This window comes from Pinus tabuliformis, chromosome 2_2, assembly GCF_031772625.1.
Source record: "Pinus tabuliformis cultivar Carrire ecotype Pingquan chromosome 2_2, CPIR1, whole genome shotgun sequence".
NCBI classification, from domain to species: domain Eukaryota; kingdom Viridiplantae; phylum Streptophyta; class Pinopsida; order Pinales; family Pinaceae; genus Pinus; species Pinus tabuliformis.
Window position 1 is genome coordinate 909196782 of NC_142300.1, and position 72089 is coordinate 909268870.

A 72089-nucleotide genomic window follows, 5' to 3' on the forward strand; every position below is an offset into this window, starting at 1 on the left:
GGTTACACCTCATTCTAGGGACATAGTAGACATCTACTATGGTTTTCCTTTCACCCTTCTTTGTAAATATTTTGACTTCTCCTTTTCCCATAACAGAAATTTTGCTATCAGTCCCAAGTGTGACTTCTGATTTCACACTCTGATCTAAGTTTGAAAGCAGGGCTATGTTTCCTGTCATATGGTTACTACAACCGGAATCTAGAAACCATATATCATCACTGTTTGTTTCAGCCATGTTACAAGCTAAAAACACATTATCTTGACTGATGTTTTCTCTAGTGACATTTGCATTTGGTTTATTGCTCATATCATGCTGCTTTTTCCTACATTCGTTTGCATAATACCCATATTTTTTACAGTAATAACATTGGACATTGGATTTTTCATACCTTTGTCCTTGAGCATGATGTTGTCCTCTTTGATGACTGCTACCTTGGCCTTGGTTCTGATTTGGATTGCTGCCCCTTCCTTGAGCATTTCCTGGATTGTTCCTTCCACCTCTGTTTTGGCTTCTGCCTCTTCCTCTCTTGCTTCCTCTGCCTTGACCTCTTCCTCTTCCAAAGGACATCTGGGTCTTGAAGGCTTGCTCTAGAGATGAGTTTTCATTTCTACTCAACCTCTGCTCATGTGTTATCAGTGATGCATGAAGTTCATCAACTGAAAAGTTTGAGAGATCCTTTGTCTCTTCTATGGTGGTGACAATCACATCAAACTTTGAGGGTAGGACCCTCAATATTTTCTCCACAATCCTCCTTTCTTCAAGAGTTTCTCCATGAGTCCTTATCTGTGTGACCAGACCAATTACATGTGTGAAGAATGAGTCAATATTGTCTGACTCCTTCATGCACAGATTCTCAAAATCTTTCCTCAGCAACTGTAGTTTTGTTGTCTTCACTTTCTCCATGCCTTGATAGGTTGTCTTGAGGGTTTTCCATGCTTCTTTGGATGTCTTAGCTGCTGCTATCCTTGGAAACACACTCTGGTCCACTGCTTGATATAAAAACACAAGGGATTTTGAATCCTTCTTCCTATTGCTCTTCAACAGATCCTTCTCTCCCTGAGTTAAGCTGTTAAATTGATTTTCATCTGCTGGTTCTTCAAACCCATATTCAACAAGTTCCCATAGATCTTGTGAGACAAACAGGGCTCTCATGGTTATTGCCCAGTAGTCATAGTTTTTCCCATTAAACTGTGGGAGCTGAGTATTAAACATGCCCATGCTAATGCTTGTGTTAGCCATTCCTTGCATTCTCAACTATGCTTCTAAATCCTTGACTGTATATATTAAAAAAAACTGATTGTTTCTTCAACAGTAACACAAAAACTGGTCTGAGAAATACCTGGATCCTTTTGCTTGTGACTTCACTTTGCTGGAGAGGATTTACTGCTGCAACAAAAGGAACCTTCCTTCAGCTTCTTTACACCTTCAAAGAGCCTGGATCTGCTCTGATACCACTGTTGGAAATTTCTGGTAATTTCAAACAAATATTGAACACAGAGGAAATACTCTGTTTTTGCCACAGGATCTTTTGCACAGGGAAGCTTAAAAAAAATTCTGAGCAGAGCAAAGTTTCTCAACCAAAACAAATTTGTATTAATTTATAAACTGTCTGGTACAATTTTCTTCCTCTCTCTCAGAGGGATTCACCAAAAATTTTCACCAAAAACAAAATACTCTGTCTCTCTTTTACAAATGATTTTTACACTGCTGTGTAAAATCTTCATTCACATTTACTGCTGTAAAAAGAGTTTTTACATTTACTGCTGTAGAATAAGAAATTCTTACATAAGTTTACTACTGTAAAAACAATTTCATTATACGCTCATGCGTATTACAAAACCCTCCAGCAAAACAAAAATTACATACCCACTTCTTGTTTCGCACTGCTGTGCATTTTCAATTTGCTTTCCCTCAAAAATTCACACTGCACTGTGTAAATTTCATATGGCGTGAACAACAAAAATGACTTACATTAGTTTTGTGCTGCTGCACATTACATTTTCTTTCAAAATTTCTCTTGTTCTTCATTCGCTGCCGCGAGCTCTTTTCTTCATCCCGTGTGCTATATTATGCAAAGTCAACACACACAACAAAACTATATTGCATACGATTTTTTATGTGTTAATACATGCCGTATGTAAAATTTAATGTTTTTACCTAAGACCATGACAATTCATTAAATACATTAAATAAAAATGGCGGTAAAAACAAAAACTAATGTTCTGGCAGGTTGAATAAGATCTATGTCCGTTGACCTGATCGGACGCAATTCGCACACCAAGCTCACACAAGCCAAACGATGTTTAATGTCCGGGGAATTGGTGGTTTCGGAGTTGTACACTGGACACGTATCAATTGGTCGGGGTGTTCGGAGCCCTTCTTACGGATACCGCTTTTGCCAATAGGTGGTGTGGGGAAGTCTGGGTGGTTTTACGAAAACCACGCTGCAATAAATGTGCAGTTGAAATTAATATTTCAACAATTGATGGCGTGGATATGAGGATATGCAGAGGTTATGAGACTCAACACTTCTCCGTGCCCTCCACCCAAGTCTACCAGCGCATTAACGTCTTTGAAGCCATCGTAAGTAGCCAAGGTTTCAGTCATACCGACCTTTTTGAGGGACACCATGCCTGCGTTGAAGATTGCGTTGAACTCCGGATCGCTGGCTGCGAAATTCCAGAAGTCTTTGCCATTGCCACTAGAATTCTTGAAATTATCGCCTCCATGAAGCACACATTCGTCAATATGGTCCCAGGCGGTGACGAAAACTGGGCGAGTCTGCAATAGAACGAAGGGAACGAGGCTTAAGGAGTTAATATCCTGGGAGATGAAGTAGGTTTTGGTGAGATTGGTAAGGGCGTATTTCATGTTCATGTGTGCACTAATTCCCTCAGTTGGCTTGATCGTCTGCAAGATTCCCATAGTGGAAAGGTACGTAAGAATGCGGGAAGGAGCGTCAACGTCGGGGGCTTCAAAGGGGAGTTGGGAGGCGATCTGGTGAACGGAGAGAGCAACATCGTGACCGGCTTTCCAGATGATGTCTGGGATTTTAAGATGAAGGGAAAATTTTAGAACAAAGGGGTTTACTACGGAAAACACCATGCTTAGGGCCGAACCCTGAAGCACCTCTTTGTCCTCAACTGCTTGGATATTCATATCCCCAGACTCAACCAGACTTTCCCTTTCACTTACCTCGCCGAGAGAGCTATAATGCAAATGAATAGGGATGCAAAATATATATTATTTGCTGGTGGCCGGCAACAGCTAACCAACCTGCTATCGGGCATTTAATGCACCCGATAGCAGATCCACCCTACCATGCCCATAACATGCACCATGTGTATAGTCCCGATTCCTCAGCAACTTACCTCGCCGGGACAGCTGTAATGCAAACGAATAGGGATGCCAAATATATATTATTTGGGGGTGGCCTCGTGTAATGTATCCATGAATGTATTACCTAATAATAAATATTAACTTATTATTATTAAACAATAAGTTTATGATTAGTTTATTATCTTTCTATTTATTTATTAAATAAGAATAAAATGATATCAATGTGAATAAACCAATCATTAAATAATACTTAATATATAAGCAAAAGAAAAAACGTTTCTGGTGAATACTTAGTATATATGAAAAACAAAAAACGTTTCTCACCAGAATTGTCTGTTCACTTAAAAAAACAAGCAAGAACCTATAAAATATAAATCGCATAACAATGTTCATATCTTGGATTGTCCATTCACTTAAAAAACAAGCAAGAACAATAAAAATATAAATCAAATAACTATGTTCATATCTGGCATTGTCCATTCACTTAAAAAACAAGCAACATATAAAATATAAATCACATAACAATTATTTGCCGGAGTATATATTTGCCAGAACGTGCCAAAATTCGTTCATATCTTGGATTGTCCATTCACTTAAAAAACAAGCAAGAACGTATAAAATATAAATCACCTAACAATATTTCGCCACATTATACGCCGATACGTAATATAAATCACATAACAAAAATCGTTCATATCTCGGATTGTCCATTTACATAAAATACAAGCAAAAACATAAAAAATTTAAATCATATAACAATTTTTTGTCGATACCTAAGAAAATCGGCTATCAAACAAATTCATAACAATAGGCCAGAAAGTTTCGATAACAACAGGCAAGGAAGTTTCGAGGAAGGAAACATCATCCGAAACATCTGTCTAAATACAGACTCCTCTGGCTCACAACTTCAACTTTGTTGCAATACCAAAATGTTGATAATATCTGTGAGAATATACCCATCAGGCTAAACTTACTCCGGCCGATAGCCACGAATAGCCCGAGCTCAACAAAATCTTCTTATATAACTACACAAGGAATACTCGCGACTCTCTGTGAAACAATTGTAAGTTGTTAGAAAAAATAGAATTTAATTTACGCGGAGAGGCAGAGGGGAGAGGTAGAGTAAAATTGTTTCGCGAAGCTTACTTTCGCGCAGCAGCTAGATTTTGGGCAGCTATACAGAGTTAAAAACATATTATTTACTCAGGGCAAAAAAATAATAAAGTAGAGAAAAGTAAGTTTGGAGTGACACAATAATACAATAATAATTTAGGATTGAATTTTAAATCATGAAAATACCTTCACATGACATTCCAGCTCATTCATCAATCATCAACTAAAACAAAAGTCTTATGATTGAATTCTGATTCATGAAAATACGTTTACATAATATTCCGGTTCATTCATCAAGTAAAACAAAAGTCTTACAGTGATTTACACTGGACGCGGAATAACATAGTAGTAATTGTTGTTTTTCACGCGCCCACCAAAATTTGCTCCATTTTCTCCTCAAACTCTAGCTCTCTTTCTCTCTTGCTTGCAAAATGACTTTTACATACATATTTATCTCAACATACAATTTTACATTAATACATGACAGAGCAAATAATTAATACATTGTTGTTGTTGAGTGTGGACAGTAATAGCAGGTGTTTGTGGAGTCTGGGCAGTGATTGCGGAATGAATGCTTGCTCATATCTATTTACCAAAATACATTAAATGCATTAAATTCTCTGTTGCCTTGCAGAATGAAAGTTTGCCCATATCTATTTACCAAAATATATTAAATGCATTAAATTCTATGCTATGTTGCGGAAGGGTTGGTGAGGTACTATTGTTCTGGCTTCAGTCCTTCCATATTCAAACAGAGACACACCCTGCAAAAATACTTCTGACAAGTATGGCTGCTCTCAGAGTATTTATTGCGTTGGTTGGGATTAATATTTCCAACACTCCCCCTTAAGCACAATTGCTACCATTGACAATTTCCAAACAGTTTCTAAGATAAACAAAACTTTGACATGTCAATGGCTTTGTGAAAATATCAGCAAATTGTTCCTATGACGTGCAGTGCTGCAACACAATTTCATCATTGTTAATCAACTCTTTAATAAAATGATATTTAACATCAATATGTTTGGTCCTCTTGTGAAAGACAAAATTCTTTGACAATGTAATCGCTGAGGCGTTGTCGCAGAAAATAGTTGTCGTTCCCTCTTGGTCATGACGAAGATCCCTCAACATGCTTCTCATACAAACTGCCTACTACTGTTGCTACGACATATTCAACTTCTACTATTGATAGTGACACTATTGGCTGCTTCTTGGAGGCCCGTGAAATGGCTCCAGAACACAAATGGAAAACATATCCTGACGTGCTATTTTTGTTATCAACACTTCCTGCCCAATCATTGTCAGTGTAACCAACGAGCCTGAAATCACTTCTTGTTGTGTACAAAATGCCATATTTTTTTTTCCCATTGACATACTTTAGAATCCTTTTCGCTGCTTGTCAATGTGTCTCCTTGGGTGTCTCCATGAACCTCGACACCAAACTTACTGCATACATTATATCCGGCCTAGTTGCAGTCAAATACATCAAGCTGCCTATCATGCTTTTGTATAATGTTGGATTGACATTGTTGTTGCAATCTTCTTTGCTCAAATTCAACCCCATGATAGTTGGAGTCGACGTGGGCTTGCTCTTCTGCATTTTAAACCTCTCCAAAATGTCTGCCGCATACTTCGCTTGAGAGATAAAAATGCATTTTTTTTGTTTGCTTCACTTATATACCCAAAAAATATCTTAACAATCTCAAGTCAGTCATTTCAAATTCACTCTTCATGACTTGTTTGAAATCAGCGATGAGGAAGTCATCATTGCCTGTAAAAATCAAATCATCTACATATAAGACAACAATTAAAATCTTACCATCGCTCTCTTTGATGTGGAAAGTGGGTTCACCATCACATTTGTCAAAACCATTGTCCAACAAGTAGGCATCTATCTTGCTAAACCATGCACGCGGTGCTTGCTTCAACCCATAAAGAGCTTTCCTCAACCAATAAATTTTGTCTTCTTGGCTTTCAACCTCATAACCAGGCGGTTGCGCAACATACACTTCCTCTTTTAGCACTCCATTCAGGAACGTTGATTTTACGTCCATTTGATACACTTTCCATTTATGCTGCGTGGCAATCGTCACAACTGCACGCACTGTCTCCATCCTCACCACTGGCATGAACGTCTCTGTGTAATCTCTTCCATGTTGCTGCTTGTATCCTTTGACAACTAGCCTTGCTTTGTGCCTTTCAATCTTTCCCTCAATGTTACTTTTGGTCTTATAGACCCACTTCACTCCAATGACATGTTTTCCTTTTGGAAAGTTCACTAACTCCCATGTGTCATTCCTTTCTATTGCTTCTATTTCTTCCTCCATTTCCACAAGCCGTTTTTCTTCTTTCACTGCATCTTCAAAATGGATTGGGTCATCTCCATGAAAAAGCAAGGCAAATAGGGAATTCATACCAATGCTACTATCAACTTCATCTTGCTCATAAATTTCATTTAAATTTCTAAATTTTGGTCTTCTTGTGCTTGCTGAAGATGGGCTTGACATGTCACTTGGTGTTGTGCTTTGCGGTGTGCTTGGAGAAGCACTTGTTTGGCTACGTGAAACTATCTTATTATTTGTTGATGGTGTTCCTTGCTACCTGCTTTGTTGCGCTTGAATAGGAGTAGAGGGAGTCACTGTTTAGCAATTAGTTGTTGTTATTAATTCCTCTTTGTCCTCATGTGGTATACATGCTTTGACATTGAATGTCTTCTCTAAACTTCCATCCAATTCTTCCTCTTCTATAAACTGCACATCTCTGCTGATTATGACCTTCTTGGTTGATGGATTGTAGAGATTGTATGCTTTGGATTCATCACTATATCCAAAAAATATGCATTTCTCCCCTTGTTGTCCAACTTCTTGCTCAACTCATCTGAGACGTGCATATGCCACACATCCAAAAACTCTCATGTGAGTGACACTATGATTTCTTCCACTCCATGCCTCTTCAGGAATTGTGTTCTTAACACTTTTGGTTGGACATCTATTCAAGATATATGCTGCACAAACGATAGCTTCACCCCAATAATCATTTTCCAAATGCTTTGCCTTCATCATACTCCTTGCCATTTCCATAATGGCCCTATTCTTCCTTTCTGTCACAACATTTTGTTGAGATGTATACCTTGTTGTAAATTGCTTGTCAATTCCATGCTCCCTACAAAAATGAAGGAAATCATTAGAGATGTATTCTCCACCCCTGTCAGTCCTAAGGAATTTGATGTAGTGTCCGCTTAGCTTTTCAACAAGAGCCTTGTATCGGCGAAAGTGCTCAAACACTTCACTTTTATGTTTTAGGAGAAAGACCCATGTCTTCATTGTGTAGTCATCTATGAAGGTCAATACATAGTGGCTGCCACTAATTGATGGTGTCTGCATTAGTCCATATAAATCTAAGTGGAAAATATCCAAAGGTGCCTTTTCCTTTACTGACTTTCCTGTTGGAAATGTCTCTCTATGTTGCTTACCCAAGATACATCCTTCACATAGGTTGTCCAGTTTTTGTATGAGTGGTAGTCCCTTCACCATGCCTTTCCTATGCAACAAATTCAAACCTCCAAATTTGAGATGTCCAAATCTCAAACTCCATAACTAGTTTTCATCTGACCTCTGCTTGAAAGTTTACTTGTATGACAACTGCATCTTTTCTTCCATTCTCTTGTGAGTTCATTGAGAGTTGTTCTTGTGCACCTTCTTCTGCAAATCTGATTTTAATTTTAGAGGAAACATTCTATTATTTGTCATCTGAACCTTTGCAATCAACTATCTGCTTGGAGGTCTATCCAAAATTGTGCACACATAATTTTTGAAGAAGACATTGTAGCCCTTTTGCATGAGCTATCCAATGCTTATGAGGTTATTCTTCAGACCGCGGACAAGGCAAAATATGAGATGTACTTCTTCTCCCCCTTCTTTGTTAGGATATTAACTCTTCCTTTTCCCATGACAAAGACTTTGCTATTAGTCCCTAATGTCACTTCACATTTCACACTTTCATCTAGATTAGAAAACATTTCTATGTTTCGTGACATGTGGTTGCGACACCTTGAATCTAGATACCATATATCACTTTTTTTTTCTTATGCTACATTACAAGCTAAAAACATGCTATCATGGTTCTCACTTTCTTTCATGAAATTTACAATTGGTTTGTTACTAATGTCATATTGCTTCTTCCTACATTCATTTGCATAATGACCATACTTCTTACAGTAATGACATTGAACTTGAGATTTATCATACCTCTCACCTTGTGCTTGATTTTGGCTTGGGCCTTGACTTGGATTTTGATTGTTGCCTCTTCCACTTGAGCTTGAAGGGATGCTTCTTCCACCTCTGTGTGGGCTTATTCCTCTTCCTCTAGCATATGATCTTGCTCTGCAACTACCTTGACCAAATGAAACTTGTGTCTTGAAGGCATGCTCTAATGAGGAGCTTGTTGCTCTATTCAATCTATGTTCATGAGAAATCAGTGATGCATTAAGCTCATCCACTGAGAAGTGTGAGAGATCCTTTGACTCTTCTATGGCCACAACAATGGCATCTTTTTTTTGCTGAAGCAAGAGTCGTACTTTATATTTCATTAAAATGGAAAATCAATTACATAAAATACAAGAGCCCACGAGGAACTGTGGGCCAAGGGCATCTATCTAAAGGCCGAAACCTCGAACCCTACCTACAAAACCTCAGAACTTTCAAAAGACAAAAAATGTTAAGACCATTAAATCATCCCACAGAAATCCAATGGAGGAGATTCAAATCAGGCTGGCACCAAGCGCATACTTTACATTTAAGATTGGACCCAAAGAGATATCGAGTCCACCTGGGGAAATAACCCACGAACCTGTTGCACATGCTAAAATCATCGATTCCCATCATGAAACGAAACAAGTACAGGATATATTCCTCGTCTAGACTTGCATCTTTAATCTCAACCATCCAATCTCCTCTCTTGATCCAATGGCAGTGGAAGATATCGCGGTACCTAGAAGCACGGTGCTTAACCCCCTGGACCCACCTACATGCACAATCATTCCTGACCATATGTCAACCTAGCTTAATCTGATGGCATAGCCTCATATCGCACGGGTCTAAAGCACCGAACATTAGCGCACGATGAGGGTGGTATTCAGTCCCTCCCATTGGCCATGTGTAGCTTGATGAATGGAATCGCTCCCATTTTGGAAAAACCGCTTCCCGCTTAAAATGCATGCGATAAACCATATACCGCCCTGAGAGTGGTAATGTGTCCATTGAAAGAGAACCAGGGGTATTATGGCCACCGAGAAAGCCCGAATTCTGACCCCTCACACTATTCCCTCTATGCCAACCATCCGATAACCCAAGTCTTCCGAGCAGCTTCCATTTGGATCATCTTTATTTATGTTTACCTGGGATGCAGAGGCCGACAGTGACCTACCTCCCACTAAGACCAGACTATGAAAAAAACAACGAAAAATAATGAAACTGAGTCATATAGACCCCGCCTCCATGGCTCTATTTCGAAACACCATCCTATCTTCATCCGCTTGGTCGTGATAGTACACCTTTAATATATTCTGAGGCATCTCTTGCCACCCTATTGTGACCCTACTCTTAGTGCAAATCACTCCTTGATTGGCCAGAATATCTGCCAATTTATTAGCCATTCTTCGCACATGATTAAAACTAACTATGCGAAGGCACTAGAGGTGAAGCTAAATCTATTGAAAAACCTGGATCAGCCTCCAGTGTTTAGAGACTTTTTCCGGCCCTGTGCCACAACTAATTCTCTTGACCGAGTTAATAATTAACTCAGAATCAGCTTCGACAATCACATTTTGGTGGTTATCCTGCTTCATGAAATCTAGACATTGTTCCATAGCCATTAGTTCCACCATATTGTTAGTGGCTCTTCCTAAATGGCAATGGAAGATGAAAAGAATGCTTCCATTTTCATCCCTTAATGCCCCTCCAAAGCCAGCAGTTCTTGGGTTGCCTTTTGAAGCCCCATAAATATTGTATTTCAAAAAACCCTGAGGGGGAGGGTGCCAAAAATCCTGCTTATTATCCATTTGTATTACCTTCCTATCCAGGTCCTGAGGAATGAGCCCCTGCATACCTAGCTGACGAAGAATCTGCAATTCAGCATCTGAAGGTGGGTTCTTAGGGGGATTCTGCACTGAAGTGCCAACCATCTCCTTAAGTTGATTTAAGATCTGCTCAAAGAGGCATTAGGAGGGACTTTCTTCATTCTTGAAGATTCTTTTGTTCCTTTCTTTCCAGACATTCCATATAATGAAGCCTGGCGTAAGAGCCCAAGCAGTGCCCAGAAATTCATAATCTGAAAGGTTATGTCTCCAATTGATTAGGGTATTGATAATACTCCCTTGGTCCCTATCGGTCTATTGGAAAATAGAGGCAAAAGTATCGCACAACCAGGAGGTGAAACTGCAATTATTAAGAAGGTGTTCCATTGTTTCCTCTTGGGCTTCACAGAGCTGGCATCTGGAAGACCCCAAAACACCCCTCTTCCGTATGTTATCCCAAGTCAAATTTTTTTATGATAAACCAACCACATTAAAAGTTTGATCTTCATCCAGCCGTGATGCCTCCATAGGTTCTTCCAAATCCTATCCGGAACATGTGAGTCCAGCTCAAGGAGTATGCATTTTTCCTGCTTAAGATTAAAGGAACCCTCATTATTTTTGCCCCATCTAAGTTGGTCATGCCCTCCTATCACTAATATCTTCCTTTGTTCCAACAATTTCATAAGATCCTTTGTTATTGCTTTCAAGGGGCTGTCATCCCAGTAATCAATGTTCATCCAGGTCCTCCATTTTCCTGCATTGTTGTTTTGATCCCAAAAATCTTTTACCTTAGATAACCCTTTGGTTTCTATCTCTTTCTTGAGATCCAAAAAGTCCTCTGTTAATAGTATAGGTTCTTGTTGCCATTTATCCTCCCAAATAAAGCTATATTTCCTTCTCCGATCTCACAGAAGCTGTTTTTTTGTACTAATCCTCTGTTCTCCCAGGCCTTATTCCAGATGTATGAGCCCTTTATACTTCCAGACATCCTTATGTGATCACTATTTTGCCAAGTGCTGGCATATTTTTCTTTCCACATACTTGCCCACTGAGCCTTTGGATCTTTTACCCAGCGCCACCATAATTTTTCCCCTAAAATCTTGTTAAGAATCTCTGGGTCATCCAATCCAAGACCCCCATGGTTTTTAGGTTTGTAGATTTTATCCCAGGAAACCAAGGCCCATTTCTTTCTTTCCTCCCCCTTACCCTGAAGAAAGTCTCTTTGTATGGATCTGAATTGATGGAAGACTTCTTTTTCTGCTGAGAGTGCTGATAGCATGAAAACTGGGATTGATTGAAGAACAACCTTTGTGAGCACCAACCTACCAACCAAGTTTAAAGATCTAATAGTCCATTTCCTGATTTTGTCCTACATCTTATTAATCACCGGCTCCCAAATGCTCTTGTGCAAAGGTTTAGCAGTTAGAGGAACTCCCAAATATTTTGAAGGGAGGATATCCCTTTGAAAGCCCAGAATTCTAGAGATATTGCTTTGAATAGCAATATTAGTGTTAAAGAAAAAAATCTTAGATTTGGAGAGATTAACTTTCATACCTGAAGCCATGGCAAAGTCACTCAGGATTTGTTTATACGCAAGAGCTTCTTTGACCATGGGTATTCCTAGTAACATGGTATCATCAACAAATTGTTGATGAGTCAAGGCCTGTCCATTGTCAGAAAGTTGGAGACCTTTAATCTTACCAATGTCTTTTACATGCTTGATAGACTGACCTAGTCCTTCCATCATAAGGATGAAGGGAAAGGGAGAGAGTGGGTCTCCCTGCCTGAGACCTGTTGAAGGAATAAAAGTCTCCGAGGGAGAACCATTAACCAAAATTCAAAAGCTAGAAGAACTAACCAGGGCCATGACCCATCTAACCCAGTTGTGAACAAACCCAAAAGCAATAATAACTTTCCTGATATAGGTCCAATTCAACTTATCATAAGCTTTGGCTATGTCCAATTGCATGATCATTTCAGCCTTCCTATTGCTAGTCAAAGAGTGCACCACCTCATGTGCTTGAATGATGTTATTGAGAATTTGTCTACCTTCCACATAACCATATTGTTCCATAGAAACTAGTGTAGGAAGAAGAGGTTTGAGTCTATTGGCCACAACCTCGGATATTATCTTGTATACCACATTGCACAAAGCTATGGGTCTAAACCTGTTAGGAGTTTGAGCCAAGTCCTGTTTATGGATCAGGGAGATAAAGGAGGTATTGAGCGCCTTCAAAATAGTTCTATTCATCCTGGAATCTTCTACTACATTCAGAATATCCTATTTGACTATATTCGAGCAAGCTTTAAAGAAATCCACATTGAAACAATCAGGGCCTGGCGCCTTACCATTCTGCATTTCTTTGAGGACCTCACTAACCTCCTCTTCAGTCACTGGCCTATTAAGATTGAAACTGTCCTCTCTAGACACCAGCCTAGGTATATGTCTTGTTAAGTCCCTGATGGAATGTTCTTTATCTGAAATGGTTTCCTTTGCTATACCTCAAAAGTGTTGAACTAGCACAACTTCTATTTCTTCATGAGAATTGAGAAGATTCCCTCCCTCGTCCTCGATCAAAGAAATCTTGTTATGAGCTCTATTCGCCATAGTGGATTTGTGGAAAAATATAGTGTTTCTCTCTCCTTCTTTTAGCCATTGAACTCTAGATTTTTGTTTCCAAAATATTTCCTCTTGTTTACATAAATTCTCCCAGTCTTGATGATATTTGGTAACTTGTTCACTTCTGACATTATCAAAGCCATCCGTGATAAGGGCTTGGTTGAGTTCCTGCATTTTACCTTCAATAGAGTTTTTTGCTTCAAAAATATTGCCATATTCATTCTTGTCCCAATATTTGAGCCTGAGCTTGATGTGCTTTAGTCTTTTTTGAAGAAGGAACATTCTTGTGCCCTGAATATTCAAATATTTTTACCACCAGTTGGCAATGTTGGTAATGAAATTTGGGTGGGAGAGCCAGATATTCTCAAAGCTAAAAGGTTTATTCCTGGGGGTACCAATGCCCTGAACCTCCAGTTGAACCAACCAGTGATCTGAGCCTCCAAAGGGGAGAACTCTCGCTATCATTTCCTTGTCAATGAGCATAAGGTCCTCTAAGATTATGAATCTGTCTAATTTTGAGGCCACTTGAGACTCTTCTCCTCTTTTATTGTTCCAAGTAAAGAGACCATTACTCATTACAATGTCCACTGGCTTCATATTATCTATAAAAGTTTGAAATGCTAAAGAGTCTTTGCTTAGAGTTCTGGTTCCCCCTTTTTTCTCCGAAAGTGATTTGATCATGTTGAAATCCCCCCCAAGATCCATGGTATTCCTGCATGTCTATCTCTGAGATCCACCAGAGAATCTAGAAACCTGAGTTTATCAACCATTCTTTGGGGGCCATACACATTCGTGACCAGGTAGGTTTCCCTATCTCCCACAAGCTAAATGACCACTAATAAATAATCCCTAGATGCCTTAGCATCTATTATGCTAAATTTTTGGGTGTTCCAAAGAGTGAGTATGCCTCCTGTTGTATTCTCTGCTTTGACTTCCAGAAACTCAAATCGATTGAGCCATTTTTTATGTATTTCTTTTATTTTTTGAATGGAAAATTTAGTTTCCTGGATGAAGATCACATCCGGAGCTGCTTGTTTCATTCTATTACTAAGTAATCTTTGTTTTCTTTTACTACCTAGACCTCTGATATTCCAAGAACTGAACTTCATTATCAAAGATTTGTAAAAGAGTAGCTGGTTAGGTCTTTCATCTTACCTGCATCTATCATTAGCTTTCCAAATTCCATCAATAGGTCGTTCTGCTTTTTCCTGCCTCTTTTCTTTCCTGGGTTTCTAGGTGCTAATCCTGGTGTGGTTTTCATAGTTTTTACACCTTCGCTATCCTGCCTTTCATTGTTTCTTTGCCTCTCCAACCCTTTGGTCTAATTTTTCCATATAAACAGCTGCTGAAATCTATTGAACTCCTCTGGAGGTAACAAGTCTACCCCTTCCATGGTTCCTTATTTCAAGAATCCTTCCAGATCTAGGTTTTCTTTATCAAGAATCTCCTGTAGTTCGTGGTCCTCCATTTCCATCTCACTCTGGGTCATTTCCTGGTCCATCTCCAGTTTTTCATCACTCATCATAGTTTCTTTCTATTTATTAATATCTTGTGTTTGTTCACAATCTTCTTCTTTCTCTTCCTCCACTGGACTTCCTCCCTTTTTCTGATCTGCTTTTGTTATCACTTCTTCTTCTTCAAGTACTTGGAACCTGTTCTCACTAGCCTGTTGCCCTTCTGTTTGATGTAGCTTTGGCCCCATTTTGCCTCCTTTTCCTTTCTATGCTACTTTGTGAAAGGTTTTAGTGTCTTTCATTGTGCTAGATTTACTCTTGTTCTCTATTTTACTGAGAGGACAGTCTCTGAATAGGTGCCCATGCTCATGGCATTTGTGACATCTGAAAGGAATATGTTCATAATCTACTGTTTGCACCCATTCTTCATCAAAAACTTCGAAGATTACCTCATCCGGTAGAGCTCCAGAGAGATCCATCTCCACACATATTCTTGCAAAGGAAGTGTATTTTCCCCTTCTAGTGGCCTCAGAAGCTTTGACAAAACGTCCTAATTTATTTCCTATGGCAGATAAGGATTCTGTTTGCCAGTAATCAAGAGGTAGAGAGTAGAGTCTTACCCAAACTGGGACCGAAGTAAAAGTCTCATGATCCAGGACAAAATTCATAATCCATGGTCACATGTAGAGGCTTGCTGCTACAAACATGGCATGAAGACACCCCTCAAACTAGATATAAGACCAACGGTTTTACACTGTCCTTTCATGCATTAGCTGGACCCAATATGATCATGATTGCCAATATTTAAGGCACTGATATGGCTAAAAAATGTTGGTATCTCACAAAAAATAAATATCATCATGCCAAGCCTAGAAAATAAGCAAATGTGCTCTGCCAAATTTCTAAGTTACTTCTTCATGCTAAGAAACCCCTATTGGTATTGTATCTTTATGATGAACACAAATTAAAGTCTGAAACTAACATGGATATTTGTAATTTTAAACTATGTTTCAGTAACAAGCATTTTTTGTAAGTGTTGATTTCATCTTGGTGTGTTTTCTTAATGAAAATTTGTCTTAAATATCTTGCATCACTGTAATCCTTTCAAGTCTGCAAATCGACACTCGACATGCTTGCTATCAAAAATGAAAAAAAATGAATATAGAACCATGAATTATACTAAATCATTCGATTTTTCCTTCTAATCTTTACAAATATGCCTTAAATTCATCTCAAGCAACAAAATGCATAGTTACTTATTCATCATTTAAAATAAAGACACATTGAAATTTAAATAGTTGTAACCCTAAATCCCTATTGTTGTTGAGGTGTCAGTAATCATAGCCACCTTCAAGTGAAACACTTCTCTTAAAACATGGTATTGTTGAAAATAGTTGTTGCAAGCCCATTTTATCTAGGAACTAAGAGGATTGACCTAACTGTTCTGGTGTCGTGGGATGTTGCTTCTGCATGAAAGCACAAAATTAGTACAAAATTGTTGTTAAATGTTTGACTTGAGCATTGGATGAGAGTGTTACAAATCATCAAATCCCCATTCTACACTTCCTAATGTCTTAGTGAAATTTGTTTGCTCTCTCTTGAATATGTTAGGCAATGTTTCCTTCGATATTAATAGGACTAGCACATCGTGAGAGAATCTGCAATTGTATATCATTTGTTGTGTTCTTTGACTACTATCTAGTTGATGAATGCTCTTTGCCTATGAATTTCTCCAAGTATTGGTTTTGTTGATCGTTGCCCAACTCAGCTTCAATACCATATTCACTTAATGTTAGTTCAGCAGAAATTTGCCAATTTCTATGTAAATTTTGTAGCTTTGCTCATAGGAAGCTACATTTTGTGTTCCTTCCATATGAGAACCATGGGCCTGAAAGAGTAACAAAGAGGAAACACATGGTGGTGGTCAATGGAACCGGGCGAATCATTGAAATCCATATGAATGAATTTCAATAAATGAAGTAACATGCTTTTAAATTCAAATTTGAAGTCAATTAATGTCGCCACACTCGATTACGTACTATATAAATGGACAAGCTCATGTTTATCATGATATACCATGCAATGCCCATGTATGACAGAAAATCGTTGGAGGGTGGGGCCACAAGTGACAACTTCAAACGTTGGAGACAACGTACCATGCCGGAGGATGTCACATCAACTCCATTTCTTTGTAGTGATAGACTACTCCTTTTGTTTATATACCATGTTTAATATTTTAAAAATACTTTTTAAGTGCAATTTTTTGGTAAGTTTTCTAGCTTACTTTTGGATTTAATTTGTTTAGAATTTGGCAGGGATTCATTAAAATCACAATTTGACATGTGAAATCTTCATAATGGAGCTGCACCAAGGGTTTTCTTTAGGGTGTTGAATCCATATATGTAGAATCACAAGTTTGACATGTGAAATCTTCATAATGGAACTGCACCAAGCGTTTTTTCAGGGTGTTGAATCCATATATGTAGTCAAAAACTCCAGTTTAAATAAGGCAAATCAAGATTTGGCCACAAATTTTTTCACATCCACAGAAACCTCCAAAAAGTCACACTTAAAAACCACTCTATATTTTAATATTTATTAAAATTTCATTTTTATATAAGGAAAATTTAATATTTTGAAAAAGATTTATTTGAATTTTATAGTCAATTTATATTAGGAAAAGTCACCAACAATAATGTAAATCTACTTATTATAGTTATTTAAAAAAATAAATTAATTAATTTTATGACTTTTTTAAGTTTTAGATTAATAATTTATCTTCTAATATTAAAAAATTAATCAAATAAAATAATTTTAAATTATAAAATTAAATAATAAAAATATAATCACTTTTATATTTATAAAAAAAAATTAATATATATATTTATTTTGTGAGATTATTTTCAATACATATTCCACCCCCGCGCACACACACACAGATATATATATATATATATATATATATATATATATATATATATATATATATATATATATATATATATATATACATAATTCTCTCTTCCCATTGTAAACAAGATATCTTTTGCCACTTAGTGCATGGACCGCATTCGCTTGCGTGGGGAACTAGGTTGTTTGTCAACCAAAACAAAATACCGGATACTACATGGGTAAAAGATTTATGATGAATTTTGTTAACGTGAAAATTAATTTCACATCTTAAACTATTCTTCACACTTTTATTTATTAATCATAAATATGATATATTTAATTAATAATTAGAATAAGATTTAATTAATTTTAATTTGTGAAATTTGTGGTTAGGAGAATATTTGGACAATTCTCAAATAACCCAATCCAAACCAACAAAACAAGCATTAATTCTAATACAACTATTAAGTTCTTTGTATATGAGTGAGGCAGCGACAATTAAAATGAAAAGTGTACACTGCCATCAAATTTCTTTCAAACATTTACACTATAAAGTTATAAACGATGACACGATACACTCGACACAAGACGAATATTCACAAGCAGCTTAGTAATATAATAGATTAAACCTGAATTATGAGATTACATTGCTGTGTATTTTCTTATCATCATTGGTTATTTATAAGATAATCCAAGGATATATCTAATTTTTATTTATTTTTATGTAGTTTTAACTTTATACATTATTGGAAAGGTCAGCGGAGGCGGTTGGTTGGTAAAGTTAGACTCGTCATGACGGTCAGGTCTTGTGCTCGAACCCGAGCGAGGGCGTGGACTAGTCGCGGGGATGCTTACCTAGGCCAAGCCCGCTCACCTTTTAAGGTCGGTAGAGGCGGCTGGTTGGTAAAGTCGGACTCGTCATGACGGTCAGGTCTTATGCTCGAACCCGAGCGAGGGCATGGACTAGTCACGGGGATACTTACCTGGCCCATGCCCGCTCACCTTTAAAGGTCGGCGGAGGTGGTTGGTTGGTAAAGTCGGACTCGTCATGACAGTCAGGTCTTGTGCTCGAACCCAAGTGAGGGTGTGGACTAGTCACGGGGATGCTTACTTAGGCCAAGCCCGCTCACCTTTTAAGGTCAGTGGAGGCCACTGGTTGGTAAAGTCGGACTCGTCATGACGGTCAGGTCTTGTGGTCGAACCCGAGCGAGGGCGTGGACTAGTCGTGGGGATGCTTACCTAGGCCAAGCTCGCTCACCTTTAAGGTCGGTGGAGGTGGCTGGTTGGTAAAGTTGGACTCGTCATGACGGTCAGGTCTTGTGCTCGAACCCGAGTGAAGGTGTGGACTAGTCGCAGGGATGCTTACCTGGGCCAAGCCTGCTCACCTTTTTTTTTGAAGGTCGGTAGAGGCAGCTGGTTGGTAAAGTCGGACTCGTCATGACGGTCAGGTCTTATGCTCGAACCCGAGCGAGGGCGTGGACTAGTCGCAGGGATGCTTACCTGGGCCAAGCCCGCTCATCTTTTGAGAAAAGAGGGTCAAGGAACGCGGGAGAGCCAAAGTGGAATGGATAGGGTTACAGAAATTAGCAGAGTTCGTCTCCAATGGAGAGTGGTAGAGGAGGGAGCTCGGCTCCCTCCTATAAAGACGCAGTTGCCAGCAGAAGTAAATCACTGATGGTGAATAGCAAAGGTTGTACGAATGGCAGGAACGGGGATAATGAGAAGGAAGCAAATGGGACCAAAACCAAGGAAAACAACTGCACAAAGGAAAAAGAGGAAGAAGACAAAAGTCAGGGGTCAAGAGACAAAAAACAAAAAGGACCATGCAAACCAGAAGCAGAAATCTATCCTAGAGTAATATTAAATGATCCTGCTCTGCAAGCACACAGGGAACACATGGGGACCTATGCCATTATCTGTAAATTCATGGGACTATGGCCCACTAAAAAATCTTTACAGATGTGGATCAAGTATCACTGGAAACCCAAACGAAGCATTGACCTACATCTTGGGTCAAAAGGATTTTTCACGGTGGTGTTCTCAAACATCAAAGACAAAGACAGAATATTCGAAGGAGGACCCTACTTCCTTGCAGCAACAGGTCTCTATAGGAGGCCATGGAGGATGAACTTTGTCCAAGAGCGGGAGAATTTCTCTTCGGTTCTAGTATGGGTAAGGCTCTATTCTCTACCTCTTGATTATTGGCAAACTGAATCACTAGCTGCCATTGGCAATAAACTAGGGCGCTTTGTCAAAGCTTCTGAAGCCAAAAGAAAAGGAAAATACACCTCCTTTGCAAGGATATGTGTGGAAATGTATCTATCAAGAGCACTTCTAGATGAAGTTATCCTGGAAGTTTTTGATGAGGAGTGTGTGCAGACAGTGGACTACGAGCATATCCCCTTTAGATGCCATAGGTGACATGAACATGGACATCTATTTAGGGACTGCCCTCTCAGTAAAGCAGACAACAAAGATAAACTTAATACAACGAAGGACACAGAAAGCTTTCAGAAAGTGGTAAGTAAAGGAAGAGGGGGAAAAAAGGGGATGAAGCAACAATATAACGAGGGGCAGAAGGTCATTCAGAACAAGTTCCAAGTGTTGGAAGAGAATGAAGAAAACACAAGAGAAAACCAATATCAGAAGGAAGGTTCTAATAATAAAGAAAAAGAAGAGGAAAATAAACAATCCCAAGAGAGTGGTTCTCAAAAAGAAGTGATGATAAGTGAAACAGAAATGGAGATGAACCAGGAAATGAACCAAAGTGAAACAGATCTGGAAGATCATGAACTACAAGAAATGCTTGACAAAGAACACTTGGATCTAGAAGGTTTCCTAATGCAGGGAACCAAAGGAGGATTAGAATCACTACCTCAAGAAGAATGCAACAGGATACAACAGTTGTTTTTATGGAAAACGCAAGAAAAAGGACTGGATAAAGGTAAAAACATTCACAAATAGGAGCACAGAGGGGTGGAAACAATGAAATCAACTCTAGGATTAGCTACCAGAAATCCAGGAAAGAAGAGGGGTAGGAAAAAGCAAAATGAGCTCCTGATGGAGTGTGGAAAGCTAATGATAGATTCTGGTAGGATGAAAGATCTAACCAGTTACTCCTTTACAAATCTTTAATTATGAAGTTCATATCTTGGAATATCAAAGGTCTAGGAAGTAAAACAAAACAAAGAATGCTAAGTAACAGAATGAAGCAAGCATTGCCGGACATAATCTTCATTCAAGAAACAAAATGCTCCATTCATAAATTAAAACAAATCCATAGCAAATGGCTTATCAGATTTGAGTTTCTAGAAGTTAAAGCAGAGAACTCAGCTGGGGGCATTCTCACTCTGTGGAACCCCCAAAAAGTCAGCATAATAGATGCGGAGGCATCAAGAAATTATCTTTCAGTTATCATCAATCCAGTGGGGATGTCAGACACCTTCCTGGTTATGAATGTTTATGGGCCTCAACAAATAGATGAGAAACTCAAATTTCTTGACTCCCTGGTTGATCTTAGAAGTAGACACAATGAAATCCCTTGGATCATGGGAGGAGATTTCAACATGATAAAATCTCTTTCAGAAAAAAAAGGAGGACCAGGTTGCTAAGCAAAGATTCAGTGGTGTTCCAATCATTCACAGAAGATATGAAACTAGTTGACTCTAAAATGCACGACAGTCTTTTTACTTGGAATAACAAAAGAGGAGGTGATGCCCAGGTTTCCTCCAAGTTAGACAGAGTTTTGATCTCAGAGGAGCTGATGCTCACTAATAAAGAAATAACTGCCAATGTGATCCCATATGGAGGCTCTGATCACTGGCCAATTCAACTAGAGATCAAAGGGATCGAATCTCCAAGGAATAGACCCTTCAGATTTGAGAACATCTGGCTCTCCTACCCAGATTTCATCAGCAACATTGAAAAATGGTGGTCAGAAGATCTGCAGATCCATGGCACCAAAATGTTCCTCTTCCATAAAAGACTAAAGTACATAAAACTCAAACTCAAAGATTGGAACAAGAGGGAGTTTGGAAATATTTTTGCAGATAAAAAATCAGTGGAAATTAAACTACAGGAACTAAACCAAGCACTGATCAGAGATGGTTTTGATAGATTCAAAAGTGAACAAGCTGAAAAACACAATCAAGAATGGGAGAATTTATGAAAACAAGAGGAAATATTTTGTAGACAAAAGTCTAGAGTTCAATGGCTCAAAGAAGGTGAACGAAACACCAAAATTTTCCATAGATCTACCATGGCCAATAGAGTGTACAATAGAATCTCTTCGATATTGAATGAGAATGGGGAGTTTCAGACCTGTCATAAGAATATCGAAGATGTGTTGGTACAACATTTCAAAGGCATCACAAAGGAAAATAATCTAGACAGAGAACAATGCATAAAGGAAATTACAAAATATATCCCTAAAATAGTGTCTAGAGAGGATAATTTTAACCTAAATAAACCTGTATCCGAAGAAGTAGTCAGTGAGGTTATCAAGGATATGCACAATGGTAAAGCCCTAGGTCCAGATGGGTTTAATGTGGACTTTTTCAAGGCCTGCTGGAATGTTTTCAAACAGGATATTCTAAATGTTGTAGAGGACTCCAGAAGAAATAGGACCATTCTAAAAGCCCTCAACACCTCCTTCATCTCACTGATCCCCAAACAGGACTCAGCCCTGACTCCTGATAAGTTTAGACCCATTGCTTTATGCAATGTTGTTTACAAAATTATTTCCAAGATTTTGGCTAGCAGACTCAAACCTCTTCTTCCGGCTTTAATTTCAGGGGAACAATCTGGTTATGTGGAAGGAAGACAAATCCTAAACAACATTATTCAAGCCCACGAGGTGGTTCATACGCTTACCAGCAAAAGGCAGGCTGGTATGATCATGTAATTAGATATTGCAAAAGCATATGACAAGGTGAATTGGCTTTATATCAAGAAGATCCTTATTGCTTTTGGTTTTGATCACAACTGGGTCAGATGGGTTATGGCTCTGGTCACTTCTTCCAGTTTTTCTATTCTAGTGAATGGATCGCCCTCAGAGATCTCTTCTCCTTCCAGAGACCTCAGGCAAGGAGACCCACTCTCTCCCTTTCTCTTTATCCTCATGATGGAAGGTCTGGGAAGATCCATTAATCGAGCCAAAGTCTCAGGAAAAATCAAGGGCCTCCAATTAATGGAGAATGGTCAAGCAATGACTCACCAACAATTTGTGGATGACACCATGCTGTAGGGTATCCCCACAGTCAAAGAAGCTTCAACGTACAAACAAATCCTAAATAACTTTGCCTTGGCTACAAGTATGGAGGTCAAACTCTCCAAATCAAAAAAAAAAAATCTTTAATACTAACATTGCAATTCAAAGAAATATCTCTAGAATTCTGGACTTTCAAAGAGAGTCCCTCCCATCAGAGTATTTGGGAATTCCCCTGACAGCTAGACCACTGCATAATAGTATTTGGGAACTGGTGCTCAACAAGATGCATGAAAAAGTCAAAAAATGGACTTTCAGATCGTTGAACCTAGCTGGGAGGTTGATTCTGACAAAGGTCGTTCTGCAATCTATCCTTGTTTTCTTCTTATCAGCCCTTCCTAGTCCTGAAGGAGTCTTACAGCAATTTAGGAACATCCAAAGAGACGTCCTTTGGGGCAAGGAGGAAACAAGGAAGAAATGGGCCCTGGTTTCTTGGGAAAAAAATTGTAAACCCAAATGTCACGGGGGTCTTGGCTTATATGATCAGGAAATTCTGAGTAATGTTTTAGGAGCCAAGCTCTAGTGGAGATGGCTTAAAGAACCAGAGGCTCAATGGAGCAAATTATGGAAAGAAAAATATGCAAGCACCTGGCAAACAAGTGACCTTATAAGAATGTCTGGACACATAAAAGGCTCTCACATCTGGAATAAAGCCTGGGAAAACAGAAGCCTAGTTCAAAACAACAGTTTCTGGGAAATTAGAGCAAGAGATCTAGCTCTCTTCTGGGATGATAAATGGCAACAAGAACCAACGCTGATAAGAGAGGGATTTATAAGCCTCAAGCAAGAAATAGATTCCCAAGGATTAATAAAAGTTAAAGACTTCTGGAATCTTCCTCATGACTCAAGGAAGTGGAGAAATTGGAGGAAAATTGATTGCAGAGAGGATAGCCCCATAAAAACAAAGGCAGAGGAACTCATGAGTATGTTGAAACAAAGGAAAATCTTGGTAACAGAGGGGCAGGATCAGCTAAGATGGGGCCTTAATTAAGAAGGTACCTTTAATAACAAGGAAGCAAAAAGAATTCTCCTGAACCTAGATCCCTGTGTGTTGACAAAATCTTGGCATCAACTCTGGAGCCACCAAGGGTGGATGAAGATCAAGCTTTTCATGTGGTTAGTTCATCACAAGAAAATTCTAACTTGGGATAATATTCGGAAAAGAGGGGTTTCTGGGCCTTCTAGATGTTAGTTATGTGAAGCTCAAGAGGAGACAATGGAACATATTCTTAACAGCTGCACCTACACCACCTGGCTGTGGGATGATTTTGATACCGTGTTTCAACAGACAGATAGAGATAAAGGCAGCATCATTAATACCCTGAACAGGTGGAGAAAAAACTTTTTGGAGTATGAGATCCTTAATCTGGCTTGGACCTTTATGCCAAGCTTCCTCATTTGGAATGTTTGGAAAGAAAGAAATAAAAGAATTTTCAAGGAGGAAAAGACCACTCCTCTTCGCCTGATGGATCTGATCTTGAAACAGATTAAGGAGACAGTTTCCAGCACGGTGCATGGTCATCCCCAGAATCCTCCCATAGTGAGTGAATTGAGAACTCCCAAGCAACTGGGCATACATGAGATCACTCACCAAGGACTTAGCAGAAAGGAAAGAGATTGGGAAATGGAAAAGGAGTTCTGGCATCCTCCACCGAAAGGTTATCTAAAATGCAATATTAATGGTGCTTCCAAAAGAAACCCTGGAACAGTAGGTTACGGAGGGGTGTTAAGAGATGAAGAAGGGTCTATAATCTTTACCTTCCACTGCCAATTAGGTAGGGCCACCAACAACATGGCTGAACTAATGGCATTGGAACATTGTCTAGAGCTTCTTCAACTAAATCACAGCTCAAATGTCATTATCAAAGTAGACTCAGAGATCTCTATAAATTCGGTTAAAAGAATCAGTTGTCGAGTAGTGCCAGAAAGGGTCTCAAAACACTGGAAACTAATTCAAGTGTACCAAAGAATTCAAAATCACCTCCGGAGTCTTCGAACTGTAAGCCTTAATCATGTTCGTCGGAAAGCCAATAAACTAGCAAATTTACTAGCCAACCAAGGCATGGTTAATACTGAATGCAGGGTCGAGTTGAAGTGGTACGAGTCACCTGAGAGCAGACTAAAGGCTATCTACAATGAACAAGCGACAGCGGACAGAGAAATTTTCAGACATTGGGTCAGAGGGAAAGACACGAATTGAAGCTTTTTATGCAAGTTCAAACACTGTTCTTTGGTTGGAATCTAGAAGAAGGGCAATCTCAGAGCGGTTATATTTCCCTTTGGTGTAAATTACCCAATATCTCCTCCCCTTGGATTTGCAACATGGTGTTTAATTTTCAGTTGGTGGCGGTTTCTGTTACCAGTCCCGAAGTTAGGCTTCGAGGGAAGGCTGATTTGATCTTTCTAGTGACGAAAATTCTACAGCATTCCTCTTACGGAATGAAAAACTAGGCTTTAAACGGTTTCCAGTTGATTGCGGAGCTTTTGTACAGTAAGTGGTTTGGGATTGTTGAAACTAGGATCTCAACACATGGCGAGGGAGGGGTACATAAAACCACCCTCCATCACGCCTTAATGCTCGAGCATCTTGGCTTCCCGATTTTTCCCGAAGCATCCATTTCTATTGATGGTTTCGACGGTCAGATTTTAGCATGTACTTTTGTGGGGCCGCTTGTACTTTCCCACTGGTAGTTTACCTCAAGGTTTCCTCCTTTGGAGACAAGGACGCTGGTTAATCCTACTAGGAGTACTACCAGTTTTCCTAGGTATTGATCTACTTTTGCTTCACCAGCTCTATGGTTTGATTCTTCATGCTATGACATTTTGATTCACACGGGAATCCCGTCTTTGGGCTAGGGTAAGCACTGTCTGGTTAATTTTAAATTTCCAGGTCAGTCTACTCAGCTCCCTACCAGACCGCATTTTGGGTCGATTCTTTGAAATAATAATGCTCTCTTTGTTTCTTCCCAGTTTTCACTTCAACAGTACATAAGTTCCAGTATAATTTTTAGTTTTTATAGATCAAACAATAATTCTGTTTCTAACAACAGAAAACACCACAGTACATAAGTTCCAGTATAATTTTAGTTATTGCAGATCAAACAATAATTCTGTTTCTAACAATAGGAAACAGCTCTAATTCTTATTCTAGCCTTATATAGTATTTGCAACTAATCTTTTAGAACAGGGTCAATATTTCCTCTTTTCCCTGTTATATTATAGTACATTATTGTATTGCATAATGCATGCTTGATTCACAACACATGACTAAATTTCAGGCTAGTAGATTAGTTCCAGGAGAATTTCTACATACCTGTACTTTCCAAGAAAGTTAAATAGGCTCCTCGGTTAAGTTTCACCTTCATTGTCTGCTTCCTTTTTCCACCCAACCATGAGAATCGTCCATCAGGACCCCATCTCCCCCTGAGCTTGCTCGCAAGACCACTGTCTTCTGCAAGTCAGTCGCACACTGTGTGCATGCTATCTGGTCATCACCAGACTTAGCATTTCTTTCCCTTTACTGTCTGACCTTTCAGCACAGTTTTTCCTCCCCTCCCCTCTTTTTCTTGGGAGCATTCCCTAGTTAGGGGAGGTAGTTAGGGTTCTACAGGAAACTGCCTTCTTTCCACTTCTCCCATGAGAAGTTACAAAATCTGTTATTTCCCAAACACTTTCTAATTTCCAGAAAATTAATAATATTACTTTAGTAAACAGAAAATAACAATATTGTTCAGTTTCGTTTGCTTACAGTGGTAAATAAAATATTTACATTTCTTCTGGGGTCATTACACTTGTTTAGAGGAAGCCTCAGTTTTCAACAATCATGTTCATATGAAGTTTCAATCTCTTTTGAGTATGTCCAAGTGTCTCGTCTAGAGGAAAGCCTCAGTTTTCAACGGTCATGTTCCAATGAAGTTTCAATCTCTTGATAGTGTGTAGAGTACTCGAGAGGACCAGTTATATCTATATAACAGAATCAAACTAAATAGTTGGTTCAAATATAATAGATGCTCCTAGATTAAAATCCATGTCCTGCTACAGATATAACATGAATATGGATATAGAACCATGGAAATTTTGTATATTTCCCAATGCTTGAAAAAATTATGGTGTAAGAGATATATAATATTCCAAAGATGTGAGTTTGTAGGGAAAACATTAAGTTAGTTCGGTTGGATATAAGTTTGCAACAAAATTATAAATGCTAGATTGTTTATACTTAAACATTCACACTCTTATAACAATAGTCCCTTGAAAAGTTATCTTGATGCATCTAATCATTTTTAATTGACCCACAAGCTTGATCATTTTATTAGGCCAGAATTATAAGAAAATACTTCTTGAAGAAAGCTGATATATATTAACTTGACATTTGTTAAGAAACAAATGCCTAAAAATACAAATAAACTAAAAACTTCATTGTCAATTTTGTCTGTATAAGCAGACAGAACAGGCAGCATTCCTTGATATACTAAATACAATGCTCTGTATCTTCTCTTCACTTGTAATTGCAAAACTAACACTATATTACTTGGGCTTGATGAACCAAAACACAGAGTGACCAGAGATTCAAAAAATATCAATCTTTGATGAGTCATCAACTTGAGTCTCAAAGAAAACTTATTTTTATCTAGACTAAATAATGCAGTTGTACACAAATATCTTCCATCATTCTGGAATTTCTTATTGATAAGCATTGAAATCATTCCATGATATGGACCTTTCTCTTTTGTGATTAGGAATATGGAACTTGGGCTCCTTGGGGACGGTTGGAAGCTTTGATGATCTGTTCAATTTGTAATCACAAGAAGGTCTTAGTTTGTTTAGACATCTTGTTAACAGAAACACAAACATCTTGTTTAGTACAATAAGAAACCATACCTTTTGGGAATGAAAGGTTGGTCAAAGAAGGGCATTGGTTGAGCATGCGGAACCAACTCTTTTCTCAACCTCTTGATCTCCTCTTCTTCGACTAACTGTTGAATTCATTTTTCAAGTGCATGCCTCACTATGCTAATTTATAGGTTTCAAAAAAACAAGATAACAAAATGACCCAAGAATACATACCTTCTGCAATCTCTCCTGTTCTATCCTTTCTTGCTCTATGGCATTGAGTCTTTCTGAAATCTACTTGATTCACCATCGAAGAAGATGATTAAAGACTATGTACATTTAAAGCGAATTAAAAATCATAGAGAGAAAAAAATTATGCCTTAAAATGCGATCAAATTCAACATGGTCAACTGCCCTTATTTCAGTATGAAGCTTGACATCCAATGGTTTAGTGCTTTCTTTCATAGGGGGCTTTATCAAACACTGTCATTCCAACACAGATGAAAAAGATTCAGATGATTCCTAGAGATCTTTTATCGATACAAATATAGAAAATTTGGACTCCAGTAAACATATAACTTTAATTCAACAGTAACCTCTGGTTCATCTATTGTCCATGGCAACCCTTATGCAACTGGAATTCGAAGTTTTTCCTCCTCATCGAGCATCTCCTGGAGCTTCTTCATGAACTCTCTCTCTTTCATGAGGACTCTTTGCTGCAAGTTGTTAGAGCTCATTACATCATGGAAATTTATTTCAGAAGGAAATTACATCATGCAAGAAGTTACAATCTTGCTCACTTCAGAAGGAAATGTCTTGAAGGATGAAACAGGGCTGAAATTTTATCACTTTATTTTTCATCGTGCAGAACAATTATTTGGAAATACCATCCAAATGGATTGGAGGAAACAAGCCAATGCCAAAAAAGAGGAACTATTTAAAGATGTAGTAATAGCGTTTGGTAATCCTAGATTTGATAAGGAACTTATTTTACAAATTGCAAGTAAATACATGCACTCAAAGAGGTCTAATTTAAGGGCAAAGTTGACAAAAAACTTGATGTATCCACGTCCAGCTTGGATCACAAACCAAGTGACGTGGGATGAACTTATGAAAGATTCCAAGTTTAAGAGGAAAGTCCTAAAAAATCTAAACTATACGCCATCTGGACAAGGAGGAGCTAAGAGACACCTACGAGATACAAGAAAAGCAACCCAAGCTAGGGTGTCAAAAATTGGATCTCACAAATTAGGCTCGAGTGGATATAATAGTATTCGTGATGGTATGGTAAGTGATATTTCCATCTATTATATTTTCTATTTTAGGCAAAGTAACCATGGCCACGTTGAGTTAATTGTATCTTATTAGTTATTTTACCTTATAAATATGATTATCTTTGTTAATGTAGGTTCACCAGTTTCAAAAGGAAGCTTCATAGGAAGACCTAAAATATGCTTTATTACATCGTTCCCAAGATCTTCGCCAATACACGATAAATCGAGGGGAAAAATTAATTACTGGTTATGGATCTGAGGTTAGTTGTTTATAATATTATATGAATAATGTAATAAATCAATTGGAGGTATAATGTTATTCGAACAAGTTAAAGTGTGTTGTGTATAGGAATCAAGTGAAACATCTGGGAGTGAGCATGGGGAGGAGATACAAGCACATGATGATTTTCTTGTTGCAGAAAATCATCCAATTGTCATTCCTGAACCTTCGCAGGAAACCATTGTGGAATTTCAGCGAATGGGAGACAAAAATAATGATGAGGGTTCTAAACGTGATGAGCATTCCACACCCACAATTAATGTAGCACCTCCCAAAAGAGGACAAAAAGGATTAATATGTGTTAAATTTTAATAACTTGAACGTGCATCGCTCTAGCTTCTAAGGAGTGCACTAGGTTGTGAGGGTCCAAACATAAACAAATTTTGTGTGCAACAAAACAAATTTTGAAGATAATTTGTTTTTTTTTATGAGTACTTACATATTATGGGCATCACTAAGACTGTTGCAGGTCCTAACTTATATTATTTGTTTGATTATGATTAATTTGATATGCTTATATTTGTGTTGTATGTAGATGACCTGGTCCTAAAAGTTAGTTAAAAAAACTCTATCCCATGGTGGAAGAAGAAACTGGCAAGTGAAGTTGACATGAAAGACATACACCTCATGTGTTATTTCTTGGTCTTGGAGGTTTGGCTGAGTTGAGGTGAGGTGGTCCTCGAATAGGGGTAAGTAAGAAATTGAGATTTTGAAGAAGTTTCGGATCATGGAAAATAAACCATAGGCTACTTTTATGATACATATTTTGAAGTTATCAGTAGATTAAGATTATGATTTGGTTGATTCGTCAGCGTACAAAAAGAATATAGGTTCCCTAACATGTCTGGTAGAATTTAGCAGTCAAATTGATTTATGGATGAAATTCCTTGTCTCACGAACAAGGGGGGCTCAGACACCAATTTAGTGTCCATCTTGGCTGCTAATATATGGTTGAGCTGAGGTTACTACAAATATGCTCCATGGTCTAACGTATGTGAGGTACTTAAAGGGCACACTGGCATAGTGCTTTGAGTTGTTGCATGCTTTAGTGGATTTTAACAGGGCCAGAGATGTAGGTGGCAGGAAGAGTGATTCATGGTTTTGTTTCAGCTTGGGTTCAAATATAATATATTTGTTAGGATGGGATACCCATGTGTGCAAGTTGAAGAAGTCCCTTTCTGGGCTAAAGTAGCCTCCTGTGCTTGGTACTCATGGATTTATGAGTACTTACAGATTATGGGCATCACTAAGACTGTTGCAGGTCCTAAATTTTATTATTTGTTTGATTATGATAAATTTGATATGCTTATATTTGTGTTGTATGTAGATTAACTGGTCCTAACAGTTAGTTTAAAAAACTCTATCCCATGGTGCAATAAGAAACTGGCAAGTGAAGTTGACATGAAGGACATCAACCTCATGTGTTATTTCTTGGTCTTGGAGGTTTGGCTGAGTTGAGGTGAGCTAGTCCTTGAACATGGGTAAGTAAGCAATTGAGATTCTGAAGAAGTTTCAGATAATGGACAATAACCCCTAGGCTACTTTTATGATACATATTTTGAAGTTTTCAGTAGATTCAAATTTACATTTGGTTGATTCGTCAATGTACAAAAAGTAAATAGGTTCCCTAACATGTATGGTAGACTTTAGCAGTCAAATTGCTATGTGAATGACATCCCTTTTCTCACAAACAAGGGGGGATCATACACCAATTTAGTGTCCAACTTGGCTGTTAATATATGGTTGAGGTGAGGTTGCTGTAAATCTGCTAAAAAATGCATGTGCCATCCTTAGATGTGTTTTTTTTTCTGTCCAATGCAGTTCAAAAATTAGAATGCCATGTGGATCAGACTTAGGTAGGGCACACTATTCCACAGGTGACGATATCTATTATAAGCATCTGTTGCATGTAGCCCGTGTACACTTCCATAGAGTAGAATGATGGTTTGATTATGATGCACTAGTTAAGGTGTCCCAGCTACTTCTGTTATTTGTTTAGTTTACCAGAGTTCTAAAATTAGAATTCCATGTGGATCACGCTTAGCTAGGGCACACTATTCTATAGTTCAGGTGATATATTATAAGCATCTGGTGCATGTAGCCTAGGTACACTTCACTAGAGTAGAATTAGGGTTTGATTAGGATGCACTAGTTAAGGTGTCCCTGTTGTTTTTGTTATCCATTTAGTTTACCAGAGAGTGTGTGCACTATTTTTCCTTTCCCAAGCTAATAAAGACAAATAGAGATGATTTTTTGAATGTTGTAAATTGTTTTGTTTTGCTGTCAGTTTTCAGTTAGCATTTGAGATTTCAGATCTAGCACACAGAGTTAGTTTTGAGAGTTCCTTAAGTTTGCAAGTTTGTTTGCCATGTAGTGAAATTTTAACATACTATTCTAGACATCCAAAAATTGTATGCTTCAAGTAAAGTCTGGTCAAGATTTCCTAGCCTTTTGTATGCACTAGGGACGACTTTAGAAAACTTGTCTTCATCTGAATATTTTGGGGAATTGGTTTAAGTATGTAAGAGGACATAGATATTCAGTACTTTCTAGCTCTTTTATTGCTTTCTGGTTGGAAAGCATACTACATATCAACTAGTGCTTTAAACATGTATTTCAAGCAGATTCGTTAAGCATATTTTACCGCTTCAGGTATGAGCACATGGGTATTATCTGTGGTATAAGCATAATTTCTTGCGTTCAAAATTTTATAAATAAAGAAGACACTGTAAGCCTCTCTTGTTTAACATAACTATTTTTCATTCTTTATACCATTTCTCTAACCATTCATGAATTCATTTTTAGTGTACCAAGAGGTTTGTGATTTGTACATGGAGATGTTGTTCTAGACATGTACAAGTCTGACATGGAAAGGGTAATCTTCTCAGGTAAGAGTAGCGAATATACTCTGTACCATAATGATTTTGTTGTAGGAATAAATTGTTACATTCCTTGCAATTCAAATAGGCAGAGGTATTCATTCTATTGATCTATCGTTAAATAGGTTGGTGCTGACAATCTTAGCCTTTTTGCTAACAGTCTTTCTTTTGTTTTGTATTTTCAGAGTCCAGATGGGTACACTATTGCATTGGCTGCAGGAGATGAGAGTCTTAGGTTTTTCCAAGTCTTTGGAGCTCCTGATACCTTAAAGAGGACAAAGAGTAAAGATGCGGCTGGTGCTTTTAACATGTATCTCATGCACATCCGCTAAGCAGATTGTCCTCGTTCAGGAATGAGCACACGAGTATTATCTGCTCACATTGATTTAGCTAGAACCAACTGACCTTATGGAAATATCCATTTATGGTTAAGATAAGACAGCTTTACAAGTCACACTTCTAGAGTGATGCATCTGGCAGAGGTATCCATTGTATTGATCTAACACTAAATGGATTTTGTGTTGAAAGTCTTTCTTTTTTTGCTGACAGTGTTTCCTTTGTTTTTGTGTTAACAAAATGACACCATTTCCTTTGTATTTGGTAAGTCTTTGGAGCTCTTGATACCTTAAAGAGTACCAAGAGTAAAGATGTGGATGGCGCGTTAAACATGTATTTCAAGCAGATTCGTTAAGAAGATTTACTGCTTCAATTATGAGCACATGGGTATTATCTGCGGTATAAGAATAATTTCTTGCATTCAAAATATTATAAATAAATAAGACACTGTAAGCCTCTCTTGTTTAACATAACTTTTTTTTCCTTTTTATACCATTTCTCTAACCATTCATGAATTCATTTTTAGTGTATCAAGAGGTTTGTGATTTGTACATGGAGATGTTGTTCTAGACATGTACAAGTCTGACATGGAAAGGGTAATCTTCTCAGGTAAGAGTAGCGAATATACTCTGTACCATAATGATTTTTTTATAGGAATAAATTGTTACATCCCTTGCAATTCAAATAGGCAGAGGTATTCATTCTATTGATCTATTGCTAAATGGGTTTGTGCTAACAGTCTTTCTTTTGTTTTGTATTTTCAGAGTCCAGATGGGTACACTGTTGCATTGGTTGTAGGAGATGAGACTCTTAGGTTTTGGCAAGTCTTTGGAGCTCCTGATACCTTAAAGAGGATAAAGCATAAAGATGCGACTGGTGCTTTTAATATGTATCTCATGCATATCCATTAAGCAGATTGTCCTGCTTCAGGAATGAGCATACGGGTATTATATGCTCACATTGATTTAGCCAGAACCAGTTGACCTTATGTAAATATCCATATATGGTTAAGATAAGATAGCTTCATAGGTCACACGTCTAGACTGCTGCATCTGGCAGAGGTATTCATTATATTGATCTAACACTAAATGGATTTTGTGTTGAAAGTCATTGTTTTTGTGCTGACAGACTTTCTTTGTTTTTGTGTTGACACAATGACAACCTTTCCTTTGTATTTGGTAAGTCTTTGGAACTCTTGATACTCGAAAGAGTACCAAGAGTAAATATGTGGATGGTGCTTTAAACATGTATTTCAAGCAGATTCATTAAGCAGATTTTCCACTTCAGGTATGAGCACATGGGTATTATCTGTGGTATAAGAATAATTTCTTGCATTCAAAATATTATAAATAAATAAGACAATGTAAGCCTCTCTTGTTTAACATAATTGTTTTTCCTTCTTTATACCATTTCTCTAACCATTCATGAATTCATTTTTAGTGTATCAAGAGGTTTGTGATTTGTACATGGAGATACCTAACATAAGAGAAACATAATAAACATTGATGACTTTTCCATTCAACCACCCTTTTCTAGGAGTCCAATCACAAAGATAGCTATCACAAGGAAAACACCTTATCGACATACTCCCAATGTTTAATGTGAAATAGGTGAGCACGAGGTTTACAGTGACACTATGAGCACCATTGGTATGTGAATCAATGGGTCCACATAAAAATTGATATATGCTTGACCCACTAGTAGGCATGAAATTTTATCACTTTGCTGGATTACATAATGCCAGAATGATCTAGTAGTGTCCCCCTATAATGTGCAAAACAATATGATTACATGAAAAGTTTGGACGATGTCTCACTCAAGTTACTAGTGTCATTGTGTTGTCATAACAGTGACAGGCGTCTCCCCACTTATGCAAGATTAAAGTGGACTTTGATATTAAATTAAACCTCTAGTTAATGTCACCCATGTTTGTATAGCCTTATAAAACATTTACAAAATGCCAAAAACAGAAGAGTGCAGGACATTCCTATATGTTTTTTGTTACAGTGACAGATCCATTACCATAGTGGTCACTCTGTTTGAAAGGAAATGGATGTTTGATTGGCATGTTATTGTTTTCCAGTAGGGAGGAGACTATAGTAGTGCATAGCGAAAAAAAACTAATTTTGTACTTTCAACAAAGAGGCATGTGCCAATAAAGTAGAGTTGATAGCCTTCAATACGTGTTTGACAACTCTTAAGCCTAAAATTTTTAATGTCCATTTTATGTGGATGAAACTTCCCCACGAGTTTAATAATGTCTAACCCTAGCTGTGATCAAACAATGTTAGCCTCCATTACCATGTGCACGTCATTTTTGAAATTTTTTTATTTTGAAGTGGGTTACCTGCTTGCTCGGTACCACACTAGCGACGAACCAATCAAGCTAGCTCAGGACTTCTTCTTTGCCAATTTCCCATTATCAATTCTTTTGTCATCACTTCATTCCTTCACTATTAAATATAAGCTAGAAGCATTCCATGCCCTTTCATCGGCTCGCCTTCTGAGGTTTCACATCTCGCAGGCATTGCAAGCCTTTGTATTGTTCAAGCCTCCTCCTCGTTTTTTAATAGAATTTGATCAGATTGGTTTTTTTTTGGGTGAGTATCAAACCTTGTGAGGTTTGATCAGAAATTGCAAGAAATGGAGAATATCCATTTCAGTGTAAATCATGTTTCATCAAAGGGTCTTTGGAGATTTGTGCGGATAGCTTTCTTCATGGTCAGAAAAGGCCTCACCTCCAAGTGCAAGATGCTCATGGACATGCATGCGATGATGGAGAGAGGCAAAGTCTATGGCAAAAGCTTGAGGAATTTGGTGTTCCACCATTCCAAAGACATTAGCAACTAGAGTGGCTTTGGGCTTCAAGAATATGAATTCTCCTATAGCAACAGCCCTGCCATCTTCAACATGGCCAAGAGAAAACATCACTACTTTCCCACACATAAGCCTCACTTTCCATGCATTCATCCACATCAATTTGAAGAAAAGGAAGAGACTAACACTATTGTTCTTCGCATGTTGGATCACAGCAATGAATACTTCAATAATGATTGCCTTGATCATAACAAGCTGCGTGCTCATCAGAGGCTGAGCCATTTTTTGTCTCCGATGTGTTGAAGGATCTTGAACTCGTTCAGTGAAAATAATGACCATCAGGTTGACAGACATGCTGAGGAATTCATTGCTAAATTCTATGAGCAACTGAAGCTGCAGAACAAGATGTCTTTGCTGCAATACCAAGAGATGCTTGACAGAGGCACAAGTTAATTACTTTCTTAATGAAAATCTTCAATACAAGGAATATAGAAGTTTTGTCTAGAAATAGCCCAAAATCAGTGCCATTGATCTGTCTATATTGGGAAATAAATTTTCAAGAGCACCTTGCAAGTCTACAAAAGAATTTCATGAAGAAGGTCCCAGAGGAAGATTGGAAAATATTTGTGGCGACACAATAGAATAATGTGCAGTGAAAGATTGAGTTATGGAAGAATTTGATGCATCAATGATAAGTAAATAACAATATGACTATATATGCAGTTTTGTAAGTACTAGTAAGAGTTTGGAAAATGTATGTATAGAATTTGGAACTTTTATTGTGTTCTTATAGTTTCTTTTGAAAATTGAATCAAATTAATAGAATATGGCATTTTTGATGAACATATTTTTTTTATCCATAATAGAATCAATTCTGTTTTCAAGAATTTTAATGGATTCGTTATTTCGGATTGTCCAATTATTTTTGTTACTGATGGTTTTTTTTTTTTAGCTTTTTTACATGTTCATATTTTGTTGCAGAGAGAACTTTCAAAATGTCTGGTTTACAGCAAGTGCATCAAGCGAAATTATTTTAGATAAATTTATTCTTTGATTAAATTTGCTCACTTTGCATGTTGATATTCTGTTCTCAAGTGCCTTGAGTGAATTTTTGTTTACAAATTTCTTCACTTTTGGCTGCTTATTTAGATAAATTCCTTCTTTGTTTAGGGCTCCTTATTTGGATAAGTTCATTTGTTTTCGGCTACTTTACATGTTCATATATATATATTTCAGAAGAAAAAGCTGTATATTATTACATGTTCATATATTGTTACAAAGAGATCACTCTGAATTTTTGGTTTAGCGCAAGTGAGCCGAGCGAAATAAATTTAGATAATTTTTCTCCTCTGGTTTATTCGCTGCCTTCGGCTTACAATCATTCATATTTACAATTTCCCAAAAAATACAATCATTGATATTTACCATCATTGATATTGATGGTTTTGGTTGTATGTCATAGATGGCCACATTTTATGGACTTCTTGTGACAAACGAATAAGTAGTTTTTCTTTTTCATTAACCTGTGCTCGATTTACGTACCACTACTTAATTATAACGATGGCTTTGGTTATTCCTTAATTACAATGTTGATTTTGATTATTGTGATACACTCAGTTTGGTTATTCTCTAATTATAACTTTGGTTTTGATTATTGTGATGTGCATCTTATTGTAGGTTTTTATTTTTATTTTTGTGATGTACAGCTTTGTGTAGGGAGCTGTTATACTAATTTCTTATATGAGTTTTATAATATAATAATTATAATTCTTTAAATTTTATATTTAAATTTAAATTAATAAACATATAATTATAAAAGCCTCATATGGGATTTGGAAAAATCCCATATGATTGTTGAGTATTAATGTTGATTGAGATTCTGCAAGTTTTAGTCAGAGATTTTGTTCATTTTTCTAATAAGAATTTCCAAATACTACACATCCCACCGCAGAGAAAAATAGGTGATGTACTTTCATTTTAAAAGGGTTTGAAACTTACCTAGTATTTTTACTAGTATTCACGACATTTTTGGGCTTCGAATGGGAACAAACAGTGCTACCAACCAAAAATAGAGATGGTATAATCATTAAAATTAATGCTTATATTAAAGAGTATATTGATTTTAGTATGGGGGATTTACGCAGTGCATTATATTAGATATCATTTTTTGGGATTCAACTGCGTTAAGTAAGTCATTCAAACATATGACCATTTCCATGAGAGGTAGTCGTAACTGACTAATTTCTCATGATTTTTGAATAGTTCACTTAGCACTCATTGCATCGGGTGATGCTCACAGGGGTGAAGAAGTGGGATTGAAACTAGTGAAATGTGGAGAACGAATCACATAGCATCAATCATCACTTCCGGGGCTTGCACCCGGTAACCAGGACTTCCCAGGAGGTCACCCATCCCAGAACTCCTCTGGCTCAAGCGCGCTTAACTGTGGGAAAAACTCCACAGTTAAGCGCGCTTGAGCCAGAGGAGTTCTGGGATGGGTGACCTCCTGGGAAGTCCTGGTTACCGGGTGCAAGCCCCGGAAGTGATGATTGATGCTATGTGATTCGTTCTCCACATTTCACTAGTTTCAATCCCACTTCTTCACCCCTGTGAGCATCACCCGATGCAATGAGTGCTAAGTGAACTATTCAAAAATCATGAGAAATTAGTCAGTTACAACTACCTCTCATGGAAATGGTCATATGTTTGAATGACTTACTTAACGCAGTTGAATCCCAAAAAATGATATCGAGTATATTGATTTTTATTTTTTTTATCCATTTTTATATTGAGAGTTTAATAAGTTTGCAGAATTTTATTCTTATTTCAATTATTAATTATTATAAAGATGGTAGGGGTTTTTATTATAAAAATAAAAATAAAATGACTCTACTATTGCATTTGCAAGTGCTCTGAGGAATCAGGCAAGGCAAGGCAAGTGATAATGAAGAAATACTAAGAGTGCACACATTTCTATTTCAGGTACGCACTACATTTATTTTATTTTATTTCAGTAAGTAGCTCTCTTGGAAATGGTTGAGCAATGGTATAAAACTTGCCTTACAGGAATTTATTATTTTATTCTTAACAAGAAGAAGGATGGGTGGTTTGGTGTGCCTCCAAGAAATGATTAACTGCCGAGAAAACATCTAGTGATAGAGACTTTTCTGCAACTTCAGCTTGTTATGAAGTTGATCATAATAGTTCATTACCTGAATTAGATTCATTGGATATGAAGCTTCCTCGGGAACTATATCACCACCAATTTGGATACCAATTGCTGCAATTCTTGGGTTGCAATAGGAGATGCAGCCAACTTCAATTGTGAAAGCCAATAGTGGAGAAGATAATTATTTCGGTCACCAATAGATTGAAAATTGGCCTATATCATGTTGCCAGGACCTGTGTCAATTTTTCATCTTTTGTAAAACCTTCATGAAGACAGAATTTCCAATCAATTGTAAATTCAAATTCATATACATTATTACTATTCTTTTTTATCAAGGAAGCCAATTCCAATTATACAAGGGTATTGAAATTGTGGTTTAGCAACTGGATATGAATTTAATTTCCATCATTTAATGTGATTTGGGCTTTGAATTTCTATGTTAGAGAGTAAACCCTCTTGTGGGATGGAGAAATCTAGAACATTTCTTTTTTGACTAATACTATGTCTTAAAATGAAGTTCCAACTGAGAATCTTGCATGTTCAAATGACGTGAATGCATTTTCAGAAAATATAAATGTGTTGCCTCATTATTTTCAATGTTGCTTTCTAGAATTGTTTTTTCATTTAGATTTAAAATTACTTTCTTGTTAGCGTTGAAAATAATGGATTTATCTATTTTTTATTCTGTTGGTATCCATAAACAACAAAGATTTAAAGTAATTAAAATCACTATTTGGGAAGTTTGAACATGAAACTACTTAGAAAGAACATTCAAAATGATTTTATTTATTTTTTTTTAAATATTTTTTATATTGCCTTTAGAGAGACAATAGTTTGAATTATGGACATATAGTCTCTATAGAGACAATATGTTTTTAATCTCATCTATTGTCTCCAAAAAGACAAAAACGTAATTGTCTCTAAAGAGACACAAATGAAGTTGTCTCTAGAGAGTGATGGGGCCAGCCCACGTGGTCCCGCCGTTACTGTGCTTGCGTTGGTGTGTACTAACAAATGAATGTAATAATCAAGAGATTTTTGGATATAGGTGAATTGATTTTCAATCTATGCTGAATTGATTGGGGTTATGGTACTATGCGTTGGTGATTTGTCAAGTAGACACCTATCCCTCCTCAATATTCTACAAACCCGCTTTGGTATAGGGTTTCATGTCTTCGTGCTCATTTGGTCACTCTTTGTTGTTTTCTCCTGGTCTTTTGCCCTGTGGGCTCTCGGCGTTCTTCAGTTTCTGTGGTTTCTTTTCCTTGGTCTTATTCTAAGGCTTGTCCGCCTAGTACCCAGAGCTACATACTCCTGGGAGCTTCCTCGGGTTCGGTCGTTTGGAACTCACCTTAGAAAGCTTCTGTTCACCCGGCGATTTGTTAAAACTCTGGTAAGATTTGCATTACTCTATTCCTCGGCTTGTATGTTGACTGTTACTGTGAACTGGGATTTTGCTTTAATGGGTCTCCGCCTCTGTGCGTTGTTGTCTGTGTCTCATGCGTGTTTACAGTTGCTCCGCCTCAGTGGGTCTCCACCTCCATGCGTCGCTGTCTATGTTTCATGAGTGTTTATAGTTGTCTGATAGTTGTGTAATTCTTGATGATATTTCCTTTAGTGCTGGCTCGATTTCTTCACAGACTCGGCACTTTTGTGGTGGCGTTCTCCGTTGGTTCCTCCGCTAACTCGCCTGGTAAGTCACTGTTCTATGTTGGACGCTTGTAATCTTCCTTTACCTGTGTCTTACGTCTGGGCTCCTTCGTGAGCAGGAGGGTTATTTCAAGGTGTAGTTGTGGCTATGGTTCGCCGGATAGGTACTATAGCAATGTGTTTTTTTTATTCGTTCTTTTCCATTTCTTTTCAGTTTCTGGGTACTATTCCTTGGAGCCTTATAGCACTCTGTTTTTCGCTTTGCAGATGAAACCACTCAAGGGTTTCGGTGTCTGGACGCTCAGTTGTCCCGAGCAAGCACGGGTAGCGTTACTCTTTTTGTTTGGTAGCTTGCTTGTCTTGATGATTCGATTTTTGTTGGGTTGGTCTTTCTTTGCTAGCCTTAGGCCACTCGCAGTCTGTACTTAATTCTCTGGTTGTTAGGCACGACATTGGCTATGAGTTGGGTCTCATTGGAAATTGGCTTCTGGTTGTAATTAGTGTTAGTTCCCACATCTACGAACTGGGTTTGGTCTTCTACTTTGAACAGTATGTAATGAACAATGAATTCGGGTGACTGTGTTTTGTAACTTTATGAATTCAGTACTGGAATAGATTTGACTTGCATTCGTAGATTCACATACCTGATTCGGTTATTTAATGTCTGGTTATTTTGGTTTGTGCCGCTTGCAACTGGGCGCTGCTACCTCTCGTCCAACTTTGGTTATCTTCTTCTTTTGACTTAGAACCTATAGTTGTACACTGACAATATTCACATGATAAAATATTAACAAAATGTTACACTGTATTGAGGACGCTGTAGAGTTTCGTGTGCACGGAAAACAATTTTATTTCTTTCTCTCTGTTTTTTTTCTTTTACAGTCGAACCCCTTAATGTGCTTTTTCACCTTCCTTTAATAGCACTGTTTTCAAACTGTTTTAACTGTGTTAGTTTTGCAGTTAGTTACATCAGTTATTCCTTATGCGGAACTTTGCATAGTTGTCAAATACATTTTCTTTTCTGCTTTAACAATAGTAATGCAATTGTCTGGGAACAACGACTCTACCTAATTATTGTTACTCCTAATTAAAATTCATTACATTAATCTTAGGCAACTTTAATGAAAGAAAAGTAAAAAAAATCCAAGTAACTATTCATCTAGTGGATTGATTCCTCCGTCCTCTTCAGAAACCATATCAACCTCTCTTCCATCTTTGCCCTGTCAGCCAGATGCTCCTACATCAGGCTCCCGGGGTAAAAGAAAATCATGGCTCCATTCCATGAGTTCCTCCACCAAATAGCCAGCCTTCTGTATCTGCGTCATGTCGAGCCACGAGCTGTCCTCCATTGGACAGTCTCTCCACTTGACGAGATATCATAGATATTCTTTCCTACGTGTCTTCTTGGCTACCTGGGTACTGAGGATCCCTTCAATCTCATGGGACTGAGCCGCAGGCATATGCTTCTTCCAAGAACTGTCTCCAATTTGGGTGTCCCGTTCTGGTCGTACCACACTGTCTTCCTCTGCTTCGGTAGTATATGGGAACAGATCCACCATGTTGAAAATAGGTGATATGCCTATATCAGGTGCCAGTTGAATTTCATAGGCATTGGCTGAAAATTTACATAAGATCTTGCAAGGACCAATTTTCTTAAATTTTATTCTATTATACGTGCCCTTAGGAAATCGTTCCTTGCGCAGATGCGTGAGGACCTCATCTCCAATGTTAAATTACACTTCTTTTCGCCTTGAATCTGCTTGTTGCTTATTCTTCTGTAGGTTGTCCTGCAATTTTAATTTGACCTGTTCATGTAGCTCGCTCATCGCTTCAGCAAAATCTTCCCCATCCGCACTTCTCCGTTCCAACTTTCCCAAATCTCGCAGTTCATGTATTCCCCGAGGATGCATGCCACACAAAATCTGAAATGGGCTGTATCTGGTGCTACGATTGGGCGAATCATTATAAGCGAATTCTGCCTGAGCGAGAGCACGATCCCATAATCGTGAACTTTCTCCAATCAAACTCCGTAATAGATTCCCCAAGCTCCTGTTCACCACTTCCGTTTGTCCATCAGTCTGCGGATGATATGCAGAGCTGAAGTTCAATTGCGTGCCCAACTTTTTCCACAGGGTGCGCCAAAAGTGTCCTGTGAATTTTACATCCCTTTCTGAAAGGATAGGTTTGGGTAGACCATGTAATCGAACTACCTCCGTGAAAAACAGGTGAGCTACGTACGTGGCATCACTAGTTTTCCGACAAGGAATAAAATGAGCCATTTTTGAAAATCTATCTACCACCACCATCACTTTATCATATCCCCGCTGTGTTCTAGGCAGTCCTAACACAAAGTCAATGTTGACTGAGTCCCATGGCCTGCTTGGAACAGGTAGTGGCGTGTAAAGTCCAGCATTCTGACTGTGTCCTTTTGCCAGTTGGCAGAATTTACACCTGTTCACATATCTTTGTACATCCCTGCTCATTCTAGGCCAGTAATAAAAATGTCCGAGTTGCTCCAAAGTTTTGTTGATGCCAAAATGTCCCGCTAGTCCACCACTATGCTTCTCCCGTACAATATTTTCCCTCATCAAACAGTCCGGAATACATAACTATCCACCTCTGAACAATAATCCTTCCTACAAATTGTAGTCTAACCATGGACTTGCATTCCTCAACACGGGATTTTGGCAGGCTTCAAAAGCTTCTTTGAAATCTATGTCGGTTTGGTACAAATCCTTCAGATGTTCGAATCCCATCACCAGTATGCTACATTCCTGTAAGAGCAAAGCTCTTCTGCTCAAGGCATCTGCCACTTTATTGGCTCGCCCACTTATGTGTTTTAACATGAAAGTGAAACTTTGCAAGTATTCTACCCATTTGGCGTGCTTGTGGTTTATCAGAAAATAATACAAACTCATTGCCCAACAGGTAGTGCCTCCAATGTTTTAAAGCTTGGACCACGGCATAAAATTCCTTGTCATACGAGGAGTATTTCTGCCGGCTCTCATTTAATTTCTCACTAAAGAATGCCACTGGTCTGTCTTCCTGACTGAGCACAGCGCCAATAGTTGTCCCACTTGCGTCACATCGAACCTGAAAGAGTTTACTAAAGTTAGGCAGCCTCAAGATCGGCCTCTTCGTAATCTTCCGCTTCAAAAGCTGAAAATTGTCTTCTGCCGCCCTGGTCCAACAGAAAGGCTGACTGGCCTTTTTGATGGTGTCTAGCATCGGCATGCAGATTTCATTGAAATTCCTAATAAATTTCCGATAAAAACTTGCTAGTCCATGAAAACTACGTACCTCAAATAAGCTCCTCGGTGACGTCCAATTTATGATTGCTGCAATCTTTTCTGGGTCCATCTTCAATTCATTTTCTGCAACTACAAACCCCAGATAGACCAGTTCCTTCTGCAGGAAAGTGCATTTCTTTAAGTTTATCAGCAGTTTGTTCTACTGTAACTTCTCTAACACCCTTCGAACATGTTGAAGATGTTCTCCTTTCGTTCTGCTGAAAATCAAAATATCATCTAGATAAACGATCACAAACTTGCCAATAAATTCCTTTAACATCTCACTCATCAATCTCATAAAAGTACTAGGAGCGTTGCTTAACCCAAATGGCATGACTAGCCATTCGTACAACCCTTCAATGGTCTTGAAAGCTATCTTCCACTCATCTCCTTCCCTGATCCTGATCTGATGATATCCACTCTTCAGATCAATCTTCGTGAAATAAGCTACTCCGCTAAGACAGTCCATCATGTCATCCATTCCGGGTAAGGGAAATCTATACCGAATAGTGATTTTATTAATAGCTCATGAATTTGTACACATTCGCCATTCTCCACCCTTCTTAGGTGCGAGTACTATTGGTACTGCACAAGGGCTCAAACTTTCTCTGATCAGTCCCTTATCCAGCAACTCCTGCACCTATTTACAAATCTCTTCATTATCTTTCGGGCTCATTCTATATGCTTCCTTATTCGGTAGGCTTGCTCCAGGTATAAAGTCGATATGATGGCTAATGCTCCTCTTGGGAGGCAACTTATCTGGTAGATCGTCAACTACAATGTCTTTAAATTCTTCCAATAGCTCCTGAACCTCTGCAGGCAATTCTGACTTTTCTGTGTTCAGCAACATCTTTTTTGCCCTCCTTACAATCGTATAATTTACCTCGTTTTCCCCAATCTGCTTCACAAACTGTTTCCCTCCTATTAACAATGCTTTTGTTCCACTTGATTCTGTTGCATCCTCCTCTTTGATGGGTACAAGTGTATGTTTGATCCCATCTTTCACAAATTTATAACAATTCACCTTCCCATCGTGCGTCACCTTCCGATCATACTGCCACGGTCTCCCTAGCAGTATATGGCATACTTCCATTGGCATAATATCACAGACCACCGTGTCTTGGTATTTGCTAATGTGAAATTCAACTTCGCATTGTTCGTTCACTAATAGTTGGTGGCCTTTCTGTAGCCACGACACCTTGTAAGGTGTGGGATGCTTAAGCCGTTTCAATCCTAGCTTTTCCACCATCTCGGTGGTGACTAAATTGTCTATACTTCCACTGTCTATAATAAATTTACAGCACTTTCCATGTGATTTGCAAACTGTTCGGAACAGTGCCTTCCGTTGGGTTTGTTCAGCAATTTCCTTGGCTGGCTTCAACAATACTTTGTTTAAAACTAAAGCCTCCCCTGTTTCTGCCACATTTTCTATCTCTCGGGGCTGTGCTTCAGCTTCCTTAGGCTGCGCAACAAATGCTCCCTACTAGCTAGCATGCTCAGCTTCCGGGCATTCGAAGGATCTGTGCCCCCACTTATGGCACCTGTAGCACTGGACATTAGTCCCCCTTCGGCAACCATTTCCTCTTCCCCGCTGATATGGCCAACCTCCTCTAGTGCTATCTCCTTTCTCTACTGTCCCTGAAGCTCTGGAACTGCTGCCTTCTTCGTTGTTTGTGGCAGTTCTCCCACTACCATAGGACTGTCCTCGTCCTCTGCCATTTCCTCGCCCTCTTCTATTATTCTGTTTCCTGATAATTTTTTATTCAGCCTTTACAGCACTCTGAAAGGCCTCTTCTATATTTCGTGGAGAGAGAATACTGATCTCATCTAGTATTTCTAGTCTCAAGCCATTCACATATGTCGCTGTTTTCTCTGGAGTATCATCAGTATAACCAGCCCGCAAATTCACACGATAAAACTCCTCCGTGTATTCCTTCACGGTCATACCTTTCTGCCTCATATTCTGCACTCGTCGATAAAGTTCGACCTGATAGTCTTTAGGCAAAAATCTGCCCTTCAGTTTTGCCACCATCCTTGGCCACTTTCTTATCGATAGCTTATTCATTCGTCTCATGTCCGCTTGGACACTATCCCACCATAAGGCGGTGTGTCCTTTTAACTTAGTTGCAGCAAATCTAACTCTTTTGTCCTCACTAATCTCTTCATTTTCAAAATACTTATCTAACTCACTTACCCAATCCATAGGGACATCTACGGACAGACTGCCATCATAGTTAGGGATCTCAGGCTTGGGTTTGCTGCTAGCTAACAGTACCGATCTCAACAATCTTAATTCCGGGGCTTCCTCCTCTGATCCATCTGTAGCAGTTGCTGCCTCTTTGTCACTATCATCCCCAATTTCCGAGTCTCTTCTCCTACCTGCCTCTACTGCTTCTAAGTGAGCAGTAAGGATCCTCAACTGTTCCCTCAAGCCCTCGTCTGCTACTCTGCGTGCACCTCTTCCACGTCCTTGTCTTTGTACTTCCATCTTTCTTTGTTTTCTTCAAATTCAGCTCTGATACCACTTGATGGGGCCAGCCCACATGGTCCCGCCATTACTGCGCTTACATTGGTGTGTACTAACAAATGAATGTAATAATCAAGAGATTTTTGGATATAGGTGAATTGATTTTCAATCTATGCTGAATTGATTGGGGTTATGGTACTATGCGCTGGTGATTTGTCAGGTAGACACCTGTCCCTCCTCGATATTCTACAAACCCGCTTTGGTATAGGGTTTCATGTCTTCGTGCTCATTTGGTCACTCTTTGTTGTTTTCTCCCGGTCTTTTGCCCTGTGGGCTCTCGGCGTTCTGCAGTTTCTGTGGTTTCTTTTCCTTGGTCTTATTCTAAGGCTTGTCCACCTAGTATAGCTACATACTCCTGGGAGCTTCCTCGGGCTCGGTCGTTTGGAACTCGGCTTAGAAATCTTCTGTTCACCCAGCGATTTGTTAAAACTCTGGTAAGATTTGCATTATTCTATTCCTCGGCTTGTATGTTGACTGTTACTGTGAACTGGGGTTTTGCTTTAATGGGTCTCTGCCTCTGTGCATTGTTGTCTGTGCCTCATGCGTGTTTACAGTTGCTCCGCCTCATTGGGTCTCCACCTCCATGCATCACTGTCTGTGTTTCATGAGTGTTTATAGTTGTTTGATAGCTGTGTAATTCTTGGTGATATTTCCTTCAATGCTGGTTCGATTTCTTCACAGACTCGGCAGTTTTGTGGTGGCGTTCTCCATTGGTTCCTCCGCTAACTCACCTGGTAAGTCACTGTTCTATGCTAGATGCTTGTAATATTCCTTTACCTGTGTCTTACGTCAGGGCTCCTTCATGAGTAGGAGGGTTATTTCGAGGTGTAGTTGCAGCTATGGTTCATCGGATAGGTACTATAGCAATGTGTTTTTTTTATTCGTTCTTTTCCATTTCTTTTCAGCTTCTGGGTACTGTTCCTTGGAGCCTTATAGCACTCTGTTGTTCGCTTTGTAGATGAAACCGCTCGAGGGTTTCGGTGTCTGGATGCTCAGTTGTCCTGAGCAAGCACGGGTAGCGTTACTCTGTTCGTTTGGTAGCTTGCTTGTCTTGATGATTCGATTTTTGTTGGGTTGGTCTTTCTTTGCTAGCCTTAGGCCGCTCGCAGTCTGTACTTAATTCTCTGGTTGTTAGGCACGACGTTGGCTATGAGTTGGGTCTCATTGGAAATTGGCTTCTGCTTATAATTAGTGTTAGTTCCCACGTCTACGAACTGGGTTTGGTCTTCTACTTTGAACAGTATGTAATGAACAATGAATTCGGGTGACTGTGTTTTGTAACTTTATGAATTCAGTACTGGAATAGATTTGACTTGCATTCGTAGATTCACATACCTAATTCGGTTATTTAATGTCTGGTTATTTTGGTTTGTGCCGCTTGCAACTGGGCGCTACTACCTCTCGTCCAACTTTGGCTATCTTCTTCTTTTGACTTGGAACCTGTAGCTGTACACTGACAATCTTCACATGATAAAATATTAACAAAATGTTACACTGTATTGACGATGCTGTAGAGTTTCGTGTGCATGGAAAACAATTTTATTTCTCTCTCTCTGTTTTTTTTCTTTTACAGTCGAACCCCTTAATGTGCTTTTTCCCCTTCCTTTAATAGCACTGTTTTCAAACTGTTTTAACTGTGTTAGTTTTTCAGTTAGTTACATCAGTTATTCCTTATGCAGAACTTTGCATAGTTGTCAAATACATTTTCTTTTCTGCTTTTACAACAGTAATGCAACTATCTGGGAACAACGACTCTACCTAATTACTGTTACTCCTAATTAAAATTCATTACATTAATCTTAGGCAACTTTAATGAAAGAAAAGTATAAAAAAAACAAGTAACTGTTCATCCAGTGGATTGATTCCTCCGTCCTCTTCAGAAACCATATCAACCTCTCTTCCATCTTTGCCCTGTCAGCCAGATGCTCCTACATCAGAGAGACAAATGAAATTGTCTCTAGAGAGACAAATCAAATTGTCTCTTAATAGACAATAATTCTTGTCTTTATAAAGACAATAATAATATGTGTTCTATATTGTCTTTATAGAGACAAATTTTTGAGACATTATATTTTGAGACACCCACTTAAAGACAATATTTAAGACAATACACAAGTTTCTTTTTGTTTTAAGTTAAGACAATTGACTCAAATATTGTCTTTAATATTGTCTTAAAACCCCCCTATGTACTAGTGTTAGAACCATAACCTAAGAAATGGAAACTAATCCCTATCCTAAGTTACCGTGAACCAATTCACTATTCTAGGATATTCTCCATTATCTGTAACAATATGAAATTGAATTTGGATGATATAATCCATGTATGATTTCTAATACTAATAATTTATTGAGATTTATTGTTGAATATTGTTTGTATTAAACGTTATCTTGTAATAAAAATAAATGTAAAATCCAAGGCTGTGGGGACCCATTCCACTTAGAATCCACTTTTGAAGCACATTTCGAGCCAAGCTAATAGGGAGTGATTCGAGGTTTCGATGGTATCACAGTCCACAGATGGTTTCTGATACTAATAATTTTTTGAGGTTTATTGCTTGATGTTGTTTGTATTAAAAGATATGGAGTAACAAAAAAAATATTAAATCTAGGGTTGCAGGGAGCACCATCTCCTACAAAATCTACTCCTTAAGGGTACTTATTTTTTGAGGTTTATTGCTTGATGTTGTTTGTATTTAAAAATATGGAGTAACAAAAAAAAAAATATTAAATCCAGGGTTGCAGGGAGTGCCCTCTCCTTCTCCCAAATCTGCTGCTTAAGGGTACTTTGAGCTGGAGTGAATTGAGAGTGACTCAGTAGTGTGTTTAAAAAAAATAAAAATAAAATCATAAAAATGTTTTAAATACAATGTTTTTTAGTGAGGAAACCTAATATTCAAGTTTATGATCTTAGTAAAACTTACATTCTCTTTTATCTTCTATTTTCATCTTTTTACTTAAATTTTTAACATTATTATGTAGATGTTTGAGAGTGGTTCTAGCCTCATTGGATTTTATATTAAGAAAAGTACAATTTTAGATGTCACTCAAAATCCAACAAACTTATGATTTTTGTCATGTAATAGGGTATGGAACTCGTACTTAATCAAGAGCTCCAAGCCCTATATGTATGTGTCCATCACTCAAACAAAATCTTGACTTACATGCTATGTTTTTTTTGTCTTATATTAATGCTTAGAGGGTGAAATTAATGACAAAGATCTCAAGATAGGAAATGATTTTGATGATATGTAGGTATTTGTTGTACTATGATTTTTGGATACTAGAAGCCATCTAGAGCCTATTTGTTGACTTATTTTTGATTCAGAGACAAATTGCACTCAATGTTATTTTCGTTATGTGCACCATTACATACTATATAAATGACAAGTTGTAAGTTATGTACATGTGGTTGATGAAGATTATAACTTCTAGATTATTGATCCTATATAGTTTAATCGATGTTTTTATGTTTTTGATATCTAATTCATAATTTTACATGCTTTTGTGTGTGTGTGTGTGTGTGTGTGTGTATATATATATATATATATAATTCACTTCCAATTCTCTGTGAGCTTTTGAAATTCTACAGACTCTAGAGTTTTTGAAAATGTTGTTACCCACCCACCAGCCTTGGTAAAATCAATTAATTAATACAAAAAATTACAAAAAAAAACATCATTTGTACATTAATTAATTTTAACATTAAAGAAATATATATTATCAATAAACTAATCATATTAAAAAATAAAATAAAAACATGTGTTAATAAAAGATAATGTTAAAGTATATAATTTTTTAAAATTTATCCCATAGAAATTAGAAATCTAATTAAAAAATAAGAAAATAAATTAGAATATAAAATATTAAGAAAACTATTTTATATCCAATTAAATTAAATTTTATTTACTGAAAATCTAAAAACATAAAAATTAAAACATATATAATATAAAAAAATAATGAAAAAAAAGCATTAATAATAGGATAATAAATATATAAATACATTTTGATCTTATCCATATGTGGTAGTTGGGAGTCAATTCAGGTTTTAGTGGTTATAGTGGGGTACTTTGACTGAATAGCTCAATTGTGAGCTCATTTGGTAGATTTATGGTTATTAGAACATTGTGCTATTAAGAGGTCATATAGATACCTAGACTTTTTTATCTTAGAATCCTAATAAGATATAGAAAAAAAATATTATTATTGAGTTTATTTATTTCGAATTAATTTTCCAACTACTTTTATTAATATTATTTATATATCACATAAATGAAAAATCATACAAAATATAAAAAATAATGTTTAATTAAAACATGACGAAAATTACTATCCCATATTTAGCAACACCCCATTTTCATTAATCATCCTAGGACTCGTATCATTTAAAGATACCTCTCGATAAATAGGCAACTTTAGATCGAGAAAACACAGGAGATCCCAAAAAAATAGGCCTAAGATCATAAATAACCTAGCATTTCAAACCAAAAGAGAATCCCCGTACTACATGGACTACAGGGGTAAAAGATTTATCGACATCCTTCTGAAATAGGTTGTTTGTTTATTAAAATTATGGGATAACAATGGAGGATGAGAAATGTATAATGCAATGAAAATCAAATCACTTATGAGATCATTTATGCAATATAATCAATTCAAATGACGATACACGATAAAGTAGACATAACTTGAAGGTGAATATTCAGAAATGACATAGTTATATTTCGTAATGCAATAAATTACACCTAAAATATGTTATTACATCACAACTTGCTGCATTTATTTTGGTTGAAGGCCACTTCTCAGTGAACTAGAGACAACTCAGTTTCTGCCCTAAGTAACCTAGTGTAGGGTTTCACTAAACATTTAGCACTTCATTGCTTCGATAATTTTAGTTAAGGTGCCCTTCTTTGCCACGATCTTAGAGAGAGAGACACCAGCTTCTTTGAGAAGTTCATGTTGGAAAACAATGGTAATTCCAACCACTACCATTAATGTAGTAGTTGGACACCTCTATAGAATTCAGCAAGTAGCTTCTAGAATTCGACGGATGCATTGACAAATGGATAAGCTTCCTGGAGAAGCCACCGCCCCACTGAACTCCAGAAGTTTCTTTGTTGTGTATAAATACCTATTCGCCATCGAATGAAGGCAAGTGTTCTGAATTCTGTGTTTTGATGCATGATCTCTGATTTGGTATCAGAGCCAGTGTGAAGTGTGAGAAGAATGAGCTCAGGTGAGCTGTGTGAGGAGACGTGAGAGACTGAAGCTAAGTCTGAGTTGGAGGAGCGTTGCAGCAGCCGCCGTGGTGGAGAGTGCAGTCTTGGAGAGTTGTGTGGTGTGTAGACTGCTATAGAGTATAGTGTTGTATGTCCACTATCTGGAGGTAACACGTATCTCTTGTTGAAATATTGATGCATATTCTATTTCCTTCCTGCTTTTGTGAATCCTTGTAAAAGTATAGCTGCTCGCTGAGCTGCTTCTACAACATCAATGGTTGTTAAGAAGGACAAGCACCCATTTGAAGTTCTGTGTTTAACTGCTTTTGTGTGTTAAAGTTTTGTTCATGTGTTTTATTGTTCTTGCAAATATTGAAGAAGGTCCAAATTTCGAAGTTTCCAGTGTCGAGGAAATACTCAAAGCAATGGCATTTTGAATGGTTTGGATGATACATATTGCTAGGCGATGGAAATTTGTAGTAGTTTTCACGGGTATAAACTACCGGTTGTAAATAATTGACAGGTGTGCAAGAACATGAATTTGGGCATATTAGGTCTTGATAACTAAACTGGGAACTATTATGATATCACCGTTATTAGTCTTGTCTGTTGTGTAGTGAGTATCTTGCACTTATATTTACATGGAGAATTTGGATGGTTAGGTAAAGTCGTTTTGTTATTTGTCACTGGATCTTCAACATTCTCCTATCGAACTATCAGCAAATCTTGGAAATGGCTGTTTAATTTGATTTCATTTTGAAGTGAGTCATTGATTACAGCATAACTATTTTGAATGTAGTAAAAATATGATGTGAACGAAAACAAGAAAGGGAGAAGAAAGAAGAAGGCAACCATATTATTCAATAATATTGGATAAAAAAATTTACTTAAGGATTTATAAGTTTATTGACAATGGCTAATATATTGGTAGAATCTTATTTATCTGAATCTAACAAGTTAGATAATGAAAATTATGCAAATTGGAAGTTTAAGTTGTAGACTTTGATGGAAGGAAACAATACATGGGCAATTTTGTCTGGAGCTGAAGTTAAGCCAGTGTCGCCTCAAGCCACAGATGCTGCAATTCAAGATTGAGAGCGACGGGAAAACAAAGCAAAGGTGCTTCTGCGAATGATGGTTAAGGACAACATTATTCCACACATTAGACAGTGCAAAACATCCAAGGAGACATGGGACACTCTCAAAAATTTGTATGAGACGAAGACTACAAATCGAATATTGTATTTAAAGAGTAAGCTTCTTTCAATTAAGATGGAAGAAAACGAAAGTGTTAGTGATTTTATTTCTAGAATTAAAGATCTAAAAGATAAACTAGGTGACATTGGTGAATCAGTATCTAGTACAAACTTGGTTACTGTGACATTAAGTGGAATGCTTGATGAATATCAAATGTTTATAATTGGTCTTTCAGCTAGAGAGAAGGCTCCTACTTTTGATGAGTTGGCAGGTATACTTATGCAGGAAGAAGAGTGGAGAAGAAGCATTAAATAGAAATCTCCTAATTCAAATTTGGCATTGATGGCCAAAGGGAAGAAGTCCTTCAAAGGTAAACAGTGGGAGAAAAATCAAGGAAAAAAGCCACAGGTAAAATCATTTCAAGGTACCCCTTTACCAAGGACAAATGCCAAATCAAGTAGAGATGATGTGTGTTATTACTGTGGAAAACCTGGTGATTTTGCTAAGAATTGCATAAAAAGGAGGTCTGATCAATTTAAACAAAGAAGGCATTCAGGAAATTATGTTGATAGAGATGAAGCAATTAGTCAAGATGTTAGCAATCTTAAATTGTTTGTGACCAATGCTTCTTTATCAGCTGAAACTAATGATGATAATGCTTGGTTTATAGATTTTGGTGCATCAATCCATATGTCATGCAAAAGAGATTGGTTTGATACTTATCATGAGATTAATAAGGGTGGAGTCATCTATTTAGGAGATAATAGATCACATGAAATTAAAGGATATGGTAATATAAGTGTTATGATGCCTAATGGACAAGAAAAACAAATTCAAAATGTAGTGTATGTTCCTGGATTAAAGAAGAACTTAATTTCAGTCTCTACTATCACAAATCAACATTTAAAAGTTGAATTTGTGAAATCACATTGTTTGGTAAAGGATATGCAGGACAACTACAAAGTTGTTGCAAAAGGAATGAGAGTTGGAGGCTTATACAAGTTAGATGTAATGAAGAATGGGCATCAAGCTTTGGCATCAATAGGCATGTCAACTATAGAGCTTTGGCATCAAAGGTATGGACACCTAAATCATAATGACCTAATGTTATTACAAAATAAATTGATGGTATAAGGTCTTCCAATTATAAAGGGTGAACACTTTGAATGTGAAGGTTGTGCACTAGGAAAACAACATAGGGAAGAATTTCCTGTGCACGAAAATAGAAGAAAACGTGAAATACTTGAACTAGTGCATACTAATGTATGTAGTCCAATGCAGACTAAGTCACTTGGTGGAGCATATTACTTTCTTATATTTATTGATGATAGCACTAGATACACCAGGGTATACTTTATAAGAAACAAAAGTGACGTGTTTGAACACTTTAAGGAATTCAAGAGTATGGTTGAAAAGCAAATAGGAAAGAACATTAAAATTCTTCGGTCAGATAAAGGTGGTGAATACACTTCAGGAGCTTTTATCAAATATTGCAAACAAAATGGAATTATGAAACAATTTACAATGCCACATACACCTCAACAAAATGGTGTAGCTGAAAGAAAGAATAGAACATTAGTTGAATGTGCTCGAAGTATGTTAAAAAGTAAAGGACTTTCTAGTAGTTTTTGGGCTGAAGCCATTAATACAACTGTATACCTTAAAAATAGAAGCCCTACTAAGCATCTTGAGCACAAAACACCATTTGAAGCATTTTATGGTTTTAAACCTAAAGTTAGTCATTTAAGGATATTTGGATGCAAGGCCTTTGCTCATATTCCTAAAGAGGATAGGAGAAAGTTAGATGCCAAAGCCATCAAATGTATTTTAATTGGATATTGCACTGATCAAAAAGCATATAAAATGTATGATCCAAGTATTCAGAAGGTCTTTTCAAGTAGAGATGTTATATTTCATGAGCATGTAAATAAACAAATAAAAGAAGATGAACATAATACATGGCAGTCTTCTTATGAAAGCTTTAAGGAAGAAGAAGAAGTTGTGGAATCAACTCAAGAACTATAACACATGGACATTCCAAAAGACACATCAAGGAATGAAAGTCCACAAAGAAGTGATGAAGGCACTCCACAGAGAAGAAAAGGAGAATGTACTCCACAAAGTAATGAACCTCTAAGAAGGTCAACATGACAAATTCAAGCCCCCATCAGGTATAAAGATTATGCTTTAATGTCTCAAGTAATGACTGTTTTTGAGCCCTTAAATTATGAACAAGCCAAAAATCATAAAGAATGGATGGAAGCTATGAAAGAAGAATATGACTCTATAATGAAAAATGAAACTTGGGAATTAACAGAACTACCTAAAAATAAAGTCCCTATAGGATCAAAATGGTTGTACAAGACAAAATGTAATGCAGATGGTAGCATAGACAAGTATAAGGCAAGATTGGTTGCAAAAGGTTATTCACAAAAAGAAGGAATAAATTATGAAGATACTTTTGCTCCGGTTGCAAAAATGAATACAATCAGAATAATGATAGCATTGGCAACTAAATATGATTGGAAGCTACAGTCAGCGTTTCTAAATGGTGACTTAAAAGAAGAAATTTATCTTGTTCAACCAGAAGGATTTGTAAAGAAGGGTCAAGAACATCTTGTATGCAAGTTAAAGAAGGCATTATATGGACTAAAACAAGCCTCCACATATTGGTATGAGAAAATCGACAAATTCTTCTTTCAGCAAGGATTTAAAAAGAGTAAAAATGATCCTAATTTGTATGTTAAGACAGACAGAAATGGGGATATAGTATTACTTTCTATATATGTTGATGATCTAATAATAACAGGGAGTGCTCATAAATTGATTACAGATATAAAAATAAACTTATCATAGGAATTTGAGATGAAGGATCTTGGTGAGATGCATTATTGTCTAGGTCTTGAAGTATGGAGAAATGATGGAATAACCTTAATCACACAAAGCAAATATACAAATGAAGTACTAAAGAGATTTCATATGAATGGATGTAAAACAATAAGCACTCCATTCGAACAAAATATCAAATTAAGAAGTGATGATGGAATGAAAGAGGTGAATGGAACACTGTATCGACAATTAGTGGGCAGTCTGAATTATCTCACTACCACCAGACCAGACATTGCTTATGCAGTAAGCATACCTAGCCAATTCATGGCTAAGCCTCATGAAAGCTATTGGATAGCTGCAAAAAAGGTCATTCGATATTTAAAGGGAACTATCAATTTTGGTATTGAATATACTAATGCTTGTAATGTTGAATTGACAGGACATTCTGATTTTGACTAGGCTGGAAATCCAGATGACAAGAAATCCACCACTGTGTCGTGTGACGTCATTATTTACCTTGACTTTTCCAAATAGCAGGTACATGTTAGTGGATGTAGTTTACCAGATTAATGAATGAACCACATAAGAAAAATAACATAACTAAATAGAATAATAAAGAGATAAATAAAGATGGGTGGTTATCTAAATATAATTCAGTGTATTCTGAACAACTTGCAGAGGATTTATGCATTGAAGAGATAAAAATCAAACTTTGAATTAAATGAAGGAGTTGGAGCTCACAAATGTGTATGGCACCTGGGAGACTGCACTCAAACAAAGAGGAGACTCTCACTCTCGTTCACTCTACATTACATCAAATGAATATTACAATATTAAATACATCACTGAAAAATAGGTAGTTGTAAACAACCTCCTAAACTCTAGGAACTAATCCTAAACTAAGGAGATATGTTACAACCATATAACCATTTCTCCATTATTTTTAACTCCCCCCCTTAATGGAGAAATGGTTATTTTGCACTCCTAACATCCCTCTAAATAACTCAAACTTTACTTGCCCTAGAGGCTTAGTAAAAATATCAGCTAAATTATCACAAGTCTTACAATACTCCACACATATTTCTTTTGACTGTATCTTTTCTCGAACAAAATGAAACTGAGTGTCAATATGTTTAGTATTTTTATGGAAAACTCGATTGTATGCAAGCTTTATTGTGCTCTGGTTGTCAGTTTTGATGCTGGTTTCTTCTTTATGACTTTCTCCTGCATCGCTAAGCAATCTCCTCAACCAGATGGCTTCGCATGTTGCTGTACACAACGCCTGGTACTCAGCTTCACATGATGATAATGCTACAATACTTTACCTTTTGCTACTCCACGAGATAACCCCGGATCCAATACTAAATGCGTAACCTGTGATTGACCTTCGATCATCCAGGTTACCTGCCCCATCAGAATCTGAATAACCTGCTAAAGTAACATCAGAAATGTTAGTGTATAAAATACCATAATTACAAGTACCACTAAGGTACCTCAACACACATTTTGCTGCAATCCAGTGACTTTCAAGTGGTCTGGACATAAACTGGCTCAGCACACTAACAGAATATGCCAGATCAGGTCTAGTTGTCGTGAGATATATCAAACTTCCCACTAGCTGTCTATGCAGAGTGGAATCCACCTGTTTTGTGCCATCATCACTGCTTAACTTGAGATTCTGCTGCAATGGTGTCGCTGTTGTTTCACACTGTTCCATTCTGAATCTTTCTAACAAGGTTTTGGCATACTTTCCTTGAGTTAGAAAAGTTTGACCAGAATCTTTCCACACCTCCAAACCTAGGCAGTAATGAAGATCTCCAAGGTTTTTCATTTCAAATACCTGTGACATTTGCTGCTTGATTTATTTGATCAAATTATTTGCATTTCCTGTTATAATCATGTCATCCACATACAAAGAAATCAAAATGATTTGCCTCTATTTATTTATCTTGGTATACAGGTTTGGGTCGTTGAGGCTCCTATGAAAACCATGCTGTATAAAAAATGAATCAATTTTCTCATACCATGACCTGGGTGCTTGTTTCAAACCATAAAGTGCCTTATGCAATTTACACACTAAATGCTCCTGCCCCTTTTTCACAAAACCAGGAGGCTGTACTAAATAAATTTCTTCCTTTAATTCTCCATTTAGAAATGCATACTTAACATCTAGCTGGTGTAGCTTCCATTTATGTTTTGTTGCTAAAGAGATTAGCATTCTGATTGTATTTAGTTTAGCTAAAGGGGCAAAGGTGTCATCGAAATCTATGCCTTCTTGCTGTGAATAACCCTTTGCTACCAGTCTAGCTTTGAATTTTTCTACACTCCCATCTGCATTTATCTTAAGTTTATACAGCCACTTACAACCTATAGGGGTTTTTCCTTCAGGCAACTCAACTAAATCCCAAGTATGATTTCTGTATATTGATTCAATTTCCTCATGCATTGCAGCCCTCCATTCATCTGATTTACTTGCTTCTTCATAATTTGAAGGTTCTACAATGTTTAAAATTTTGGACATTAAAGCATAGCCTTTCAATCTTTCAGATAGTCTAGTCTTCCTACCTGATCTTCTAGGTAGAGGACTTACCTCAACTCTATCTGTTTCAGCACTTTCCGAGCCTGCATCATCATTTATCACACTATCTGCAGCTACTTCTTCCTGTTTCTACTCCTGCTCCTGCTCTTCATCTTCGTCACTGTTCATCTCTATCAGCAATGGAATGTGGTTGTCATTGCTAGAGTCTTCCTTTCCATCTTCAGTCTGTTCATGAAAAACAACATCTCTGCTTGCAAAAACTTTATGAGTCACAAGATTATATAACTTGTATGCCTTATACTCTATGCCATATCCTACAAATATACATTTCAAGGCTTTGGGGTCTAACTTCTTTCTATCTGCTTTTGGTATATGAGCATAAGCTTTAGATCCAAATATTCTTAGATGACTGACTGCTGGTTTGAGTCCAAACAATGCTTCAAAGGGGGTTTTGAAGCCTAGACATTTATTAGGACTCCTATTCTTTAAATAAACAGTAGTATTAATGGCTTCTGCCCAAAGACCATTTGATATACCTTTACCTTGAAGCATACTTCTGGCGCACTCCACAAGAGTTCTGTTCTTGCGTTCTACTAGTCCATTCTGTTATGGAGTGTGTGGCACTGTGAATTGCTGCATAATCCCATGCTGCTTGCAGAAGTTCAGGAACTCTCCTAACCTGTATTCTCCCCCTTGGTCCGAGCGGAGAATCTTTATCCTCTTTCCCGTTTGGTTCTCTATCATGGATTTGAACTCTTTAAAGTACCGAAAGGCTTGACTCTTTTTACTTAAAAAATACACCCATGAAAACCTAGTGTAGTCATCTGTAAACAGCAGAAAATAATATGCACCTCCTAAGGACCTAGTTTGCATAGGTCTACAGATATCTGTATGCACTAGTTCTAGGATGTCTCTTTCCTTTCTGTTGACATGCAAAGGGAACTCTTCTCTCTGCATTTTCCCTAGTGCACATCCATCACACTCCAGCTTGACATTATGAAAAACAGGGAGTCCATTGACCATACCTTTCTTCTGAAGTAAGATGAGGTCTTGCAAATTGAGATGTCCAAATCTCTGATGCCAGAGATTTTCGACTGTTGATCCAGCTGCAACCATTGCTTGTCGTGGCATACTCTTTGCATCCAATCTGTACAAATTCCCCACACGCACTCCTGTTGCAACTGTTTCCATCTGGCTATCCTTAATGACACAACCATTCTTAAAGAATTGCACCTGCATGTCCTGGTCTGTAATCATTGAGACAGAGATCAAGTTTTTCTTAATTCCTGGAACATATAATACATTTTTAAGATGTTTAATGTCGCCACTAGGTAGCTTCACAGGAATATCTCCACATCCTTTGATCTCATACCCACTGTCATCTCCTAGATAAATTTTTGATCCACATGCAGATTCTTCAAGAAATTCAAAACAGTCTTTCTTACCGGTCATGTGTGAGGATGCGCCAGAGTCGACATACCATATGTCGTCCTCATCCCCTTTTGATGCAGAAAGAGCACAATCGATTGTGAATAGTCGAAGATCATGGCTGTGGTCCTCCTCTTCTCCAGCAAAACAACCTTGATGTTTCCTCTGTTTGCCTTTTCTTTCATCCTCCTGCCTCTTATAGCATTCTTTAATTTGATGACCAGGTTTCCCACAATAAAAACATCTCTTAACATAATTATCAGTCATACCTCTGAATGGCCTCTTTTGAAAAGATCTGGCCCCCTTCTGCTACTGCTGCGGTTGCTGGTGCTGATGTTGGTGCTGGTCTGCTTTCCTCTATACTGTCGCCTCTTCGCCATCAGAGCTAGGTCATTGCTCTGAGTTTTCAGATTCTGTCTTCGCTCCTCCTCCTGGAGCAAAATCGTTGTCAGCTCATCAAATGAAGGGGCTTTCTCCCTCGCTGATAGTCCTGTGATAAATGTCTGATATTCATCCGTCATTTTGTTCAATGTGAGTGTAACTAGATCTCAGTCGGAGACTTTTTCTCCAATGGCTCCCAATTTGTCTCTCAGATCCTTGACTCTGGCCATGAATCCACCAACAGACTCATTCTTGTCCATCTTCAATGCAAACAACTTTCCCTTAAGTGCCAGAACACGATATGTATTCTGAGTCTCATACAGGCTCTTGATCGTTGTCCATATATCAGCGGCTGACTTGGAATCTCTGATATGTGGGATAATATTGTCTTTAACAGACATCTTCAGTATAACTTTTGCTTTCGTTTCTCTTTTATCCCAGAGATAAAAATCAAACTTTGAATTAAATGAAAGAGTTGCAGTTCACAGGTGTGTACGGCACCTGGGAGACTGCACTCAAACAAAGAGGAGACTCTCACTCTCGCTCACTCTACATTACATCAAATGAATATTACAATATTAAATACATCACTGAAAAATAGGTAGTTGTAAACAACCTCCTAAACTCTAGGAACTAATCCTAAACTAAGGAGATACGTTACAACCATATAACCATTTCTCCATTATTTTTAACTTGAAGTAGATAAATGGAACAGAAATAAACATATAAAAAAGAAGGTTACGAAATTGAATTAGGATTACCGGGGAGAGGGGGTGCAGTTGCGATGACGTGAGGAAGATCATAATTGATGGCGTGGATATGAGGATATGAAGTAGTTATGAGACTCAACGCTTCTCCGTGCCCTCCACCCAAGTCTACCATCGCATTAACGTCTTTGAAGCCATCGTAAGTAGCCAACATCTCAGTCATACCGACCTTTGTGAGGGACACCATGCCTGCGTTGAAGATGGCGTTGAACTCCGGGTTGAACTCCGGATTGCTGGCTGTGAAATTCCAGAATTCTTGGCCATTGCCACTGGAATTCTTGAGATTATCGCCCCCATGAAGCACACGTTCGTGAATATGGTCCTAGGCAGCCACGAAAACTGGGTGTGTCTGCTATAGAACGAAGGGAACAAGGCTTAAGGAATTAATATCCCGGGAGAGGAAGTAGGTTTTGGTGAGATTGGTAAGGCCGTATTTCATGTTCAGGGGTGCACTAATTCCCTCCGTTGGCTTGATCATCTGCAAGATTCCCATAGTGGAAAGGTAAGTAAGAATGCGGGAAAGAGCGTCAATGTCGGGGCCTTCAGAGGGGAGTTGGGAAGCGATCTAGTGAACGGAGAGAGCAACATCATGACCGGCTTTCCAGATAATGTCTGGGATTTTAAGACGAAGGGCACATTTTAGCACAAAGGGGTTTACTACGGAAAACGCCATGCTTAGGGCCGAACTGTGACGCCCTCGAGTCTCGGGCAGGCGTGCACGACGGGCGGGCGCCCTCGTACACGACGACGAGCGCGTTCCGACACGACGAGGGGCGAACCTCCAACACTTGGACGATGAACCGAAGCTGAGGTGCGGTCACCCGAGTGACGGTTGAGGCACGGCACGAGTTGGTGCGGTGCGTAGGATTGGTGGGCAAACCAATGGGCGGACGACCCATGGGCGACCCACGCCCGATGGACGAACAACCCAAACGACAAATGCGGTGAACAGCATGATGGAACGAGGGCACGGTTCGACGAGGTGGGCGTAAGGCAACGGTTGAGGACGCGGTTCTGCAGACAAGCACGGGCACGACCACCCGACGAGCGGACACGGTCATCCGATAATGTGACGGGGCTGCAGGACAGTGCGACGAAACAGAGTTGTAGTGCGACGAGATATATGGAGACACATTGGCCGGGATGTGGCCAAGTGTCGAACGATATATGGAGAGCACGATAATGGAGCTCATACGCATGTATGAGTGCACATGATAACATATCATATACGGCTGAACGCACATATGAATATGTGCGTGGATGGAATATAATATGCGGGACTTATATGTATGATTGGGCGGCCATTAAAACATAAGAGGAACGCATGTTATATGGAGGTATGCACAATATAATATAATAAACATTATATACGTGGCCTTATACGGGATATGGGACGGCCATTGAAATGTAAAGGAGGAACGTATATGATGGATAAATAAAATAAAGCCGACGTGTAAAGTGTATGGAGAAAATATAAGTGGGTGATTAAAAAAGAAATAAAATATAATAAAATAATATACGTGGCAGTATATAATGGTGGAGACGGCCATTAAGACGTGCGTATACATAATGGAGAATGGAACGAATGAAGGCCGACGTGTTAAATACAGGCCGTGGGCATTATTATGAGTCGGCCTCATGACTGGACACGACTTTTGGAAAGATGTTGACACGCGTATATATAACACGTGATAAGGTTTCATTTGGGCCATCGAAGGCAGTCAACGAAGTCTCTCTGAATTCCAAGAGGTGAGCTGCGCAGTTCTAATGCGCATAGCTCATGCGCATAAAGGGTTGATGCGTATTCTTGGGCTCGGTCTAATTAAAGGCGGATTGAGTGATACGATTGATAATAGAATTACAGCAGATCTTCTATACGTCCACGAGAGCGAGGTTGCGCAGACGTGGAGATTGGAAGACCGACGGAAGAAACAGAATTCGGACAGTAGCTGGGCGTATTAGTGCACAGGTTTAAAGAGCGTGGTACGCTTGGATAAACAGTTCAGAAGTTTATACAGCGGGCTGTCGGATTTTACCGGAGGACTGTTACGTGGCAGAAGTATACGGTATAGCACAGGTTGGTCTTGCGCAGGTCTACCGGGGATTAACACGTGGACAGAGGCATACGATATAACTGCGCAGGTTTGTATAAGTGCTGGAGCGCTTAACTAATAACGCAGAAGTTGTATGCATGCCGGGTTTCGGTTTAGTATTCGGACAGCAGGTTGGTTATATGATTGCGCAGATTATGTGAGTGTTTGGGTACGCTCGGGTAGCAGCGCAGCAAGTTATACAAAACAGGTTGTCTCGGTGGGAGACCATATGTGAGCACAGTTTATACAGCCGGTTATACATTGGAGGAGTGAGCAGCTTGCGCAGTTTTGGTGAGAGTGTCTCACGGCCTATGGTATACGGTTGCAGGTGCAGAATTATGGTCTCGGTGTATACACGGTTTTAGTGCAGGATTGGGGTGAACGTCTTGATGACCGTGTGGGCATTCGTTCACAACAAAGGTGTATAATCGTGTATGCAAAGGCTTTTAAAGTCTTGTTGTAATGTTTCTAAGTATGGCCGTGAATTAGCCGGCATACTTGTGTATATGTATTATTGAAAAGAAAGTTCCATAATATATATAATTGCGGGCAGACTCACTTGGGAGTTGCCCCTCCCGTTTCACATGAATGTGTTATTATTGTTTCGGTTTACATTATACATGAAGCTGATTTTGAATGTTTATGTTGAGAAACAAAGATTAAAGATTTGTGTGGATAAGATAATCGGTTAATGCATGTTATATCAGTTTAAGAAGAAGTTGATATCGGTTAATGCTCGGTTATCTTGGTTAAGGCGTAGTCCACATACGTGCACTTGGTAAAAGTGAGCGTTCGGTGGTGCCGCACACCGCCCAATTAAAGAAAAAAAGATTGGGGGCGTGACAGGTGGTATCAGAGCTCGGTCAGAGCTGGCAGTTGACAGGTGAAGATAAGGTATGGAGAACAACCGAGGTCTTGTAACTTTGAATATTTGTGGCAGAGATGTTCAAGCGTTGGCAAACTCAGGTGGACCATATAACCTTATATCGGCACGGTTGATAGAAGAAGTGGGGCTGATATCTTTTATGGAGGACTGGGGGATAACCTCGTGGAATTTGGCAATTGGCATGATACGAGATGTACCCGTACAGTTGGAAAGATGTAGAGGTCAGCTGGACTTCGTGGTGATAAATACAGATGGCATTGATGTGATGCTTGGACGAGATGGACTTCTTCAAATCAGTGAGGCAATAGATGAGGTTACGGACCCGGAAGAGGAAGTCATGGTAACCGAAGATGTTGAAAACCTAGATATGATGGAGGTTAGACTTGATGATGATCAAGCTAAGCCCGAATCATGTAGCTCGCGGACATGGACCGATGAAGATGTTCATATGGAAGGACCATGTGATGATGAGAATATGGTGGAGGCCGAACTTGAGTTTAATCAAGTTGAACCGGGGTCATGCAGGTTGACAGCATGGATGGACACTCACATGGATGAACCACATGAGGATGAGGACTCGATGGAGGCAGAACTTGAAGGTGATCAAGTTGAACCAGGATCGTGCAGCTTATCAACATGGATGGGTGAGGTCACTCATATGAAGGAGCCTCATATTGATAAAGTAAGTATGGATACTTGTGTTTCATTTGATCATTTGGTAGATGGGCCGTGTGCAGTAGAAGGCAAAATCAGTTTGCCTATGCTATGGAGGATCTTGCCATGGATGACTATGATGGAGCCTTGTATGAGGAAGCAAGGGTTGTTACCTGCTGAAGGACTTGTTGAGGATGCTTGCTACCTTGAGTTAGAAGGTGCAAGACCCCCAGACAAGGGTGGAACTTGATGATTGTATGGATGATTTGGGTCATGCTTTAGCCACATGGCTAAGTGCCCGGCATGACTCATGGACTGATTGGAAGGGCACACCTTTGGGTGGACTTCTCATGGCCGAGACCAAGAGATAGGTGAACCTTTGGTGGAAGACCTATGGAGAAGGAACTCATGATGATGTGGTTGGTGACCGAGTTCACTAAACCGAGATGACAGTTAGATGGAGTTGTGAGCAACTATGGAGCATTCCTACCGCATGGAGGCATATTGTATGTTTTCCAAGTGTTGGATGACTTGAGAAGCTCATGATAACATGAGGACATTGTGACTTTGGAGACATCATAAATGGTGAACTTAGAGGTCTGAGGCATTGGGGAACTGAGGTCAGATGACTTTGATGTAGTATGGGATGCATACTTCCAAAGTACATGCATGGGATCATGGCTTGGAAGAGTGACTTGATGCGGAGGACCGATGAGACACTTTGAGGTGATGGGGTCACGATGGTGATGACTTGATGGAGACAGGCCTTGTATATGTTGCAGTGATGGTTGCCTTATATGGAGGGGTCTACATCATGGTCGATGCAGTCTTGGTGGAGAGCTACTAAGATGGTGTGTTGTCGAGGACGACAACGACTTCAGGTGGAGGAGAATGTGACGCCCTCGAGTCTCGGGCAGGCGTGCACGACGGGCGGGCGCCCTCGTACACGACGACGAGCGCGTTCCGACACGACGAGGGGTGAACCTCCGACACTTGGACGATGAACTGAAGCTGAGGTGCGGTCACCCGAGTGACGGTTGAGGCACGGCACGAGTTGGTGCGGTGCGTAGGATTAGTGGGCGAACCAATGGGCGGACGACCCATGGGCGACCCACGCCCGACACTTACGAAGGTAACGAAGTCTCTCCCATAGACCATCACGAGTCTCCTTTTTATAGTCATCTCTCCGTGTCACACCCCCAATCTTTTTTTTTTTCTTATTGGGCGGAGCGCGGCACCACCGAACGCCCACTCTTGACCGAATGCACGTTTATGGACTACGCCTTAACCATAAAACACTTAACTTTATTTCTTAAAGTGCATTAAACATTCATCAACAGTTATAACATTCACCAATATTCATAACCGATAACAACCACATAATAAAACTGCAATAATAATCACAATCACACCAATGTAATATGGGAGGGGCAACTCCCAAAGAGTTCGCCCAACCGTTTTATTATGAACTGCTTTCAATTTATACAACAGTGCGCCGGGCTTAACCACGGCCTGCACTTTAACCAAATATCAAGTGTTACAATCGTGTGCCGGATTACTCACGGCCACACTTAACCAAACACCGAGTTATACAACCGTGTGCCGGACTTGCTCACGGCCACACTTAACCAATATAGAGAATGGGCCAACGCCCTTACAACTGTGCCCCCGTGCCTATGGCGGAACGTGCCCACCCGGGTCACCGTTCCCCAACTCGGCCCGCGCCTTGAACGCACTACCCGATATCTCAAACCACAGCCGACACGACCTGCGCACTGTTTTAGTTACCGTGTACCAGAACCGCAGTCAACCCGACCTGCGCACAACACAGAACCACCATGCCAACTCGCACCAACCGATCTGCAAGAACACCGTGTAACGCCACACTGCCTACACCAGCTGCTCGATAAAGTTCGCACCCTCTCTTGCTACGCAAGAGATGTGCGCATAACCAGTCCTTTATCTTTTGCGAGCGTAGAAGATTGAGCTCCCAAGACTTGCTTGATTGCTTCTCATTCGAATGAGTCTCCTTTTTATAGTCATCTCATTCAAGAAGGTTACGAAATTGAATTAGGATTACCGGGGAGAGGGGGTGCAGTTGCGATGACGTGAGGAAGATCATAATTGATGGCGTGGATATGAGGATATGAAGTAGTTATGAGACTCAACGCTTCTCCGTGCCCTCCACCCAAGTCTACCAGCGCATTAACGTCTTTGAAGCCATCGTAAGTAGCCAACATCTCAGTCATACCGACCTTTGTGAGGGACACCATGCCTGCGTTGAAGATGGCGTTGAACTCCGGGTTGAACTCCGGATTGCTGGCTGTGAAATTCCAGAATTCTTGGCCATTGCCACTGGAATTCTTGAGATTATCGCCCCCATGAAGCACACGTTCGTGAATATGGTCCCAGGCAGCCACGAAAACTGGGTGTGTCTGCAATAGAACGAAGGGAACAAGGCTTAAGGAATTAATATCCCGGGAGAGGAAGTAGGTTTTGGTGAGATTGGTAAGGCCGTATTTCATGTTCAGGGGTGCACTAATTCCCTCCGTTGGCTTGATCATCTGCAAGATTCCCATAGTGGAAAGGTAAGTAAGAATGCGGGAAAGAGCGTCAATGTCGGGGCCTTCAGAGGGGAGTTGGGAAGCGATCTAGTGAACGGAGAGAGCAACATCATGACCGGCTTTCCAGATAATGTCTGGGATTTTAAGACGAAGGGCACATTTTTAGCACAAAGGGGTTTACTACGGAAAACGCCATGCTTAGGGCCGAACCCTGGAGCACCTCTTCGTCCTCAACTGCTTGGATATTCATATCCCCAGACTCAACCAGACTTTCCGTGCCCAAGGTTTGGATATCCATACCTTTCACTAACACTAACTTCGGCCGGAGAGCTGTAATGCAAACGAATAAGGATGCCAAATTTATATTATTTGGTGGTGGCCTCGTGTAATCTTCTACGTCACGACGGGATTGTGGCTCAAAATTGAAGTGATCATCTGCAAGCGACACAAGTTCAGGTCAAATTACATTTACGTATATGAATGAAAATCTGAGAGATCATTTTTCAACTAAAGAAATCGTGTTTGGAGCAGCAGCTCTAGTTACGTATATGAGAGATGAATTTTCAACTTAAAAAGGTCGTGAGACATGATTTTTCAACTAAAAAAATCGTGTCTGGAGCCGTAGCTCTCGGAGATACATAATTTTATTAGTAATGGGATCATAAAACTTATAATCTCCCTACTTAACAATTGAACCATCCTCACAACTATATTTTCGCTTATGAAAGATGATATTTTCACCATCACGGATGACGTTTTAAATGGATAAAGCAAATATTGAACAGTCGACCACACAAAATTAATTAGTATCTAAAACACTTAGTTCGATGGCTTAACTTAAACAAATTCATTGAAAATTTGGGTATCGAAAGCCATGACTGGACTTCCGCCTCATATCTTGAACAAATTCAACCCAAACTTGTCCTTCAGGTGGTTGGTATTTTCTCGATGTACGAAGTATGAAGCACCCGCAGTCATTGAAAGATAAAGATAACTCTTTATTTTGCCATTCAATCTAAAATCTAATAGTTTCATAATTTTATTTGGATAAAAGTTTATAAATTATGAATTTTTTTAAAGGAATATTTTCACATTCCAAAAAATACAAGGGAGCAAAAATTTACGTCCATATAAAAAAAGCATTAATAAAATGATATAATCCATGATAGATTATATGTTAAAATGTATAATTTATTTTGAATAGCTTAAATTATTATATATATGTGAATGTTTAAATAAATATAATTTTAAATATTTATTTAAATTGAAATTTCAATTAATAATTTGTATAATGTTGGAAGGATAGTTAATTTATAGTTTTTAATATCAATAAAAAAAATTAGATTTACTATCTCTATATCTTTATCTTTGGGGTTTAATGTTGTTGAATGTTGGAAGCTTAATTAAGTTATAGTTTTTAATATCAACAAACATGTTTGGTAGTTAAGTTTTTAATATTAACAAACATGTTTGGTAGTTACCAATATACCTTTGGAGTTTAACGAGGGGAGATTTAACTTTGAATATTTTAATTTAAAAAATTCCATATCACTTCAATCATGACAATTTTATATCATGTCAATTATTAAATGAGAATCTCAAGTTGTTAAAATTGAAAAATATAAATTACCATATTCATTATTTTTTCATTATCTTTGGGGTTTAATGTTGTTGAATGTTGGAAGCTTAATTAAGCTATAGTTTTTAATATCAACAAACATGTTTGGTAGTTACCAGTATATTTTTGGAGTCTAACAAGGGGAGATTTAACTTTGAATATCTTAATTTAAACAATTTCATATCACTTCAATCATGAAAATTTCATAAATGAGAATCTCAAGTTGTTAAAATTGAAAAATATAAATCACCATATTCATTATTTTTTCATTTATTTACTTTTATGTATTTACATTTTATGATTAAATTTTATATAATTAAAACTTATGATTAAAAAAATATTTTATAATTATATTACATACATTTGAATTTTCCTTTTTTTTAAATTATATTATATACATTTAAATTTACTTTTAAGTATTTAAATTGCATTATTACTATTAATAAATGGATATTAAATTAAATTTATTTAAATTTCTAATTCTCCTTGAATTTATTAATAATTTTATATTATTAAGTTTTATAATTTTATTTAAAAAGAATGAATCAATTCATATTAGAAATAATGGATAGACTAATGAGTATAAATTAGGATCATATATATTAACCAAATAAATTTTTAATTTAATAACAAATATAAATAAAAGTACTGTATTTTGATTTAATAAAAAAATTTCACATGAATAGTGAATTTCTCTAAATTACTAGAACAATTGTTTATAAAAGATTTTCTAAATTACCAAAATATTTATGATAAATTTAAATTCTTTTTTTTTTCCATAACTAAATAAATTAGCTAAAAAGGAACTATAAAATAGAAATAAATATACACACTATTCACCATAAACACACAATTTCCACATAGAATCATTAGGAGAGAAAACCTTGCTAGAAACTAAAGAATCTATATATTTTTTTCCAAGGTATGGAACATGTTCAAGTACAAAGAAAGATGTACTTTCTATGTAATTAACTAAGATACGTGTCATGCAAGGCTATTAAAAAAAGTTTGACTCTTGTTTTTTTTATAAATTATCATGTCATTCCCAGTGCTCATCTATGGAAAAAAATATAATAGTATGGAATATATCCCTACTCAACTCAAACTCCTTCCAGCAGCCTATTATTTAAAAGAGTTTATAGACAATTAGGGGTAAGATTTGATTCCTTCAACCCCTCAATAAAGTTAAGGGTTTTAACCTTCTAGATTTTTCTTCAACTTTAATGCATGGCTCGCCCCATATACTTGAGTAATGGAGATGGCATGGAATCATCCATAACATGGAAGTCAACACAATAGGGCAACTTGAGGAAAACATAACTATTCATATGAAATATGCTTGACACGATTATCACACTCCACAATAGGGAAACTTGAGGAAAGCATAACTATTCATATGAAGTATGCTTGACACAATTAACTTTAGGAAAACATAACTATTCATATGAAATATGCTTGACACAATTATCACACTCCACAATAGGGCAACTTGAGGAAAGAATAACTATTCATATGAAGTATGCTAGACACAATTATGACACTCTTATAAATCTATGTGACTGTAGAGCAATACCAAATGCTTATTTAGTGCCTAAAAATCACTTCATAAGGTTTTAGACACTAACTCCGTGCACTATTACACCCTCATAAAATGGCATTGCAATTATCACACTCTTATAAAGCTATGTGACTATGGAGCAATACCAAATGTTTTTCTAGAGCCTCATAATCGCTTCGCAAGGTTTTAAACACCAACTCCCCGCACTACTACACCCTCATAAAATGACATTGCAGATTGATTCCTTCAAGTTTTCCATTTTAAAAGTGTCAAGATAAATAATATGAATCTAAGTCAATATTAGACACTTGTACATGAATATTAAAAATTTTATATGGATAGTTGCTACAATATTTTTGAAGTATTAATATATGTTATAGTTGTTAGATATTCATAAGGAAATTTGTAAGTGAGTGAAGCATTAAACATTTTATATTGATAGATACATAATATGTTAATAGATTTTAGTATTGGTAGATAATTGTAATATAGTAAGATTGAGAGTGAACCATTAAAATTTTTATATGGATAGTTGGTTGAATATTTTTAAACTATTAATAGATATTATAGTTGGTAGATATTTGTAAGATAGTAAGAATATATGATAGTAATATAATTGATAAAAGCTAGCATTAAGAGTACTAGGATATTAAGAATACTAAGTTAAATATGCATGTGTCAAAATTAGATCTTATTTTGAGGGATCCATTGTTCTATAGAAAGGTTATTCATGCATGTATATTTATTCTTTAACAATGTATAAAATAACATATCACCTCTTTCTACATTGGATTTATATGTTACATGTTTAATTTTTGGTTCGGTATTTGAACTTTGTGTAAGAGGCAATGAAGAACAGGTTCTTTTTTGGGAGAGTAAAAATCAATGGTGAAGTGATTGAGTTATTAGCTAATGTGAGGTAATTGCTAATGTAAAGAAATTTCTCTTGTTTATTTTTCTTCTTATCCATATCGATTCGAACAAATTTAGATCTAAACTAAGCAATTACATTATATTGATTGAATTATATAAATTAAAATTTTAAGATGAATACTTGGTTTCAAGGATATAACGCATGCGAAATTCTAACTAAAATTAAAGTTATACTAGTTACTCATGTACCCTTAGGTCAATATTAGGAGAAAGGAAAAACCACACAAAAAGTTCTCTTGTGATTTTCTATGAGAGACATTATAATCTTGAAAATAAGGGAATGCAACATATTAAGTGGGACATGGGAGGCATTAAAAGTTTGTATTGAATAGTAAAATACAAACATAGTGATATTTTTTAAAATGAAAGAAATGGAAAATATTATTGATTATCTATCTAAAACTAAATGTCTAAAATATAACTTGGGTAATAATAGTGAGAAAGAATGACCTAATTATTACAATGTTGGATGCTATGTTACACGAATATCAAGTATTTAACATTATTATTCTAGCATGAAAGAAAGCTATTTCTATTGATGACTTGAAGGGATCCTTATGCAAGAAAAGAAATGGAGAAGATCCTAGACAACATATTTCAAAATCCATATCCTCTTTTGATGAGTATTTGTAGGTAATCATATGAAGGAAACCCATGAGTAAAGAATAAAGGGAGGAAAGGGTAACACAAAAGTTTATTAAACTTAGGTTTCATTAAAGACAAATTCCAATGTAAAGAATAATGGCCCATGCAACTATTGTGGTATGTTTAGACATTATGCTCATGAATGTAGTGAAAGGATGTTTAAAGTGTCAAAATATAGAAGATTAGGAGGAAACATTTGTGATAGAAAATTATAGATTAAGCGTGACCTTAAAATTTTGAAGTTATTTATTTCAAATATATCCCTATCAACAAAAATAGATGATTGTAATGCATGTTTCATGGCTTGAAAATCATCTATTCATGTGAATTATAATAAAGATTGGTTTAAAAATTATCATGAGAAGATTAATGGTGCTAAAGCCTATTTAGGAAATGATATATTTCATGAAATAAAATGATATGGTGATGTGCTAATAAATGTACCAAATTGACATGTGGAACGACTAAGAAATATAGCATATGTGCTAGGGACTATGAAAATCATAATACAAGTCTTAGATATGAAAAATGAAGGTCTTAAACTTGAATTTTAATGTGATGTTGTTGCATGAAGGATACACAATTTTAGAAACCAGGAAAATACTGAGAGAGGGATGAATTCCTATTATAACCAATTTAAAAAATTATAAACAACAATCAATATTTAATTTATTCAAAAGTAAATCATATAAGTAACCCATAGAAACTCATAAAAAAACTAGATGTACGTGAAACACATAAAGAAAAAAAACCACTAAACTTGGAATATTTTTATTACATGAGTTTCTCTAACTGAATATATACTACCATGTGTCACTTTCACATGCTACCACATCATCATCACTACCACCTTTTGTACCACATCACTGTTAGGTGTCATTGGAAAATACCCACTTGGCCACCTAAAAGGCCAAACCTACATGCCACTTGTCATGACCATGGAGTGCATATGTCATCCAATAAATATC

The 72089-nt window shown here is 37.7% G+C and overlaps 1 protein-coding gene and 1 pseudogene across 1 annotated transcript; one reads left to right on the forward strand and one right to left on the reverse strand.

Annotated features, from left to right (window-relative positions):
• Nucleotides 1-2476: 2476 nt before the first annotated feature.
• On the reverse strand, nt 2477-3160 carry LOC149195956 (caffeic acid 3-O-methyltransferase-like). The gene has a single exon (XM_089408076.1). The coding sequence runs from the start codon at nt 3158-3160 to the stop codon at nt 2477-2479; it is 684 nt and encodes a 227-aa protein (XP_089264202.1).
• Nucleotides 3161-34997: 31837 nt separating this feature from the next.
• On the forward strand, nt 34998-35630 carry LOC149195957 (uncharacterized; annotated as a pseudogene).
• The last annotated feature ends 36459 nt before the right edge of the window (nt 35631-72089 follow it).

Bases quoted from the DNA above. Each gene is read 5' to 3' on its own strand.
- LOC149195956 (XM_089408076.1), bottom strand. From the start codon at position 3,160: ATGAATATCCAAGCAGTTGAGGACAAAGAGGTGCTTCAGGGTTCGGCC.